We start from the raw sequence: 72,089 nt of genomic DNA, 5'->3' as shown, positions 1-72,089 counted from the left end.
AGAGAAACACACGAGTCTAGAATGCAAAGGTGGAGAAATGCTAACATGTGGGATGGAATGTATCCGGTTAGATTGGTAGATGAGGAAAAAGGGTAAAAATGTACACAAAAATTGAATAATATAGAAACAGGAAAAGGGAGTTATGAGGATCGTGGGTCCGAGGATGCAGTGTTGGAAGAGATCCTAAATAGGAGACCACCACCATTCCTAGCAAATTCTATGGGTACAACTCCAAGTGCTCCGCAGTTATAGGATAGACTAGCAGAAACTCCAAAATGATTCTCAATCTTCAGAGATCTCCCAGAGAGAGTAGAAATGAGATACGATCAAGATGTTCCATTAATCGGAACTAGATATATGGGGACACCTAAACAAGCAAATGGAATGGAGAGTATTGGAAATAGAGTAGAACAACAAGTTGAAGAACAACAGAGTACTTCTGAATATATATGTTCAACAAATGAATTAGCTGAAAAGATACAGGAGCTTACTAAAAATATAGAAGCTGTAACTGTTCCGGTAATCCCAGTGTTTGAAAACCAGAAAATAAAAGAGCCATCTTTAACTATTCCTTTAAATCAGAGTTTACAAAAAGTAAAAGAAAAGGTTTATCCAGATTTGTCAGAAATTGAACGTACCAACCAAATGACACCGCCAGATTTGACTTTTAATCAAAGACTTCCGTAAACATTTCCAACAGGAGCGGAGTCAGATACTATAACTCCTGAAAAAAGTGTGGAGAAAATCGTTTTAACACAAATTCCAGTAGGGCCAACAAAACAGGAATTAAGTGATTGGTTCAAAACCTTAAAACTGAAAGAAACAGAACCGAAATTGCTAGATGTAGCCAGGTTAAAAGTTGATATGGAAGAACTAATATTTGGAACAATTGGTACAGATAGATTGAAAAATGATCAGGATGATGAGATCACATTTATGTGTAAGAGTATTACATGGATGCTTCCAGCTGATACCCTGAGGACCGTGGTCCAGGCCCTTGTCACCTCACGTATGGACTACGGGAACATTCTACTTCTGGGCGCCGGTAAGGAGGTAATAAACAAATTTCAGGTGGTTCAGAACATGGCAGTTCGCCTTATCTGTAACTTACCAGCCAGGTCCTCGGCCGCCATCCATTTGCGCAAGCTGCATTGGCTGCGAATTGAGAGCCGAGTAAAATGTAAAGCCCTCTGCATAATGCACCACATCAAAATGGGTAAAGCTCCGAAATATTTATCCTCTTTGGTGCAGCAATATGTCCCCTCCCGTACGTTGAGATCTTCCACACAAAACAAGTTTCAGATCCCCCGCGTCAACAGAGCCAAAATTGTTCGCTTTACTGGCACCCTCCCTATGGAACTCCATGCCTCAATCCTTGCGATCTGAAATCTGTTATCTGACATTCCGTAAAGGAATTAAGACCTGGCTTTTTAATACTTAACATTCATGCTCATAGTCTCTTAAACTTAGCTCACCTTCTGTTTGCTTTAGCGCCGGGAAACCTCCGGGTAGCTGCGCGCTCAATAAATGCAATTATAATAATAATAATAATAATAATAATAATAATAATAATAATAAAACTAAAGGTATGCATGATCGGTTTGAAAGTTTAGCAAGTGAAATGGATGTGGATTTTACGAAATACAAAATATTGCAGAAAACTTATAGAGTGGATTTTACTGACAAGGATATAGAAAACATGAATACAGCAGGGAGAATTACTCAAATAAAGGAATTAATTGTGTTAATGAGAAAATGGGGAGACATTGATAAGTGGAGAATGATTTGGACAAAGAAAAGGGAGGAAAGCAGTGACAAATCCACATAAGTATTTCCAGTAAGGGAAAAAGAAGAAGTGGTAAAAGAATTCCCTATGAGAGAAATACCTGGAGGAGGATATGTACATGTACCTTGGGGAAGACAAGATATTTTATCATTCACAAATGACTTTCCATGATTGAGAGAGAAACCAGTAAAATGGTATAGGCAAGTAGATCGATTTGTGAAAATTTCAAGTTTTGTGGGAAAATTTAGATGGGTTGTTTGATATAATAGTACCAGCAGATCTATGGTCAGAGTGTAAGATTACGGAGGACTGGCCAAAAGAGGAATATCCTCGAGATAACGTGACAGGTGCTCCTTAACATGAAGTGATGCAAAAATATGAGCACGTGATAGTGTTTTTGAAAATAAAATTCCACCAAAAGAGACAGATTGGGTAAAAATAGACAAGACAATACAAGAAGAAAAATATTTAGTTCATGCATTCTATGAAAGACTGTTCTTGGTATTTAAACAGTACCGTGGATATGAGGAATGAAATGAAAAAGATATGAGTCACTTTGTATATCGTTTTGTGTTTGGATTGAGACCAGAAATAGGGGATATGATTAAGCTTAATTTGGTGGGATGACAATCATGTTCCTTGGACGAAGTTCTGAGACATGCAAAATACTGTAGTGATGAAATTGAAGTAAAACAAAGAAAACTCAAAGAGAAAGCAATGTGGGCACAAGTAAAGGTTGCAGAACATCAAGTAGCTCAGTTAGAAAATAAGATTACAGAAGGTAACCAAAATAGAGTAAAGGGAAATTCTAGCAAGCCAAAATTAACTGGAAATATAGAAGAATTAAAGAAAAAATATCCATGTCATAATTGCGGTAGGATGGGACATTGGAGGAAAGAGTGTAAGTATCCACCGAAAGTTAATCCCAAAAATACATCATTGAATCCGCAGGTGCAGAATGAGATAATTCAGCAACCATCGCCACAGCAACAGGTAGTTAATCCACAGTGTCAGGTGCCACAATCTTCCTCACAATGTAAACCTAAAGAGATACAGTACAGAGACAGGATTCTGCACAGCAGACCGGGTAACAAGAAATAATAGAGTGCATGTGAGTCTGCAATATTGGCTGAGAGAAGACAGAAGCGAGTCGGATGATAGTTTCTGGCGGTGCCTGAGAGAGGGAGAAGAGTGCCTGCTTGGCGGTACTCTAGAGGTAGATCAGTCTGGTCCATATGTGAATGGGATGGTGAATGATGTAGATGTGACTTTCATAGTGGACACAGGTGCTACCCTTTCTACTGTTGGATCAGTGGGAATTCAAGATCTTCCTCTCTCGGGTGAACATATTCAAGTTGTAGGTGTAGCAAATCAGCAGATTAAAACGTCCTTAACAAAACCGATTGAGATAGAGATTGAAAATTTCAAAGATATGCATCAATTTGTAGTGTGTGACAGTAGTCCTGTGAACCTCCTTGGAAGGGAAATACAGTGTAAAATTAACTGTGCCATTTATTGCTCACCAGACAGCATAGAGCTCCAAACTCCAGATGAGGATAGTCTGTATGAAATGACAATGACACTAATTGAGGCATAAAAGAATAGCATGTTTCCTGTGTTTGATCGAGAGAAAATACCTGCTGAATTGAAAAATGTAGTCAAAGAGCAAGTGTGGAATTTTACAGGAGAAGATATTGGTTTGATGAAAAACGTAGATCCTGTAAAAATCTCTGTGAAAGAAGGAATAAGTTATCCGAATATTCCTCAATAACAGAAGACACCTGAAAATATTGAAGGAATAATGGCAGTGATAGAAAAAATTATTGAACAAGTGATTTTGAGAGAAATAGAAAGCAGTCCTTGTAATTCACCGATAATGGGATTGAAAAAGCCTGATGGAACGTTTAGAATAGTACAGGACCTGAGAAAGGTAAATAAGATAGTTGTTCCATGTTGTCCAATTGTGCCAAATCCAGCAGTAATTTTAATCCAAATTCCACATGATGCAAAATGATATACAGTCATAGATCTATGTAATGCGTTCTTCACAGTTCCATTACACCCTGAAAGCCTACCAATATTTGCGTTCCAATTCAGAGATCGTACTTTAGCATGGTGTCGAATTCCTCAGAGGTATACTGAAAGTCCTTCAATCTTTAATCAATTGTTAAAGAAATCATTATAAAATCTGAGTCTACCTGAACAATCAGTTTTAGTGCAGTACTTTGATGACCTGTTATTGGCGCCGAAAACAAAAGAAGCATGTGTTTCAGACACTGTTACATTGTTAAATCATCTGGCAGATGAAGGACATAAAGTGTCACCGTCAAAATCACAATTTTGTCAGAAAGAAGTACAATATTTGGGCCACAAGATTGCTAAGGGAATCAGACAGGCCACTTTAGAAAGAATCAAAATGATACAGGGAATGAAACCTCCAAAAACACAGAGACAGGTGAGAATGTTTCTTGGAATGGTAGGATACTGTCGACATTGGATTAGTGGGTTTTCACTAATAGCTAAACCTTTACAGAGATTGACAAAAGCAGATGTAAAAGACCCAATAACTCTGAACAAGGAAGAATTGGAAGCTTTTGTGTGGCTAAAAACAAGTCTATGTGAAGCACCAGCTTTAGGAATGCCAGATTATGAAAAAGAGTTTGAGCTACATTGCAGCGAGAGAGAAGGATGTGCTTTGCCAGTTTAAAAACAGAAACATGGAAAGCTGAGAAAGCCAATTGCATACTTTTCTGCTGTTCTGGATCCTGTTACAAAGGCATTGCCAGGATGCTTAAAGGCAGTAGCTGCTACAAGCATGAGTATTGAACAAAGTGAAGGTATAGTGATGGTATTTCCATTGAGAGTGTATGTACCTCATTCAGTGGAGATTCTCCTCACTAGAACTAAGACACAGTACCTTACCAATAACAGAATGACAAAATATGAGAAGACAATTCGAGGTGTAGACAACGTTATCATTTCAAGATGTGTAAATGTGAATCCATCTACATTCTTACCTGAAGTCATGAATTTGGAAGTAGGAGATAAGTGGATCACAAATGTCTGGATGTACTAGAATATTGCACCAAACCAAGGTCTGACATCAAAGATGTACCTTTACCTGAATCTGACTATGTGATGTTTGTGGATGGATCATGTCTTAGAACAGATGAGGGGGTACTGTGCGCTGCATATGCTGTTCGTACAGTAGCAGATGTCATGGAAGCATCTTGTCTGAAAGGAATCCGTTCAGCTCAAATTGCAGAATTGACTGTTTTGATTCAAGCATGTGAGTTGGGAAAAGAAATAAGGATCGCCATAGTGACTGACAGTCAATATGAATTAGGGGTTGTCCATGAAAATGGTCAACTGTGGTCCCAAAGAGGTTATATGACTTCAGCAGGATTCCCCCATTAGAAATGCTGAATTTGTGAAAATTTTGATTGATGCCATTCAATTGCCAGATAGGATAGCTGTTGTTAAATGTGCAGCTCATAAAAAGGGAGATGACTACATTACACATGGTAATAAATATGTGGATTCAATTGCAAAATACTGTGCCAAAAATCTTGCATCTATTAATCGGGATAGACAAACTGAACATGTTTCAAGTCCTTTGATGCTAACAACAGTAGTGCAGACATGGCAGGAGGTAAAACAGATGCAGGAAGAAGCTAGTGAAGAAGAAAATGACAATTGGTTAAAGGCAGGATGTAGACAAAGAGAAGAGGATGAAATCAGGGTTTACAAAGATGAAAGACCAGTAATGCCAGATAACATGATCTCAAATATGGCCCGAATGTATCATGGTCAAGCTATGATCAGATTGTTTAGACAGACATGGTACAATCCCAAGTTAATGATGATTGCTGAACGCCTTTGTCAAATACCCTAGGCAAAGAAGAAAGAAATGTGCAGACTCTCATCATCATTCAGGCGCTCTGGACAGATTATGTCCTCGGCTAGCTTAGATTTGCAATTTGCACCAAAAGAATTCAAAGGTAGTGTGTCTTGCCAACATTTAAGGTGTAGTAACCTAGCTGCTGGGTAGTTATGTAATGAAGAAAAAGCCGATACCTGCTGTGCAATTTAAAATAAAAAAAGCCATAGTTTTGGAGCCATTTCTACTTCTTTACAAGCCATAGGCCGACATACACTCCCAATATCCCTCCTTGATTGTTTCCCTTGTAAGATTCAAGGGACAATGTTGATTCTTCCAATAGTCATCCAAACCAATATGCCACAGAGTGGCCCTAAGAGACTTGATCCAGACGATCTCAAACATTTTAACTAGCTTTATTATCTCATTAAGGGTCTCATTGTATGATTCGAGGGTTGGTGTGGTCATCATCCTCCATCAAAGCATTTGAGGCCTTAGTTGGGATTTCTAAGCAATTGGTTTCACTCCCAAGTATTATATTATAGCGACAGGCGAGTTCTTTTATTTTGAATTACCTGTTACAACGACAATTCCTTTGTTCCTTTATCTTCTTTCTGGCGCCGGTAAATATTTAAACAAACCGGTGACTCTATGTGGGAACTGTTTCTGGGGAGCTTTGTGCGATCTGGGTGACATAAGCACAAGTTTTGAGTTTTAAGTACTCAAAAAAGCTTTTTGGTTCCAAACAAGACAGTTCTCATAGCTTTTATTGCTGAGTGCTATGTGAGGTTTCCAAACTAGCAGGACAAATAGGTGAAATGTAGAAAACCCGGGCCACCTATGATAGAGGCATTCCTTTATGGCCAGGACACGTAACAGTCTCAATAATGTTCAAATAATGCAGCTGCCAAATGGAAAGCAGCTGGCAGTCATGGACCTGATTTTAAAGTCTCTTTCTATTCACAAAGCCAGTGTAAATACAAATCAAAAACAGGACATTGAGACCCCCTACGACTTGCAAGAGAAAACCGGAGGCCAAATGGCCAACCGCATCCAATGAGATGTGTTCAATGATGGGTGACAGATTTTTGGCCGTAGTGCTTGGAATTGAAAGTGCCTGCCTGAGTACTTTCAAAGTGTAATGGCTTACACTCTACTTGTTCAGGTTATAAACATTTTGAGGAGTGGACGGTTGATCACAGAACGCTGCATGCACCCTATGATGTCTAAATCACATTATACTGCTTGTTGGAGCATTTTGCTCCCTGTCCGAGTCAAGAGCAGGAGTCAAAATGCTGATACGTGCAATTTTGTTTGCTGGGAAGAAGATCGGCTTCATGTGCTGGCCTCCATCCCAGCAATTAGAGCCTCTTGCTAGGAATTTCAAGTCAGTTCCTATCACATTAGTATTCATGAGAGGTTGCAAATCTTAGAAAAATCTCTCTTTCCTTTGAAAAGCCTTTCATCATCCATTGCTCTGCCAAACGAGAAGCTGGCTGCAGCACAATGCAAACAAATACACCATGACCAGCTCCTTTGAGAATAAGGTCTCTTTTATTTAATTATCAGATTATCTGTGTTAAATACAGTTGAGTAACTAAAGTATGCTGCAGTTTTATCTCCAGAGGGCATAGCGCCTGAACAATTCCAATTGGCCTATTGTTCCCACACCAGGTTGAAAGGATATGGAAATACAAGCATGCTATGTGGGTGCAGAAATGCACCCGGTAAAACCACTGTGACTCAGGGCCAAGCAGAGAACAGAGAGGCTGTGTCGCAGCAGAGCCTGCCAATGTACACCTCCAGGCTCCTTGACCAGTGACTCCCCATAGATCCTGACACGGATTTACCACCTACTTAGAGCAGGTAATATATTTCATCAGAAAAGTACCTGCAAAAAAACACTTGATAATCCTGGGCCTACATGGTATTCCCCCATTTCAGAGACTAAACTAACCCCGGGCAGAGAACTCCGCTCCACCCGCGGTGTGTGCGGAGATATGCCTTCTCTGTGTTTTAACGCGTAGCGGAGTTGGCCAGACCCCGCCTCCATCACCCCTTTTATAACAAGTAATTAAACATTAATAAAAAATACTTCTAAAACCACTTACCGGCGTCCCTGGGCTGCCCTCCTCCTCTTCCTCGCTGTCTTGCTAATCCGTGAGAAAACTGTGCATGCGTGTGCGCACCCGCATGCACAGTTTTCTCAAAGGGTTAGCGAGACGGTGAGGAAGAGGAGGAGGGCAGCCCAGGGACGCTGCATGACAGTGCTGCAGTGGTGGGTCATGGCATATACCAAGATTAGACTGTGACATATCTTAAGTAGTGTGCTGGATTTATCTACTGCTGTCTAGGAGCAGGGACAAGGAGGACAATGGGTGATCTCTCCAGCTGGCTACCATGTCTTGGCAAGACGTCAGCAGTGCAAACAGCAGCCAAATAGAATAAGTAAGGCAAGCAGTAGGAAAAGTATGATAAGTCTCACAAAATAGTAAAAAGCATATATCTTAAGGAAATAAATGTTTGAAAGAGCTTTAAATGGAAAAAAATGTGTATAACTTACAAGGCAATCAGTGTAATCCTAGTGAGTCTCCATGTTGTCTACTCCAGGCAGCCAATCAGGTGCTAACAGGCCTTGTAAGGAAAGAGAGACTTCCCTACACAGTTTGCAAAAGAGCAGCTGCTATCTATTAAAGCTCTTTGAGGAGAATGTACGAGAAAAAATGTAGAATTCCACAGCAAACAGTGGGATCAGAGCATGAGTTAATCATGGAACTGGTAGATGCTTTTAGGATTGACACAGCGCATTGCTACTTTGACTCAGAATAGCTCCCCGAACCCAGTGCTTCACATTGGGTTCTGACCTGCCCAACGTGGCAACTACAAAGCATCCAAAGCAACAAAGCCACGAGGAAGGTCCTAAATAGGATGGGGAGACATTGTGATTGGTGGTCTAACCATGGGAGTTCCCTACTTGTCCTTCTGGGATAGTTTTCTGTTGGGAGGTTCTATTCTTACAGTCTAGGTTGTCTTTAGCAAGTTGGGGGTGCTAAAGTGGGTGAGGGTCGGGTTGGAAAGGTATTTGGGTCATGGTGGGTCTGCAAGTGTGGGAAGACAAGGTTATCTGCAGCGCTCAGATAATATAATGGTGTGGTGTGTAAGTGAATGTTCCAACACTATCTTTAGTCACAGGCCGGGGCGATAGCATTAAGGTAATATCATAGAATGTGCGTGGACTAAATAACCCCCAAAAAACCCACAGTGTATTAGCCTACCTAGACAGACATTACGTTCAGGTTGCTTTTTTCCAAGAAAAGCATCTCACCAAACAAACAGATTTAAAGGTTGGAGCCCGCCTGGCTATGATAAGGGTTGCATCTTCATTCTCCTCATAGTCTAGAGGGGTGTTGATTCTGAAACACTCACATTAAATTTGAAGTGGACATCCAGGGCAGGTTGGTGCTTGCATTGGGTAAGCTGGGTGGTACGGTAGTGCTGTTTGTAAACACTTATGGTCCCGAATTGGAAGACCCCGCTTTTTTCGAAGAAGTTTGGATGCACATCTCTTCCTATCCACAGGCAGTGGTGCTATTGGGGGGCGACCTGAATGTTTGCTTGTCTTCAAGACTATGATCGTTCCTGTGATGTGGATCTGCGCGGCAAGCAAGTGGCAATTGTATTGAATGAGTTGATTGAGGCTGAGGGGCTTGTGTAATTATGGAGGAATCGTAATCCTGAGGGGTGCAATGGTACATTTGTGTCGACAGTGTACGGCTCGTGGTTTAGACTGGATTATCGGCTAGTTTCCAGGGAGGCTGCCTCGTGGGCTGTATCCATTAAACATCTCACTAAAACGCTCTCGGATCATTCCCCTGTCCTAATCGAATTGAAGGTCCCTTCCGTTCTTAGGCCTCCATTTCAGTGGTGGCTGCAACCCTCCTCACTGCTAGACCCCATATTTTGTATACAGATTGGTGTGGCAATTAGTAATTATTTCTCTGAGAATGACGGATCTGTGGAAAGCGCAGGCTTGCTCTGGGAAGCCTTTAAGAATACTATCAGAGGGAAATGCATGGGAGTTCAGGCTGGGGTACTAAAAGATCTCAGGAATGTATAGAATTCCTGGCGGGCAAGATCAGTAACCTGGAACGTGACTACAAAGTGAGCCCCACACCAAAAATTTTGGCTCGCATACGTGAGTTGATCACTGATCATAACCAAACTGCGAATCAAGAGATGTTGCACAGATCCCGCAGATGCAGTGCAAGGTATTATCGAGAGGGTGGCAGGCCTAGCCACTCATTGGGGCATAAGTTGTCACTCCCTAAGGGGCAAGAACACATCACTGAGTTGCTAGATGCGAATACAGTTGCCCAGTATTCAACACCTGAGATCAGTTGAGTATTTATCGATTTTTACTCCCATCTAGATGGGGATAGGCAATCCAACCCTAGTGAGGTAATTAATGAGTATCTGGAAGATATTGTGCTATAGTGGCTCTCCAATGGTCAATATGAATATCTGACACAACCCTTTCAGTTGGAGGATGTCAAGGTGGCTATAGCGTCTCTACCTACTAGTAAAGCGGCTGAGGTGGATGGGCTGCCTAGCAAATTATACAAAGCATACTCGGGTGTACTAGCCCCACAACTTCTAAAGGTGTTTGCTGAGGCCTATGAGAAAGGTACCTTGCCCCCATCTCTCAGGGTAGCTTTACTGGTCACTTTGCTGAAGCCGGATAAAGCTGCCAATAAATGTGACTCTTGCAGGCCGCTGTCTATCATAAATATTGACTTCAAAATATTAGTGAAAATGATAGCATGCAGAATTCAGCCGTTGATTTCTAATTTGGTGCTTCCAGACCAGCCGGGATTTGCCCCAAACACTCCACAGTGCACAACCTTCGCACAATATTTGCGGTAATAAACCAGTTAGCCCCCGAGACACCTGCTGTGGCCATGTTACTTGACACAGCAAAAACGTTTGATTCACTCAGATTCATACAGAGAATGGGAATGCTGCAGTTTTTCCTTCAGAGGATTTGTCTAGTGTATACACAACTGGTTGCCAGAGTGAGTGTAAATGGCTGGGTACAGAACCATTTCCAATACGCAGAGGCACCCGGCAGGGCTGCCCGCTCTTCCTTATGCTTTTCTCTTTAGCGCTAGAGCCGCTAGCTTGTAAGGTGCGTCAGAAACATGTAGAGGCTGCCCTGGTATTCACACAGTGCCTGCTTGCTATCTTATTGTATGCAGATGATATGTTACTATACATAAAAAACTCAGCGACCCATCTAGCATCGCTACTGCGAGAGTATGTTGCATTTGAATCACACTCTGGGCTGGGCATTAATTGGGCAAAATCTATAATTATACCCTTAACGGATTGCATGCAAGAACATATGCTGGAATTCCCCCTCTCCTGGACAGTTGAACAAGTGAAATATTTAGGGGTTTGGGTGCATAAGGATCCGGAGGCGGTGCTTACTATGAACTATTGCCGCGCAGTTTCCAATATTACCAAACATGTTGCTGGATGGACACGATTTCCTTTATCGCTGGCTGACAGAATTGTTGTTGTAAAGATGTCAATACTCACTAAGTTGCTCTATTTATTTGTTAATGTCCCTTTAAAATTGAATGTAGCGTTTTTTAAAACACTGCAGACCTGTCTTTGTCATTGGTCTGGGCCGGCAAGCAACCTAGGTGCAGTTGGAATACATTGGCATTGCCGTTTGATTATGGGGTTTTTGATGCCCCTGAATGGAGGCTCTATTATCTATGTGTAAGGTACATTTTGCGCATTACTGGTACTTCCCGCAGAAATGTATGCTGCACATAGCGGTTGAGGTGGACACTGGGCACCGACACCACACACTGCTAGGATCTTATATAAGGATGAGGTGAGACATAGGAGAGAAATTATTCCAGTTGGATGCGTGGTCTGGGCATGGCATGCTCTCGTGAGCATGGTGGAATTAGAGCAGATTTACGCCCCAGATATGCCAATTGCTGCTCATCCGGACATTTCGGTTCCATGCGAGGGCTCTGAATAACCTACAAAGTGTAGGTGTTACGAAATTAGGGGGACATGTACCGTAGTAGCACCTTTCTCACCTTGAGTGAGTTTCAGGGTGGGCAAATATATAAGGCTATGCATGGATTCCTATATGCTAAACGGATGGCTGCAGTGTGCACTCTATACCCAGATTTCCCACTGGAGCCAAAAGGGTTAAAAGCACTACAAGTAGTATTAAAGTGGGGAGAGCGCCGCTGGCTAATTTCTAAACTGTATGTGGCCTCTCAGAGAGAAAATTAGTTTATCCACTCACCCGCGTGGTAAAAATGTAATGCTGTGCTTGAGCCCCCCCTTGTCACTAGAAAATTGGGTTGAATGTTGCAAATTGACAGGGCGTTTAACAGCAAATTGCAACCTTCATTTTAAATACTTGCACCAAATTTCGGCTATGAGTTGATGATCGATGCCCTAGGTGCTGGCAAGCTGGAGTTGGGATGTCCCGGTATTCTAAAGTTAGGGCAGAGGGTAACGAAAGTCCTCGCGGACATGACATTGGAAGTGGTTAGCTGTACACATAAGGTATGCCTGCTCGGATTGTTAAAACAAATGAAACCATGTAATAGATGTAGAGTGGCTGTTGCTACCCTGTTTGCTGAATGAGCTGTTGCAAAGCACTGGAACTCTAAGGCAGTGCCTACAATAGTTACATTTATTTTCGATCTTGTGTTCTGCAGGGAGCAATCAAATGTACACGCTAAAGAATTACCCGCAGTTCCAGACCTAAAGACTTTTGGGCACCACTCAATGTGTAGCTACTTGAGCACCCTGATCTAGTGTAGCTTGAAAACGCGATTTCATTACAAGAACGGAGGCTACATTATGCGGTTGTATGTTCATTCCACGCATTCCGTTGCAACGCATGCCTTCACCACGCATGTGTTACAACGGAATGGTATTTCAACGCGTAAACTTTTCCTCTATTCTGCCGTGGTGACGTCGTACGTCGTTAAGAGGAAGCGGAAGTTTCTTTCCGTTTCCTCTTAACCGAAGCCGATTGCCCGTACATTCTGACGTGATTTCAGGTGAGGTTTTTGTTTGGGGGGGAGACCCCCCCCCAAGCCCCCCTTTTTTAATTTGAACCTTTACCACATATGCCTTTACTACATACCTCGTAGTAAAGGTATGCGTGGTAAAGGCGTTCGTGGTAACCACGCATGCGTTGTAATGCATGCGTGGTTAATGTATTTGTGGAAACGGCCTCGTTGTAGTGGCCGTTTCCCACATTATGCATGAACTTTTAATGCAGTCTCTAAGCAGCCGCATACATCATAGTTAAAAGGTTCCTTAAAAGAACATTCAGAATAAATAAAGGACCTGAGCCAACAAGAGCCTGCCTCTTTTAAATGCAGCTCTGAGCAGATAAATTGTCTTCCTTTAAAACCTTATCTTTGTCTTTTACTGATATTATTTGATGATTTGGGCTATTGTTCCCTCCCTCCTCCTTCCCATCTGCTTCCACACTGATTTCCAATTTATGGAAATCCCATTTCTCTCCTTCCCTTTGGCCTACCTTCATGCCTAATTTCATTATTGGTTACACTATTTTCTATGTGTGTTTTTGCCTTTTCCTAGCGGTTTTTCTTATCCCCTACAGCACACGTAAGTATTTACTGTTTATTATTGCCATGTTCTTACCGACGTTATTTCACCTTTATTTGCCGGTTTCAAGATCCTTTTCATTCCCTACAGGTTATGCTCCCCTTAAGGCCGCCTCATTTCGCATTAGTTTTGAGCCTTAAACTCCCTTAATTTGGAGTTTCTTGTCTCTCTCACGATCGCGCTCCAAGCACAAGTGCACAACGCTTGTTATTAGAGGAAAGGTCCTCGGCTGCAACAGCGTCGCATAGGCTCATTGCTAAGGCCCGTTCCTCTTTCCCAAGAGACGAGAATTTCTTTCTTACTATTGCCGGCGCGAGATGCCGGTTGCCATGGATATTCAGGACACAGCTGATTGTGAGCGATTTCGAGTTCGTTACTCAACCTTCGCGATCAGCTGTGCCTCGTTTACCGCAAGTCTCTCCTTTAAGCCTTCGATTTTGATTATTTAACTTCTTTTACCAATATAAAAAAAGCCCTTAATTGATTTTGAGTTTCACTGCCTCACTACCATTGTTCCTTATTATTTTAGCCTTCTTTAGACTCACTACCATTATCATTCACTTATAAATACTCATGTCTGAGTCTGACTCTGAGGGTGCTTCTGCCCCTACTGCCAATATTGGAAGTGAGCATTTAAAAAAAGTTTTCAATGATGAAATTCAATCCTGCATGCTTAATACTTTGAAGAAGGTAATGTCTTCTAAAAGGTCTATCTCTTCTGACGAAGATGAGTTTATTGAGGGTCATAATGTTGACGATCTGAGGGATACAAAAAAGTTTAAAACATTGAACACTTGACCCCTAAGAGCACGGTGGGAGGTCCTTGCACCTCACAATATATGGGAGGTCCTTCCACCTCAATTCATCTTGATGTCCATCGCGGCACGACTCATCATGGTGTCCATCGCGGCACAACTTATCATGGAGTCCCTCGCGGCACAAGATACCCTGGTGTCCTTAGCGGCACACAAAATCTAAGTGATCATGACCTTATGTTTGAGAATTAACTCAGGGATGATAATTCTTCAGACACCCCCGACGAATACGTCCTTGACTTAAATGATGACTACGATGAAGAACTTTTTAACCCTCCAGAACCTTCTTCCACTCTAAAAGATACCATTCTTGACCCTCTTGGAAAGGAAATGTTTTCTCCCCTCAACCTCAAACATCCCAGGAGTTCTGAATGGTGGCCTCACGACCACGTGGTGAAATTCATTAACAAATGGCTTAGATTCCCACTTGGGCTTAACACTCGCAATATTCTGCGGGCTGAGTGTTCAAGACCTTCCATTGATGAAAAGGTTAGCCAAACTCCTAATTTGGACCCAGAATTGATTACATTTCTTTTTAAACTTGGGCGGGATCCCCGCAAAGGCATGGAGAGATCCCTTAAGGCATGTCAGGACCGTGTTCTGGAGGTCCTAGGTCCTTTGGCTAGAATTATCGACGCAGCGGAGGACAGGCATATTAATGGCACTCCCCTTAATACCGACTTAATCAGAGGCTGGAGCCAGAGGGCTTTAATCCTCCTTGGAAACGCTAATGTCAGCTTGAATGCTGAGAGACGTAGAGTTGTGTTAACCAAGATAAATCCTAAGCTCTCTGACATGGCTGACAAGGAGACCTCTCAAAACCCTAAAGGGTTACTGTTTGGCGAGGATCTCATAAAATCTCTCGGCAAGTAGGTCTCTACCTTAACGGCTTTGGATAAAGCCCAACAGAACATGCGTAAGGTTTTTAATAAGAACCTTTTTGGTAGGGCCGGAAGACGGGGCCTCTCTTCCGGCCGATTTAACCAAAGGCCCTCCTCAAGATCACAAGGTTTCGGAAGAGGCTTTCAGCAATTCAACAACTCGCAGTTCTTTCCCCAGAGAGGATGAGGCATGCGTTCAAGAGGATTTAGATCACGCGGCCAATCCTCCACCGACATCACAACAAGTGACTATTCTTACCCCTCCTTCCCCTCTTTCTTTCCCCTCAGAGGTGGGAGGGAGACTCATGTTCTTTTTTCAGAACTGGAGGAAGGTCACTCAGGATCCTTGGGTCTTGAACACCGTCAGAGGTTTCAAAATAGACTTTACAGAAATTACTACTCAGTCCTTTCTTCCAAAATATATCCAGATCTCCTCAGAACAGCAGAAAATAATAGAAGAAGAGATCTCTTCCATGCTCAAGAAAGGTGCGATCATAGAAGTCTCCCTAGAAGAACTCAGATTCATAAGCACTCTTTTCCTGGTAGAGAAAAAAGACAAAGTGTGGAGACCCGTTATAAACTTAAAACATCTCAACAAATTTTTGGTGTACAGGCACTTCAAAATGGAAGGGATTCATCTCTTGAGGGATCTTATTTTGGAAGCAGATTGGCTAGTAAAACTAGACCTGAAAGATGCCTACTTCACCATTCCTATGGCCGAAATTCATCAACCCTTTCTCCAATTTCTTTGAAAAGATCAATTGTACCAGTTCAAAGCCCTTCCATTCGGTCTTTCTTCAGCCCCCTGGTGTTTTACCAAGGTTATGAGACCGATCGCCTCTTTTCTAAGAGAAAGAGGAATCTGTTTAATCATCTATCTAGACGACATTCTAATTATGTCTCAAGAACTTTCTCAAATTTCTCAAGATCTAAAAACAGTTATGGATCTTTTAGAAAATTTAGGCTTCATCATCAACAAAGAGAAATCAGTCTTGACTACTTCAAGATCGATGTAATTTTTGGGTTTCACTGTGGACACATCAAGATGTGTCCTCCTTCTTCCCTCCAAGAAACTTACCAAATTCAAAAAAGAAATTTTTCGTGTCCTGAAACTAGAAGACTTTCCCCTCAGGGAACTCACCAGACTTATCGGTCTTCTCTCCTCCTCTATCCAAGCAATCTTTCCTGGGCCTCTGAATTATCGAGCCCTCCTGAGAGTGAAAGCGAGACCTCTAAGATCCGGTCTTTGGTACAAAGATCACATCTTTCTAGACCTGGATGCCAGGTTGGAACTGAACTGGTGGCTAGAAAACCAGGAAGCCTGGAACAGGAAAGGGATTTTCGGTGCGAAACCCGAATTCGTTTTGGAGTCAGATGCGAGCCTGCATGGCTGGCGAGCCTTCCTTCTCGACCAGAACACTGGTGGAACCTGGTCCCTAGAAGAAGCCTCTCAACACATAAATTACTTGGAACTCACAGCTGGTCTTTACGCTTTGATGAATTTCAAACACTCCCTTCAAGGAAGATCAGTCGTCTTGAAGATGGACAACATGTCTGCAGTGGCCTATATAAATCGTCTAGGTGGCACCAAGTCTGCGTGCCTTTCGAATATGGCCAAGAAACTTTGGATGTTCTATCTAGAACACAAAATTGCTCTAAAAGCAGAATACCTTCCAGGGAAGACCAACATCTCAGCAGATTTGAACTCGAGATTCCTCATAGACCACAGCGATTGGAAACTCGACATTACCATTTTCAACTATCTGAACAAGGTTTAGGGATTCTTAGAAATAGATCTTTTCGCAAGCAGATTAACATTTCAACTGGAAAAATTACTTCAGTTGGATGCCCGATCCGGGAACTCTAGCAGTGAACGCCTTTCTCCAATCCTGGAAGGATCTAAAGGCTTCTGCCTTTCCCCCCTTTGCCATGATCCAGAGAGTTTTACAGAAAGTGAGAATCAAACAATACTCCCTTGTTCTAGTAACTCCTTTCTGGCCTTCTCAGGCTTGGTTCCCAGTGGCTCTGGAACTGGCTTGCGACACTCCCCTTCTAATCCTTTCCCTGGATCATCTCCTAACAGACGTAGATGGCAGAATTCATCCTCTAATCCAGACAGGGAGTTTGAACATTCTTGCTTGGAGAGTGTCAGGAGATCAAACGAGATCTCAGGACTTTCGTCTACAGCTTCAGCTCTCCTCTCAGAATCATGGTCTTCTGGCACCTACTAAAGATACTAGAGAGAAACATGGAATGGGTGTTCCCTAAATACCAGAAGAGACAAAGTTCTAATCACACATTCAGCTAGCCCACACAACCACAAGAAAGATGTATTTATAAGATGTATTTATTCAAAAAAATAATTAAATTTTAATTTTTTATATATACATTGTTTTCATAGAAAAATAATTTCATTAAGACAGTGGAATAGTATCTGAAAAACTTTTCATAATCATATACAGAAATACAATATAAAAACTAGGACACGCAAAGATAATTCAAAAGAGGCACAAAATACATTCACTCATACACTCAAACACACCTTTTATACAATCAAATACATACACAAACATTCACATACGTATCACCACACAAAAAAAGCGCAGACGGACAAGTGCCAATACAGGCTTCCTTCATCAGGGCGCACTTAGTATAGAAAGCAGGCAGACACAGAAATGACGTCTGACACAGGGTCCTGGGAAGCGGTCCTAGTAGCAGCAAAGGCTAAGGGTGGGTATTCTGTGGGAAAAAAAAGCAATGTAAGAAAAACTACTAAATGTAATTCATTAAAAAGAAGGGAGGCCTTAGTAGGAGTCAGCAAAGAACAAGAATTCAAGTAAGCAAGTCCACACATATCACAGAGTTAAACTATCCCTATATCCCAGAATACGCGTCATGAGAACACCCAAAGAAAATAGTGCACGGAATATAGCCAAGACTGACAAAGTGTGTCAGGAAACCAGAAAGTGCATAGGAAAACCACCACATAAAAGATACAATTACAAACAAGGTATGTAAAGACAACAGGTAGAGGCCTACCTAGGGGCCCTCAGAGAACGGGACCACTAAGATGTTTCAGAGGAATAGCAGGTAATTGGCAAAAAAAAGATACAACAACAATTGTAGAACCTGGGTTTGTTGGTGCGTGGAAAGGAACCTGGGTTCCCTTAAGGCACCTATTGGTGACGTAGTTAATTTCCTCTGCGAACAATTTGATAGAGGTCTTAGCTATAGAACCATCAATTGCTATAGATCAGCTATATCTGCTGGCCATATTCTTGTGAATGGTAAAACGGTAGGTAAAAATGTTATCATTTGTAGAGTTATGACGAGCATCCGTCTAAGAAGACCCCCAAAACCAAAGTATGATTCTCTTTGGGATGGTAACCTAATTTTAGACCTTTTTACCAGTTGGCCTGATAACACTTTCCTTAATAGAAAACTCCTCTCTATCAAACTCGCCACTCTTTTATGTCTTATTTCCTGTCGAAGAGGCTCCGATGTTAAAGCTTAAGAGATTTCTAATAGGTCCTACAACATGTTTGGTGTGAAATTTGAAATTTATAGAAGAACTAAGACTATGTCCGATTCTATCTTCTATCCCCGCTTTGACTCCTGTCCTAAACTTTGTGTTGTGATTGTTTAAGAGAGTATGATCACAGAATGTCTCTTCTTCGACCCCATGTTATCAACTGGTTACTGACTTCCTTTGTTAGACCTCATAAAGCTATTTCCTCTACTTCCATTGCTAGATGGGTTAAAACAGCTATGAGCTTAGCAGGTATCGATTTACGTAAGTTTCAGTCTCACTCTCTTAGAGGTGCCATGGCCAGCAAATCCCTCTGGTCTGGTAGTAAGCTGGATGATATTCTTAAAGCTGCTGATTGGTCAAATGCTAGCACCTTTGCTCGACATTACTGTAAGCCTATAGAACAAATGTCTGATGTAGTTTTACAAAGCTACCAACATGCATAATGTAGCCTCCGTTCTTGTATTGAAATTGCGATTTTCCTATTACCATGACTAGAGAATCTGGATTTCATTAAAGACACGGAGGCTCACATTATCCCACCCATCCCTCCCTCGGACATGTTCTTTTTTATCTGCTTACTATGTTTACAGCATTTCCTCAATATTCTGTATTACCTTTACTATCTGGCTTACAGTTCTAACATATTGTTTTATATTTTTTGTGATACAAATGTTATTGTCTTGTTTATTTTGTTTGGTTTGCTCCAAATGTACATTTTTTCTCCTTTTCAGGTAACCCTTCTTAAATTCGAGATGTTTGGATCGGTGCACAGACAAAATATCGACTCCAAAATATCGAATGGACAAAATATCGAGTTAAAAATATCGACAATAATAAAATATCGATAACAAAAATATCGTTGGTCAAAATATCGATTAAAATAATGATAAAAAAATATCGAGTACAAAAATATCGACAAAATATATATAAATAGTCAAAGTAAAAAATTCCGATAATATGTAGAAAAAAGGTTAAAAAAATAATAATTTTATTAATAGTAATATAAATTGTAGTTAATGTTTAGGAGCGGGATATTGGGTTAATAGGGGATAAGTGTGGGGAGTAATTTAATAATAATTAATTAATTAATATATGTTTGTAAATATTTGTAATTAATAATTAATTGGTAATTAATTATTATTAATTAGTTAATTAATTAATATAATTTTGTACATATTTTTAATTAGTAAATAATTGGTAATTAAATAATATTAATTAGTTAATTACATTAATTAGAGTAATTTATTTATATATATAATTTTTAGTTATTGTTAATTAATTAATTGGGAAAAAAAATATTATTTATTAAATTAAATTAATTACAGCTAATGTGCTAATATATTTACTTTATTGTTATTGTTAATTAATAATTAATTGGTATTTAAATAATATTAATTAATTTTGGGTAAAGGAGTATTTTTAGGGTTCTGGGTCAGTTTTCAGTTTTTGGGTAAAGGGGTATTTTTAGGGTTCAGGGTCAGTTTTCAGTTTTTGGGTAAAGGGGTATTTTTAGGGTTCAGGGTCAGTTTTCAGTTTTTGGGTAAAGGGGTATTTTTAGGGTTCAGGGTCAGTTTTCAGTTTTTGGGTAAAGGGGTATTTTTAGGGTTCAGGGTCAGTTTTCAGTTTTTGGGTAAAGGGGTATTTTTAGGGTTCAGGGTCAGTTTTCAGTTCTTGGGTAAAGGGGTATTTTTTGGGTTCAGGGTCAGTTTTCAGTTTTTGGGTAAAGGGGTATTTTTAGGGTTCAGGGTCAGTTTTGGGTTTTAGGGTAAAGGGGTATTTTTAGGGTTCAGGGTCAGTTTTGGGTTTTTGGGTAAAGGGGTATTTTTAGGGTTCAGGGTCAGTTTACCCTACTGTTGCACCCACTGGAGTGGGAATAGTAATTTTAACCCCTACGCTATCCAACGCTTTCCCTACGCTTGCACTCTTTGGAGTGGGAATAGTATTTTTTACACTTCTGGTATCGTACGGTAATATAATAGTATCTTATTTAATTATAGTATGTTACTATATATATATGTTTTAACAAATAAGATTGTAAAAAATTATTTTTATTATTTTCATTTATTATTTAATTATTATAAGTTAATGTAAGTATTTTTAAGTATATTTTAGTAATTACATTTTAATATTAATTTAATTTAACACTGTTTTTAATAAAGTCGATATTTTTTACAAATATATTATTGTAAACGATATTTTGTACTCGATATTTTTGTACTTACCTGTTTGTAGATACAAACTCTCTATTTTGACTGTCGATATTTTGTCCACGATATTTTTGCAAGTCGATATTTTGTCCTCCGATATTATTTCAGTGATCCGTTTGGATCCTTCCACAGTTTTGTCATCTTTGGATATTTCCACCTGAAGTTCTTCTGAAGTTATTTGGATATTTTGAAGTTTATTGTTCTTTTACGGACTTCTCTGTATTTCTACATTTAAAAGAGGCAGACTCTTGTTGGCTCATGCCCTTTATTTATTCTGAATGTTCTTTTATGGAACCTTTTAACTATGATGTATGCGGCTGCTTAGAGACTGCATTAAAAGTGTATGCATAATGTGAGCCTCCGTGTCTTTAGTGAAATCCAGATTCTCTAGTCATGGTAATTGGAGAATCGCAATTATTGGTAGTCATAATGCTGCGCCAATGTCATGATACGTTTTCGGTACATTACTGCACTTTGATCTGTATACAGATGTATTGCTTCTCACCGTCTTTGCTATGCTATGGGGTTGTTGGGATTGGGGGTGAAGTGTGAAGTTCTGTTTTATCAACTCTCAAAATGGACACTACTACTGTACAAGTATAACCCAAAATCGTTGCTAGTATATCGACATATTGCTTGTGTTTGTATGCATACTGTGCTTTAATAAAGAAATAAAAAAAGAAATGTTACAGATCCAAATTTTCTTCTGAAATAATAGTGTATAATGGCTGTACAAAATAGGGTTTGAAAAATTATATACTGTCATTACATTGGAAGAATTAGTGGATATCAACTTTTTGTAAGCTTTAGAAGAAATATAACCGGAGATTCTATAGACATTAACGAAATGCTCTAAATCCTAATATTGAGGATGAGGAACAGAACAGTTGTAAACATTAAGAATTGCACTGTATAATATAACATACTTGTGCTAGTTCAGAGGAGGAGATATTACATTTAGAAAGTAAATCAGAAGATGATGCAAACATATTGTTTTGACTGATATCAGAGATAAAAAAATATACCAGCATTAACCCATTTATCCTAAGTGGAAATAATTGCGTTTAACTTAATCATAGATTTATTCTATAGGGATATTTGTTTAGAGGACATAATTCTGCTACAGAATAGTGCATCAAAATCGGCCAAAATAGTTTTAGTTCTGTTTAGGACTGGAGAAAAAAATTCACTTTTTTAAGATCCATAGTGAAGTGTGAGGAAAAGGTACAGCAACATTTTTCTCAAGTTGAACCAATTTGGGAGTTAAATAGGGTTCGGGTTTAAAAACCAAAAGTAATTTTGTGCAGTTAGAAAAGAGAAATTATAGTTAAAAAATTCAGGAATATCAAATCCAACCTCCTGTTTAGAGGTGTATAATATTTTATATATAATCCGAGATGGATTTTTATCCCAAATAAATGTGAACTGTATAAACTATTAATTACTGAAACACATTGTAGTTTGCAATAATTTACCTTCTCTTTTCCTTTGGCTCTTCCTTCCATGGCACTGCTTTCATTCCACAACGTCCATATTCATAGGTACACAAATAGACAGCCTTGTTACTACATTAAGCCCGCTACCACTTTGTGTCATCAGGTACTGTAAATGCTGGGCTTTACAATCAACCAGCGCTGAGATACTGAATTGAAAGCATTGGGAGAGAGAAACCCTGCGTTTGGTTTGCAGATTTCCACCTGTGGTCAGCAGTAGAAACATTAGCCTGTCGAGCTGTAGGTTGAAAACATTAGTCAGCTGCTAGTACAAGATTACCTGTAGCAATAGAAAGTATACAGAACCTGCCTGAGAGCATGAAATGACTTTGCATTCATATAAACTGAAGAGTTGACATGGCACACAACTTTTGTGCCATGCCCACAAACACTGCATGACAATAGGTAAGTCACTCCTACTACAGTCCTTACTGCCCTAAGGCAGGGTGCACTGTACCCCATGTGTGAACATAACTGCATGAGCAGATATAACCCTATGATCTCAAAGTCAATTCTTGGACATTGTGAGTTCCCAGGGAAACCATAGAGAGTACATGGGCTGGGTATTTGTCATTACGAGTTTCCTAGCTCCATGATGGCTTCACTGTACCCCAAAAGGTTTGGTACCAAGAATCATGTCTTAATAAATCCTCACTGATGCCAGTGTTGGATTTATTAATAAATGCACATAGAGGACACCTTAGAAAGTCCCCTGAAAACCTACCAAAGACTGGTGTGGTCTCTGACTAGTCTTTGCCAGTCTACCACCACCAGACCTGTCCCTGGCCTCATGGGGTAAGAGCCAGTGTTCTCAGAGGCCAGGAACAAAGCCTGCTGTGGGTGCAGGTACTTCACACCTCCCCCAAGCCAGAATGGCTTTCCAGGGTAGGAAACTTCAACGGCGATGCGGCCTTTGAAATGCAACCGAGGCATCTCCAGATCGCCAACCCTCCTGTCCTACTCTCCATTTGGTGGGAGGACAGTTGGGAAAATTAGAATAGGAGTTGTGCCCACATTCAGCCAACACCACCCCTAAGGCGAGGCAGGTGATGTGGACACTATTTTTCCAATTCCTCAATATTGAGATGGCAGGAACTAACCAATCTGGGATAGGGTTGTGGCCCTTCCCCCAAGAAGTGGTCGCTTAGAGGGTGTAGACAACCTAAAGGTAGGTAGGCTATTGGCTACTACCTGTCACTCCCTTTAACGTCCCTAAATTTAGTGTTTAGAACTACACCTATAGGTACATTTCACCTAGTGTTTTTTGTAAAATACACTTTTACATTCTACACCCATGTGAGTAAGGTGAGGATAATCGTGCATATCCTCGTCCTGAAGAAGGAGTCCCTATACTCCGAAACATGTCGACGCACTTTGTAGAGGTTGATTTACCCTAATACGTATAACTGACAACCTCATCTTGCACCCCTTTTAACAATACCAGCCAAGGACATAATAAATATTTTTTCCTACGAGCCAGGTATTTTTTAACCTTCACTTCTCTCACCTCACCACTCACACTCCCTCTCACACACATAAACACATAGTTCACTATCAGTGCTCCTACGTATCCGTGAGTCGCAGCACGCCGCATCCCGTAGAGGGGTGCGAAGGCCCCGATGATGAAGCATGACACCAAGGGGCCTGTCGGTGTGTGAGGGGTATTTAAACAACACTGTGTGCTCCCCATCACTTTACGGATCACTACCACCTTCTGAGTGGATTCAGTAGAAAGGTAGCCAAAAGCACTGGGTATGTCTCTTATGGGAACTGTTCTCAGGTAAATCCTGATATTGAAAGAGATAGAAGCAGGGAGACTTGAAAAACCCAGAGTGAGTCCTGGTTTGAATTTATAGACTTAAAGTGAAAATACTATGGACCAGATTACGATGTTGGTGTTCTGTGGACCGCCCAGGTGTTGGTGGTGGAGGCGTTGCGACGGAGGTTTAGCCAGTGGTCCTACCGGCCCTATTACGAGTTACAACCAAAAGGCTTTCTGCGGACGGCCATCACTCTGCTAGCACCGCCAGCAATCTCAGACTGCCCGGCTGGTGAAGAGGGCCTCCGACCTCCTCTCCAACATCCCGCTCCATTATGAGTTGCATCACAGCTGCCAGATGTACTGCGGTCCGCCCTCCAGGCAAGAAGTGGCGGAAAGGGAGGGATATATGGCCAAAATTCACCTCTAGCCACATCCACACTGCCTGTGCCGACATGGAGGCCACAATATGTTAAGCCGTTGTTCTACCTCAATGATCACCTCCAAGGAAGAGCCCGTCGAAGGCGACATCGCCGGTAAGTGTTATCACTCCATGTATCTATTGTGACCCATATAAATAAATGCGTCCTCATTGAAGAACAATCAAAGTAGTTTTCATTTACCTATATTTAACAAGGTTGCAGACCCGCATTTCACATTGCACAGATTAAAAATTGTGTTGTAAATTCCGTAACATGCACTGGATGCCACAAGCATTTCCACAACACATGCACACAATCACTTTTCAGTACCACAAAACTGAAATTAATGTCAGCATTTTCCATGATACGCAATATCCCCAACCTCTAAAAAAAAACACAAATCCATATCACACACAATGGTGAAACTAACTTCAGACTCAATTGCACCGTTCCACGCCAGTCTTCCACTGCAACATACCCAAAAGAATCCAATGGGTCTCCATGAAATGACTACAACTACCATGAGGCCTTGTATAAATCTAACTCTGAATAAGAGATATCACTCAAAATTACCCTATTACAATGCACACATCTAAACGCCATTTGTCATTTTAAGTAGGAACGACTCATCTAAGTCCACAAAACATTCTCTGTCATAATGTTGAAGTAAACTCACACACATAGCTCACATCAAAAGGCAAGTCATACAATGCCATAGACATCAAGCAGCAGAAAACATAGCCTAAATGCACAATCAAAACTTAACCCACAAGATAATAATGACACAATCAGGGTAATAAAGCAATCCTAGCCAGTGGCACAACAAAACAACTACCACATTCATTGACAATCACAGAAACCTATGGCCCAAAGAAATCACAGATGTGTTTTTTTAAAATGGTTACACAGAAATAAACTGAACATATGTACAGGATTTTGAAAAGGGCAAGGCAGCCAAACAAATATCAAACAGAGTATCTGTCAGACATCAAGTGTGAGTTTCCGAAAAGCACACACTGCCAATTTCATAAATGTACATGCAGACTCACACAAACCTAAGCAATGCTGATTTACTTCTTGTTTAGAGGCACCCATTGAGTACTCCAATTAGCAAAATATCATCAACATATCTGAATAGGAGTAGAGCAAGCAAGCACTTCCTGACCGCAGAAAAAAAGAAATACATACCTCACGCCAAAACACACACTGTTAGGACACAATCAGTCAGTCAACAGGACACTAGCCTAATCAATGCACATGTTCTGCGATTCATTGGAACTCCACAACATGTACAATGGTCACATTCCAAATACCACTTACAAAGGAACAACAATACCCATCAAAATTACATCAGAGTACAAGTATGGGTCGGCAGAATTTGCAGAGTCCAAAAACGCGGAGTTCTGCAGAGTCGCAAAAAAACCCTGCAGCGCTATGCGGAGTTCCACTTTCAGGTGGAGTTTACTAGCACTTAATTGGCAATCAAAAAGAGAATGGACACTAGTATCTGCAAAAACCGAATAGTTTTTTATCAAGAACCCTCATAGACTTCCTGGATTCGTGTCGTAGCGGTATATCTTTTTTCCGCCCCCTCAGGAGTCATGGCATAGTCATTGGGTTGACGATTAACGTGCAGGGTGCCTGCCTCACCAGAGGCTACTTCTGGTATTTACAGAAGTGTCCAGAAATAAAAAGTGGGTAGAAAATTTTAAAATAATGAATAGTTCAAAAATGGACTTTATTTACAAAGACTAATCACTAAGCTTAAAAACCATTGTGATATAGTGGTAGTCGAGTTATTGAACTACCATATCGTTTTAAAAAAAGTGTCGACATGTTTCAGCTCTCGGGGCCCTACAGGGTCAGGGGAGCTTTCGTCAGGACAAGGACAAATAACAAACATACAGGTACACACACTATTTGTGTGGTTCGAATAATGATGGCATGGAATTTCCAAGCTGTGTTCAAAAAAAGGGAAGAGAAAACACCAACACATCGTGAGTTGGGTAGTGTGTGAGGTACGGCATTATAGGGTACACATTATGTACAGAGCATGATTAATGCTATATCGGATTACTCTAATTGTTGAAATAATCTCGAAAAAGTTAAAAAGGGAGAAACAGCAGGTCTAAGATAAGTACGGGGAGTGGGGAACAGCCAAATTGCCGTCAGGTTATCAATGTCTTAGAGACGGGTATCATGCAGAAGTCTTTACATGGTGACCTGGTGGAGCAGAACATGGTTTAGTAATACAAATCTCTGCTCTGGAGACCACATCATACATCAGGCAGTCAATATTTGTCTACAGTAGCCGTATAGCAAGTATCCGAAGGATACCCAATCATTCATTAAAGTTTACCTTTTTAGTTGAGTTATTAGGCATCAACAGGGACTGGGAGTCGCTCATGGAGTTTCACTAAGAGGGAGACAACAGAGGGTCTATAGTAATTAGTAGAGGCGTTCTTACCTGGCTGTTGTGTGGAGTATCAGGAAACGCCATTCTTACCCATGCGGCCCGGATTTCGTGCCTAGTGCTGACTCTGCCCCTGGATCAGGGTAGGTCAGAACTCTCTGCGCTTATGTACTGGTCGCAGACACTAAAAAAGGACTAATGGTCGGAGATGTAATTGACATTTGTAAGATGGTGGACTCTCTGATGGAGTATTAAAGTACGGTTAGCTGAACTGATGCCAAGGGATGTGGTCATTCATACCTATTACGTCAGTTCTCAAACGGTCAACCCATCTCTGTTCTTTGTTGAACAGGACTTGTTCTGCATTGTGATCCTTGAAATCGAGCATTTCCAGAACTGTCCATTTTAGATCATCACACGTATGACCAGCTTCTACAAAATGGGCACATAGTTTAGTTGTGTTCTTTTTCAGCCTCACATTGCTCCGATGTTCTCCTATCCGGAGTTTGACTTTACGACAGGTCATGCCGATATATTGTTTTTGGCAGGGGCATGTGATCAGGTAAATCACATGAGATGAGTTACAATTCGTATGACTCCTTTGTGTCCAGAGTATTTTGTCATTCAATTGGAGAGTTTTAGTGCAAGTGGTGAATTTGCAGACCCCACATGTGCCACAAGGGTAGTGTCCAGTCACTGGCGTCATATTGATGTCTCTGGTATTTGACCTGGGTGGAGGTTTTTTCGGTCTTGTGTGAACAAGAACGTCTTTTATGTTTTTCGTTCTTCTGTTTGCGAACCTTGGTTTAGGCCAGTTTAGGTTACCAGAGGTAAGTATTTGCCATTTTTTCTTGATAAGTTTTTGGACTTCATAGGTGGCAGGGCAGTAAGTTGTTACACAGGTTACGAGATCTTTCACTGGTTCTTTAGTCGTACTTTGTAGCAGACATTCTCTCGGATGGTATTTGGCTCGTTTAGCGCACTTCTTTATTATTGCCGGAGTGTAGTTCCTTTTCTTCAGTTTCTGGCTCAGTTGTTCTGCTTGTTGTTTATAGTCAGTTGCTTTGCTGCAGTTACGCTTATGTCTCAGAAATTGGCTGTACGGAAGGTTGTCTCGTAACGGCCGGGGGTGGTAACTGTAGTATGATAGCAGGCAGTTCTTGGCCGTCGGCTTCGTGTAGGTTTTAGTTTCAAGTTTGCCATTCTCAGAAAAAATGGTCAAATCCAGGAAATCAATTTTAGTTCTGCTGGATGTGAAAGTAAATTTTAGCCAGGGGTCTCTGCCATTGAGCCAATCTATGAAGATGGTTAGATCCGATTGTGTGTCCCATAGTAGTATGACATCGTCAATGTAGCGTTTCCAATATTTGATATTGGAAAAGTAGGGGTTGGTATTGTTCAGGATGCATTCCTCTTCTAAGCGGCTCACATAGAGTCCAGCTACTGAGGGCGCAAACGCACTCCCCATGGAGGTCCCATGGCATTGGAGAAATAATTGTCCATTGTACTCAAAGTAGTTCTCTTGCAATGCCAGTCTGCAACATTCCAAAATAAAGTGACGTGGGGTCTTGTGTTGCCAATCTTGCTTGAAAAGGAGGTCCTCCAACATTTTGAGCGTGTCTTCTTGCGGTAGACTGGTGTAGAGGGATTCCACATCCAGTCCCACTAGTAGCATGCTGTTGTGGTCATATTCTACACTAGATATCTGGCCCAGTAGGTCTCTCGTATCTTTAAGATATGTGGATGTTTTCTGGACCAGGGGTTTTAAGTATTCGTCCGCGAATTTCGACAATGGTTCCAATAGGGACCCTATTCCCGAGACAATTGGGCGTCCTGGAGAGGGGAGTCTATTTTTGTGGGTTTTCGGCAGTGAATAAAAGAAAGGAGTTTTAGGATTCTTTGGTGTAAGATATTCTGCCTCTTTTTTTGATATCCAGTTGTTTGATTCTGCCTCATGCACCATTATGGCAATCGTGTTGGTTAATCTTTCAGTGGGGTCAGAGTCAAGACGTTTATAGAAAGTTTCATTCCTCAAGAGAGTTTGACACTGTTCGTCATAGCCTTCTTTTGTGAGGATGACTACCCCGCCCCCCTTGTCTGCGGGCTTGATGACAATGTCCTCATTGTCTCTGAGCTCGGATAGGGCTTTTTTCTCTCTCTTTGTCATGTTTTGGTAGACATTTTTCTTGTGATTTATTTCATCTATCCCTTTCATCACGGCTTGCTCGAATGCCTGGATTTCAATAGGTACTGCTGTAGTTGGAGGGCAGAACTTGGATTTTCTCCTCAAGTTTGTATCCCCGTTTGTCCCTGGGTTTGTCGAGTTATTGAAAAATGCTTTTAATTTCAGTGTCCTGCAGAACTCGGAGACTTCACATTTCAGTTTGAACCGATCTGTTGTGGGAGTGGGGACGAAACCTAATCCTTTGTTGAGGACAGTTTTCTGGTCCTCCGTCAGGGTTAGAGTAGTTAGATTCACAATTAGTGTGTCTTCTTGCTCGTGCTCGGTTGAGCTGACGCCATGCTCCATGTTTGTACACTGGGCTGTTGGTCCTGCCACCTGAGGTTTTTCTTTTTGCCTCTCGAAATGTTTTGGCCTCTCCCTAAAAAAGGCTGTGCCTGGTGTTGGTTCGCATTTGCTGGCATGTGTTGGTTGTCCATCTGGTGTTGTTGGTTACCATTGGGATGAAAGGGATTCATCCAACCGGCAAATGGAGGCATATAGGGAGGGTAATACGGCATTGGGTTGCCGTGGTAGAAAGGTGGTCTTTGCCATCTATTTCCACGTCTTGGGCGTTGGAATCTAAAGTTGTTCCGACCTCTCCTCGGTGTCGACCCATCAGAACTTGTTTCTGAGCCATCTGACGAAGTGCCTCCGGCGGAATCAGCATCCGATCCGTGATTTGTGAAGACAAAGTCTTCTTTTGAATATGGGTGCATTTTTTCTTGACTGAATTTTTTTAGTTCCTTTGATAATTTTGGGAGCTTATTTTGTGTCAAGTATTCTTGCATTTCATCCATTTCTTTCGTAATTTCGTCTAGGCGTTTTTTGTACACTTGTGGATTTATATTCTTTTTTAATTCGTTCTCGCATTCTGCTATTTCTTGTAGAAGGGCATCAGATAGCCTTTTGGCTGTTTTTACTATTAAGACTAAATAGTCTAGTGTACATTTCCATGAAATGGAAGACCAATCACGACGGAAGACTAGGTCGTGTAGGAAGATTCTGGGCGCATTGGTCACCCATAAACCTTTCGGTGCGGATTTTGATCTGAGGTATTCAGTCATTATGATCCCGTGTATTGCGGTCCGGATCTGTTCTCGCTTTTTATTTGTTAGGGTATCCCACTCATCCGTTTGTGCTATGGTTTCAATGAATTCTTGATTTTGTAGTAAGGAATGACCTGCTAGTATTTCATCGATGTCGCTCCCCGAAAAACTTAGACCCATATTGTTCTCCATTTTTAGAAATTACAGAATCTAGTATAGTGCTGTGACTAGTTCTGCAGTAATCCCCGCAGCTGTGCGCTGCTTAATACTTTCAATATCAAAGAGGGAGGGAAGAGGAAAATGGAGTCCATTCAGATCCCCTATGCGAGTAATTGGCAATCAAAAAGAGAATGGACACTAGTATCTGCAAAAACCGAATAGTTTTTTATCGAGAACCCTCATAGACTTCCTGGATTCGTGTCGTAGCGGTATATCTTTTTTCCGCCCCCTCAGGAGTCATGGCATAGTCATTGGGTTGACGATTAACGTGCAGGGTGCTGCCTCACCAGAGGCTACTTCTGGTATTTACAGAAGTGTCCAGAAATAAAAAGTGGGTAGAAAATTTAAAAATAATGAATAGTTCAAAAATTGACTTTATTTACAAAGACTAATCACTAAGCTTAAAAACCATTGTGATATAGTGGTAGTCGAGTTATTGAACTACCATATCGTTTTCAAAAAAGTGTCGACATGTTTCAGCTCTCGGGGCCCTACAGGGTCAGGGGAGCTTTCGTCAGGACAAGGACAAATAACAAACATACAGGTGCACACACTATTTGTGTGGTTCGAATAATGATGGCATGGAATTTCCAAGCTGTGTTAAAAAAAAAGGGAAGAGAAAACACCAACACATCGTGAGTTGGGTAGTGTGTGAGGTACGGCATTATAGGGTACACATTATGTACAGAGCATGATTAATGCTATATCGGATTACTCTAATTGTTGAAATAATCTCGAAAAAGTTAAAAAGGGAGAAACAGCAGGTCTAAGATAAGTACGGGGAGTGGGGAACAGCCAAATTGCCGTCAGGTTATCAATGTCTTAGAGACGGGTATCATGCAGAAGTCTTTACATGGTGACCTTGTGGAGCAGAACATGGTTTAGTAATACAAATCTCTGCTCTGGAGACCACATCATACATCAGGCAGTCAATATTTGTCTACAGTAGCCGTATAGCAAGTATCCGAAGGATACCCAATCATTCATTAAAGTTTACCTTTTTAGTTGAGTTATTAGGCATCAACAGGGACTGGGAGTCGCTCCTGGAGTTTCACTAAGAGGGAGACAACAGAGGGTCTATAGTAATTAGTAGAGGCGTTCTTACCTGGCTGTTGTGTGGAGTATCAGGAAACGCCATTCTTACCCATGCGGCCCGGATTTCGTGCCTAGTGCTGACTCTGCCCCTGGATCAGGGTAGGTCAGAACTCTCTGCGCTTTTGTACTGGTCGCAGACACTAAAAAAGGACTAATGGTCGGAGATGTAATTGACATTTGTAAGATGGTGGACTCTCTGATGGAGTATTAAAGTACGGTTAGCTGAACTGATGCCAAGGGATGTGGTCATTCATACCTATTACGTCAGTTCTCAAACGGTCAACCCATCTCTGTTCTTTGTTGAACAGGACTTGTTCTGCATTGTGATCCTTGAAATCGAGCATTTCCAGAACTGTCCATTTTAGATCATCACACGTATGACCAGCTTCTACAAAATGGGCACATAGTTTAGTCGTGTTCTTTTTCAGCCTCACATTGCTCCGATGTTCTCCTATCCAGAGTTTGACTTTACGACAGGTCATGCCGATATATTGTTTTTGGCAGGGGCATGTGATCAGGTAAATCACATGAGATGAGTTACAATTCGTATGACTCCTTTGTGTCCAGAGTATTTTGTCATTCAATTGGAGAGTTTTAGTGCAAGTGGTGAATTTGCAGACCCCACATGTGCCACAAGGGTAGTGTCCAGTCACTGGCGTCATATTGATGTCTCTGGTATTTGACCTGGGTGGAGGTTTTTTCGGTCTTGTGTGAACAAGAACGTCTTTTATGTTTTTCGTTCTTCTGTTTGCGAACCTTGGTTTAGGCCAGTTTAGGTTACCAGAGGTGAGTATTTGCCATTTTTTCTTGATAAGTTTTTGGACTTCATAGGTGGCAGGGCAGTAAGTTGTTACACAGGTTACGAGATCTTTCACTGGTTCTTTAGTCGTACTTTGTAGCAGACATTCTCTCGGATGGTATTTGGCTCGTTTAGCGCACTTCTTTATTATTGCCGGAGTGTAGTTCCTTTTCTTCAGTTTCTGGCTCAGTTGTTCGTCAAACTCCGGATAGGAGAACATCGGAGCAATGTGAGGCTGAAAAAGAACACGACTAAACTATGTGCCCATTTTGTAGAAGCTGGTCATACGTGTGATGATCTAAAATGGACAGTTCTGGAAATGCTCGATTTCAAGGATCACAATGCAGAACAAGTCCTGTTCAACAAAGAACAGAGATGGGTTGACCGTTTGAGAACTGACGTAATAGGTATGAATGACCACATCCCTTGGCATCAGTTCAGCTAACCGTACTTTAATACTCCATCAGAGAGTCCACCATCTTACAAATGTCAATTACATCTCCGACCATTAGTCCTTTTTTAGTGTCTGCGACCAGTACATAAGCGCAGAGAGTTCTGACCTACCCTGATCCAGGGGCAGAGTCAGCACTAGGCACGAAATCCGGGCCGCATGGGTAAGAATGGCGTTTCCTGATACTCCACACAACAGCCAGGTAAGAACGCCTCTACTAATTACTATAGACCCTCTGTTGTCTCCCTCTTAGTGAAACTCCAGGAGCGACTCCCAGTCCCTGTTGATGCCTAATAACTCAACTAAAAAGGTAAACTTTAATGAATGATTGGGTATCCTTCGGATACTTGCTATACGGCTACTGTAGACAAATATTGACTGCCTGATGTATGATGTGGTCTCCAGAGCAGAGATTTGTATTACTAAACCATGTTCTGCTCCACCAGGTCACCATGTAAAGACTTCTGCATGATACCCGTCTCTAAGACATTGATAACCTGACGGCAATTTGGCTGTTCCCCACTCCCCGTACTTATCTTAGACCTGCTGTTTCTCCCTTTTTAACTTTTTCGAGATTATTTCAACAATTAGAGTAATCCGATATAGCATTAATCATGCTCTGTACATAATGTGTACCCTATAATGCCGTACCTCACACACTACCCAACTCACGATGTGTTGGTGTTTTCTCTTCCCTTTTTTTGAACACAGCTTGGAAATTCCATGCCATCATTATTCGAACCACACAAATAGTGTGTGCACCTGTATGTTTGTTATTTGTCCTTGTCCTGACGAAAGCTCCCCTGACCCTGTAGGGCCCGAGAGCTGAAACATGTCGACACTTTTTTGAAAACGATATGGTAGTTCAATAACTCGACTACCACTATATCACAATGGTTTTTAAGCTTAGTGATTAGTCTTTGTAAATAAAGTCCATTTTTGAACTATTCATTATTTTTAGATTTTCTACCCACTTTTTATTTCTGGACACTTCTGTAAATACCAGAAGTAGCCTCTGGTGAGGCAGGCACCCTGCATGTTAATCGTCAACCCAATGACTATGCCATGACTCCTGAGGGGGCGGAAAAAAGATATACCGCTACGACACGAATCCAGGAAGTCTATGAGGGTTCTTGATAAAAAACTATTCGGTTTTTGCAGATACTAGTGTCCATTCTCTTTTTGATTGCCAATTACTCGCATAGGGGATCTGAATGGACTCCATTTTCCTCTTCCCTCCCTCTTTGATATTGAAAGTATTAAGCAGCGCACAGCTGCGGGGATTACTGCAGAACTAGTCACAGTACTATACTAGATTCTGTAATTTCTAAAAATGGAGAACAATATGGGTCTAAGTTTTTCAGGGAGCGACATCGAGGAAATACAAGCAGGTCATTCCTTACTACAAAATCAAGAATTCATTGAAACCATAGCACAAACGGATGAGTGGGATACCCTAACAAATAAAAAGCGAGAACAGATCCGGACCGCAATACACGGGATCATAATGACTGAATACCTCAGATCAAAATCCGCACCAAAAGGTTTATGGGTGACCAATGCGCCCAGAATCTTCCTACACGACCTAGTCTTCCGTCGTGATTGGTCTTCCATTTCATGGAAATGTACACTAGACTATTTAGTCTTAATAGTATAAACAGCCAAAAGGCTATCTGATGCCCTTCTACAAGAAATAGCAGAATGCGAGAACGAATTAAAAAAGAATATAAATCCACAAGTGTACAAAAAACGCCTAGACGAAATTACGAAAGAAATGGATGAAATGCAAGAATACTTGACACAAAATAAGCTCCAAAAATTATCAAAGGAACTAAAAAAACTTCAGTCAAGAAAAAATGCACCCATATTCAAAAGAAGACTTTGTCTTCACAAATCACGGATCGGATGCTGATTCCGCCGGAGGCACTTCGTCAGACGGCTCAGAAACAAGTTCTGATGGGTCGACACCGAGGAGAGGTCGGAACAACTTTAGATTCCAACGCCCAAGACGTGGAAATAGATGGCAAAGACCACCTTTCTACCACGGCAACCCAATGCCGTATTACCCTCCCTATATGCCTCCATTTGCCGGTTGGATGAATCCCTTTCATCCCAATGGTAACCAACAACACCAGATGGACAACCAACACATGCCAGCAAATGCGAACCAACACCAGGCACAGCCTTTTTTAGGGAGAGGCCAAAACATTTTGAGAGGCAAAAAGAAAAACCTCAGGTGGCAGGACCAACAGCCCAGTGTACAAACACGGAGCATGGCGTCAGCTCAACCGAGCACGAGCAAGAAGACACACTAATTGTGAATCTAACTACTCTAACCCTGACGGAGGACCAGAAAACTGTCCTCAACAAAGGATTAGGTTTCGTCCCCACTCCCACAACAGATCGGTTCAAACTGAAATGTGAAGTCTCCGAGTTCTGCAGGACACTGAAATTAAAAGCATTTTTCAATAACTCGACAAACCCAGAGACAAACGGGGATACAAACTTGAGGAGAAAATCCAAGTTCTGCCCTCCAACTACAGCAGTACCTATTGAAATCCAGGCATTCGAGCAAGCCGTGATGAAAGGGATAGATGAAATAAATCACAAGAAAAATGTCTACCAAAACATGACAAAGAGAGAGAAAAAAGCCCTATCCGAGCTCAGAGACAATGAGGACATTGTCATCAAGCCCGCAGACAAGGGGGGCGGGGTAGTCATCCTCACAAAAGAAGGCTATGACGAACAGTGTCAAACTCTCTTGAGGAATGAAACTTTCTATAAACGTCTTGACTCTGACCCCACTGAAAGATTAACCAACACGATTGCCATAATGGTGCATGAGGCAGAATCAAACAACTGGATATCAAAAAAAGAGGCAGAATATCTTACACCAAAGAATCCCAAAACTCCTTTCTTTTATTCACTGCCGAAAACCCACAAAAATAGACTCCCCCCTCCAGGACGCTTAATTGTCTCGGGAATAGGGTCCCTATTGGAACCATTGTCGAAATTCGCGGACGAATACTTAAAACCCCTGGTCCAGAAAACATCCACATATCTTAAAGATACGAGAGACCTACTGGGCCAGATATCTAGTGTAGAATATGACCACAACAGCATGCTACTAGTGGGACTGGATGTGGAATCCCTCTACACCAGTCTACCGCAAGAAGACACGCTCAAACTGTTGGAGGACCTCCTTTTCAAGCAAGATTGGCAACACAAGACCCCACGTCACTTTATTTTGGAATGTTGCAGACTGGCATTGCAAGAGAACTACTTTGAGTACAATGGACAATTATTTCTCCAATGCCATGGGACCTCCATGGGGAGTGCATTTGCGCCCTCAGTAGCTGGACTCTATGTGAGCCGCTTAGAAGAGGAATGCATCCTGAACAATACCAACCCCTACTTTTCCAATATCAAATATTGGAAACGCTACATTGACGATGTCATACTACTATGGGACTCACAATCGGATCTAACCATCTTCATAGATTGGCTCAATGGCAGAGACCCCTGGCTAAAATTTACTTTCACATCCAGCAGAACTAAAATTGATTTCCTGGATTTGACCATTTTTTCTGAGAATGGCAAACTTGAAACTAAAACCTACACGAAGCCGACGGCCAAGAACTGCCTGCTATCATACTACAGTTACCACCCCCGGCCGTTACGAGACAACCTTCCGTACAGCCAATTTCTGAGACATAAGCGTAACTGCAGCAAAGCAACTGACTATAAACAACAAGCAGAACAACTGAGCCAGAAACTGAAGAAAAGGAACTACACTCCGGCAATAATAAAGAAGTGCGCTAAACGAGCCAAATACCATCCGAGAGAATGTCTGCTACAAAGTACGACTAAAGAACCAGTGAAAGATCTCGTAACCTGTGTAACAACTTACTGCCCTGCCACCTATGAAGTCCAAAAACTTATCAAGAAAAAATGGCAAATACTCACCTCTGGTAACCTAAACTGGCCTAAACCAAGGTTCGCAAACAGAAGAACGAAAAACATAAAAGACGTTCTTGTTCACACAAGACCGAAAAAACCTCCACCCAGGTCAAATACCAGAGACATCAATATGACGCCAGTGACTGGACACTACCCTTGTGGCACATGTGGGGTCTGCAAATTCACCACTTGCACTAAAACTCTCCAATTGAATGACAAAATACTCTGGACACAAAGGAGTCATACGAATTGTAACTCATCTCATGTGATTTACCTGATCACATGCCCCTGCCAAAAACAATATATCGGCATGACCTGTCGTAAAGTCAAACTCCGGATAGGAGAACATCGGAGCAATGTGAGGCTGAAAAAGAACACGACTAAACTATGTGCCCATTTTGTAGAAGCTGGTCATACGTGTGATGATCTAAAATGGACAGTTCTGGAAATGCTCGATTTCAAGGATCACAATGCAGAACAAGTCCTGTTCAACAAAGAACAGAGATGGGTTGACCGTTTGAGAACTGACGTAATAGGTATGAATGACCACATCCCTTGGCATCAGTTCAGCTAACCGTACTTTAATACTCCATCAGAGAGTCCACCATCTTACAAATGTCAATTACATCTCCGACCATTAGTCCTTTTTTAGTGTCTGCGACCAGTACATAAGCGCAGAGAGTTCTGACCTACCCTGATCCAGGGGCAGAGTCAGCACTAGGCACGAAATCCGGGCCGCATGGGTAAGAATGGCGTTTCCTGATACTCCACACAACAGCCAGGTAAGAACGCCTCTACTAATTACTATAGACCCTCTGTTGTCTCCCTCTTAGTGAAACTCCAGGAGCGACTCCCAGTCCCTGTTGATGCCTAATAACTCAACTAAAAAGGTAAACTTTAATGAATGATTGGGTATCCTTCGGATACTTGCTATACGGCTACTGTAGACAAATATTGACTGCCTGATGTATGATGTGGTCTCCAGAGCAGAGATTTGTATTACTAAACCATGTTCTGCTCCACCAGGTCACCATGTAAAGACTTCTGCATGATACCCGTCTCTAAGACATTGATAACCTGACGGCAATTTGGCTGTTCCCCACTCCCCGTACTTATCTTAGACCTGCTGTTTCTCCCTTTTTAACTTTTTCGAGATTATTTCAACAATTAGAGTAATCCGATATAGCATTAATCATGCTCTGTACATAATGTGTACCCTATAATGCCGTACCTCACACACTACCCAACTCACGATGTGTTGGTGTTTTCTCTTCCCTTTTTTTGAACACAGCTTGGAAATTCCATGCCATCATTATTCGAACCACACAAATAGTGTGTGCACCTGTATGTTTGTTATTTGTCCTTGTCCTGACGAAAGCTCCCCTGACCCTGTAGGACCCCGAGAGCTGAAACATGTCGACACTTTTTTGAAAACGATATGGTAGTTCAATAACTCGACTACCACTATATCACAATGGTTTTTAAGCTTAGTGATTAGTCTTTGTAAATAAAGTCCATTTTTGAACTATTCATTATTTTTAAATTTTCTACCCACTTTTTATTTCTGGACACTTCTGTAAATACCAGAAGTAGCCTCTGGTGAGGCAGGCACCCTGCACGTTAATCGTCAACCCAATGACTATGCCATGAATCCTGAGGGGGCGGAAAAAAGATATACCGCTACGACACGAATCCAGGAAGTCTATGAGGGTTCTCGATAAAAAACTATTCGGTTTTTGCAGATACTAGTGTCCATTCTCTTTTTGATTGCCAATTACTCGCATAGGGGATCTGAATGGACTCCATTTTCCTCTTCCCTCCCTCTTTGATATTGAAAGGAGTTTACTAGCACGCCTGTTGGTATTTTGTTGGGAACACAGATTGCATCCACACCCTCCAAAATCATGCGAGAACGGCTCTACGCAGTCATGAAGTGTGCTTGCCTTCTAAATCACGCGCGAACAGCACCACGCTGGCTGCATGGAGGTGGCCATCTTGTTTTTCTGCTCTCTGTTATGGTGCTGGGCCTAAATTTTAATCTTTTCTTAATCTTTGTAATCCTCCTCATTTATTACTTTTCTACCCCTTTTTTATACAATAGGGTGTGTCTTTGTGTTTGTGTATTTTATGTTTTTGTGTAAATTTTTGTGTTTTTGTGACTTTTTTGGACTTTGTTTATTTCCCCTTCTTTCCTACTTTCTTTCTTTCTTCTTTACTTTCCCTTCCTTTTCCTTCTTAGCTATTATTTCACCACCCAGCGCCATGGTAGGGGGGCAACTTCCATGCGGGCAGTGCCGCCGCCTATGTGTGCAGCCGCGGGCGATCTTTGGAGAGGAGGAGGTGACAGCACTAGTTTTGTTTGTGCAGCTCCATCTCCCCTCTATGCTGGCAGAAGGCAACAGGCCCAGTAGCGGCTACCCCTGCAGTGAGGTTCGGAGTGCCGCCCAGCAGCTGATGTACCGCTCGGCGGACATTCTCGACTGGGAACAGTAGCTGCACGACCTGCTAGGCATCGAGATTCCAGTGCTCGTGAGTATTATTTGTTGTGTTTGTGTTCTACAATGCAAAAACAAAAATCCAAATAGCATGCTGCTCACACTCAGTGGTAAGTTATGTTTAGTAAAGTTTACAGTGGCCTATTATTGTGTGATCCAGTTTCTAGTTTCTGCTAGGCAGGTGCCGCTACTTAATCGCATTCATAAGGTGCTCGCTTTGGCTGATTAAGAAGCCATTGCAGACTGTTTCTTTAGTGAATCACTGAGTAGTAAGTGATCTCTGTGCTTTTGTTTCTGTAGCTCATTCAGTTCCAGGTTATTTAATTGAAATCACAGTGATGTGAAGTATGCATTGCAAAAAAGGAGACTGAGTTGGATCATCAAGGGTGTTGAGAAATGGGAATAGAATAAAATCAAAGATCATTCACTACAATACATTAGTTCCAAATGTAGTTTTTGTTAAGGAGATTTGGAATATGGATTTAACAACAGTCGATAGACTCGAGTCGAAGCTGGTAGTACTATAGGAGATCTATTTTAGCTACTGCGTTTGCTTTTCATAAAACATTTTGTGGACATTATTAACAGAATTAATAATGTATTTTTATTTATCTTCTCTATTTTTTTTATTAGCACTCAATGGCAAGAAGAGGGACAATTTGTTCTACTTCCTTGACTCGCTGTATTTGTTAAGTGAGCCAGATCTATTGTTGTATGGCGTTTTAGGATCTGAGCGAATTTTCCCAATTCATGCCCTTATCTAGGTACAATTCACATTGTCCTAATATAGGCATAGAAATCATACCCTTATTTAAACATAGCCCATGCAGTCCAAATACAGGCATGGCTACTTCTAACCGTACCAAAACGTTGCAACGATTTCTTGGAAAATCAGCTTAAAAACTCATGTACTTTACAAAGAACCATTAATCCCTTGGGGTTCTTTACTGACGTATTATGCCCGACTTTATGTTAAACTAGGCACCTTCTTTTTTTTATTTTTTTTATAAATTTTTATGGCAGTGGAAAGTTGCATGATACAGAAAATACACAGATAGAATGTACGTTTCTTACAGAACAAAATAATACATCTCAGAGCATAAATAAAAGATGCATACATAAGAAATTTACGATATCCAATTAACAGAAAAGTTAAAGAAAATACACAGCGGGTAGATTAAATCCAATTACTGATCGGTAACCATAGTTTTTGGCCAAATGCTTTTTTTTTCCTGCCCCTAAGTTTATATACCGCATTCTCAGGCTGATAAATACCTATCAATTTGGATTGCCAATAATAAAAGACCGGGGGATCAGAGTCTAGCCAGTGTGAAGTTATACAATATCTATATACGGACATGGCTATACATAAAAAGCCTTCTTCTTCAGTAGTTTTATGACCAATTTGATCAGTTTGAATTCCAAATATGACTTTTTCTGGTGACAGTACACATGATGACTCTAAAATACTATTCAAAAAGCCTTGTATACCTATAATAAATTGTAATTGTTTCGGACAGCTAAAAAACATATGGATAGAGTCAGCGGCTGAATATCCACAGCGACTACATTTGATACCTTTCTTAGCCTTCCATTTCATCAGTTTTAACGGTGTATAATACAAATCAAAAATGGCCATAAAATGCTGGCTTTTAAATGACCAACTGAATATAACCTTACTAGCCATTTCTAAGGACCTGGATATATCAACCTTTTCAATACCGAGATTTCTTTGCCATTTCTCTATATACACATCTAAATTGTCTTGCATTCTAGTTAACATCATTTGGTATATCACACCAATTCTATTTATTTTTCCTACAGCTTTCGAGCACATCTATTTTACTCATAGAGCTGGTATTTAATAAAGCTTTTGTCTCAAGAAAACTCAGAATTTGAAGATATTTGAAGAAATCTCCTCTTGTCAGGTTGTATTTACTCTGTAAATAAATATATGATACAAATTGTTCATCCTCATACAAGTCTCCAAATTATCATATTTTGAGATCATTCCATTTCTGCATAACGGGATCTCTAAAAATTTCGGGAAGCAAAGGATTCTTCAAAAATGGTGTATAATAGTTCAAGTTTATACAGAAACGGAATCGCTTTTTAAATTGTTTCCAAACTTGTGAGGCCGATATCATGACTTTGAACTTTGTTTTTTTATAATAACTCAGCTCTATCAACCTGAGCAAACATTGTCGAATTTCTGTTCCCAACAGCATCTCATAGATTGAAGGCATAAATGCTTCATCCAGACTAAAATCTGAAAAAATTAAAATACCCATTAATCTTAATGAAACTGCCCAATGGTAAAATCGGAAATTCGGAACCCCCCATCCTCCTTTCAATTTTGGTAAGGTACACCATTTGAGAGATCTTCTAGCTCTACGATAGCCCCATAAGAATCTTGAGATAATTCTATCCAATTTGTTAAAGAAAACAGAGGGGAACAATAACAGTATGGTGCGAAATAAGTAAAGAAATTTAGGAAATATGATCATTTTGATTGCATTGGTGCGGCCATATAAAGATAAATGTAAATTATTCAATCGCTCAAGGGTCCTGTTAACAGAAAATATTAAAGGGTCTGAGTTAAGCCTTACAATGTCCTCTACTTTGGCAGAAATTGTGACACCGAGATATGAAGCTGTATGTGTGAATACAACATCTTCTGGTTTGCCATCAGCTGAGTGAATTAACTGAGTCTTCGAGATATTTAACTTGTATCCAGATAACTCACCGAACTCTTGAGCAAGTTCTATGATTTTAGGTAAAGACGACCCGACGTTGGAGGTGACGATCGCAACGTCGTCCGCGTAAGCCAAGACTTTATATTCTATTTGATGTAATATGACTGGGGGGATTCCATTTTCTTTTATTAATCTATTCAGGTAGGGCTCTATATACAGCGCGAACAACAAGGGGGAACAAGGGCACCCTTGCCTTGTCCCCCTTGTAATCAAAAAAAAATCAGACGTGTCCGTAGCTAACCTGATTGCAACTTTAGGATTGATATATAATGCCTGGGCAGCGTGAATGTATTCTTTAGGGAATCCCTTCCATACCAGCACAGACCAAAGGAATCCCCAGTCGACCCTGTTGAAAGCTTTTTCGGCATCCAACAGGACAACGCCGACCGGAGATCCCGTGGCCTGCGCCCAATCCAACAAAGTGATAATCCGTCTAATGTGATCCGTAGTATCCCTTTTTTTAATAAAACCTTGTTGAATCTTAGAGACCAAAGCCGGCATTATGTCATTTAGTCTATTAGCTAATATTATCGAAAATATTTGGCTGTCTGATGTTATAAGAGATATCGGCCTGTAGGATCCTAATTCAGTGCCATCTTTTCCTTTCTTCTTAAATACTACTATGGTAGCCAAAGACCAAGAAGTAGGCGGATGTCCTTGAAAAGCATGCTGAAAGATCTTGAGCAGCTCGGGGTTAAGCATATTACGGAAAGCATGATAAAATTCAAAGAAATTTTATCTGGCCCCATCGCTTTACCCGAAGCTAGACTAAGCTAAACTAGGCACCTTCAAGGTATAAATATGCCTTCACTTGCTCTAGCAAGACACAGTGGTTCGGAGCAGTTCGACTAAGTGCTGAAGGAAGCCGACCCTCCAGCTGACTCACTGATCGAGAAGCTGTCCTTTCTCTTGCTGAGAATTCAGCTCCAGTGTTTCCAAGCTCCCCTTGCGGGGTTTTAGGAAATTGAGTCCTGAGACAGAGATACCAGACCTCCTTCATTCTAAACTAAGGCATGGACCTGATTAGACCCTAAGAGAAATCTTGGATAGATTCTTGGCAAAGAAAACCAAACCTATGCTACACAAATACTTACTCCCTCACGCGTACTAGACTTAGGTTAGGTACATAGGGGTAGGCGTATTTTAGAAGCACCAGTAGAGGACTTTTAGCCATTGTTATTTATGTATGTACTTTTATATGGTTTGAAACCATACAATGCTTTTACAGTATTATTTTATAATTCTATTCTTGCTGTACGCATTATACTCCGAAGCCTGCATTACGATTGTAGCAGTTCACTTTACTTGCATGAGAAAGAAGACTGTTCAATAAATCCTTTTATTGAAAACGCCTGTGTATCTATTTCTCTGCACTTCTATTAAAACGAAGCATGCACTATTGACTGAGTAAAATATTTATCTATTGTTTCCACAACTATAGAGATATACTTCTTATTCTTGGGAAACAAAGTTGTCTTGTTTATGCGTTGTCAGAAACTAATCCCTTCTTATGCCTTCGAGAAAGTTTCTAGTGACCTCTGAGCTAGCTGGCATTCACTATTAAGTTTAGTATATTCGATAGAGACCTAGTAGACATAAGTCCTACGTCAAATCTATGGGAAATATTATTTCAATGCGCAGAGCCTATAGGGAATATAGGAACTACACTACATGGCGCCCAACGTTTGGTAAGGCACTAATTTAACACTAGATACTAAAGTAACTCAGTCGTGCTTTGCACAGAGACCCTTTTTGCCGTAAAATACTCCAATAGGCGTCTGGAGTGGGTAAAAGGATAAAATATCCGCCATAACTGAGTAGGACGAAAATCCTATGTATTAGTTTTTGGTTTGTTTAACGTTGAAGGATACAGTGTTCCAAAATATTGTTCACCTTATCTTTGTTTCATTTGAAACTTGCTCTGCAATCTTTCATCAAACAATTTCGAATAACGACGGCTATAACGCAACCAGTGGAGCTGCAGCAACTGCAACCCAACCGGGCTTAGACGTTACAGTTTCCAACAAGACGACCCGGATGCTATAATCATCCTGGAAAACTTAAGGAAAACCACCACTATAAAACTTATAACAAATGGCCTATCACCAAGAGGTGGTAGGGTAATTTTTGTCATAGAGGCACATGAATATCGGCAGACAGAGGTATTCTATTCATGGATTTTCTTCCCTGAAGCAAATCCAGTATCACATGTGTTTCACTTTTACAAAGTAGAGGAACATCCAATGGAATATACTCCTTTCGAGGATGTTGAAATTCCACTAACATACCACGAGCCCTACAACATCAAAATCACATTACCAGGCTCCGTCCACTAGTAGACCAGGAGCAACATGGCCGGTGCTAGCCAGTTATACACCACATCCTGACATTGAAGAAATGATGGATGCGGAACTATTAGTTCAACGAAAACAACTAATGAAAATCCATAGACAATTGGTTCAATATGTCAGATTTCACAACAAACCCCTTACCAGGAGAACACAAATAAAATCACACCACAGACTATACAATCAGTCATTGGTAAATTGCCCGCAAAAAGGGAATAAATTCCATTCTGGATAGCTCAAAAAATTACTCAAATAGAGGCAGTATTTCCTGATACTACCCCTCATGAGAAACACAGGATTCTAACAATCTGTTTACCAATAGGGATCGCATCACACCTGGAGGACTGTGACACTTGGGGTACAGTCTTTGCTGCAATCTACACAAAAACACATGGTGTTCTGTCTATGGCGGTAATACCAGATGTCCTTAAACAGATTCAAAATGAATACGGGGCAGAGCTTGCTTTAAATCTGGGTATGAAACTACTGAGAGATTTCAAACAGGTCTCAGCTATAATATTAGCTAATATTAAAGGTGAGGCAGCATCTGTGTCGATCCGCCATAAATTAAGAGAATTTGATGTAACCGAGCAACCATATGAACTGGCCACAATAATTGAAAAATCCTTTGAAGAACTAGGTAGAGATAGATTGGGTGGGAAACCAGTTAAACCCCAACTAACTGAAAGTCCTGAAAAGGTCTTTATTGAAAACACTCTCACTGTTCCTAAAAAGAAGTTGGAGAACACTAAACAATCTTCTAAAGAGAAGCGTTCTCAATCCCGAGGAAGGTCTCCTCAAAATGAGCCCTCTGAAAAGAGATATAACCTCAGGAACAGGGATAGTTTGAAAAAACCTGATAGATATCAAGATACTAATACACGTTCCTCTCGTACCTTTCAGACTTGCTCACAGAAATCGGAAAGAAGAGGACGGTCAGAACACAAAGAAGAACGCATGAAGTCCACAAGAAAACTCAATTCACCAAAAAGTAGTAGGTAGCAGGTCTAAAAATCAGACATGCTGAGAATCTTGAGGACACAACTCAAGAACGGGGAGTGGGCCCAGACAATGCTGGAGCGCAGCAGAAGTCACCATTGCTCGCAAGATCTTGAAGGATGATTTGGAGACAGTGGACTTGAATGAGTACATCCAAGTTGAAACAGCTGACACCAGGGTTAGTGTACCCCATAAGTTATATGAAGTAACGCTCCGGATGGAGGGGGACATAACTAGGAAAATAAGAGCTCTCTTTTGATAGAAGCTCTCTAAGGGCCAGATGTCGGTATCCAAATACCAGTCGGAAACGGCCATAAATACCGATTTTCGGCCGTTTCCGACCGGTATTTGGATATTGAGATGTAGGGGCATGTTAAATTACAGAATCGGTAATTTTACCGAATTTGTAATTTTTCCAATTCGGTAAAATACCGAATTGGTAAAATTACTGATTCTGTAATTCAACATGTAGGTAGCACTGTAATCAGTGCTACAAGGGTATAAGAATTCGTTATTTACCACCAACTAGAAGTTGGTGTTAAATAATGAAAACCCTTCCAAAAGCATTTTTTTTGCTTTAAAAAACATGCCATGTTGCAGACATACATGCCCTAAGGGCATGTATGTCAGCAACATGTGCACCCATGCACAATTGAGGGGTGCAATAGGGTGTCAAAGTGACAACCTGTCCCTCTTGCAAATTCGGTAATTTTACCAAATCGGTATTTACTGATTCGATAATTGGCATTGATTCCTATGGGCCTCAAGGCCCATAGGAATCAATGGCAATTACCGAATCAGTAAATACTGATTCAGTAATTACCGAATCATTCCGATTCGGTAATTTCAAAAGTGAAATTACCTACATCCCATTTACCTACTCTAAAATACCGAATCGGTATGATTCGGTATTTAAGAGTAGATAAATCGAGATTACCTACATCTGGCCCTAAGGCTTATGGCATTCTTCTAGCTAAAAAAGACTGTCCACCTAATTTCATCAGGGAGTGCCCACATGGCAAAGACATCATTATGCCAGCCTTCTCCAATCACATTCCAATTCATTTAAAATACGCCTATGCCAGAAAATGGGCTGCAACCCAGGCTCCAGCATTTTATAAAAATCATGTAGGATGAGATGAGGATTCTCCTAATCATAAAATCCAGTTAAAAACACAACCAACTGCACAGAGGCAGTACCCAGCTAAGCAAGAAGCTAGAAAACAGGTCAGGGAAATATTAGATCAACTTGTATACCAAGGGGTGATTGAAGCATGCACCTCATCGATGAACAATCCTTTGTTTCCTGTCTCCAAACCAGACAATACAAATCATCTAGTTTTGGATTACAGACATTTAAACTCTTGTTGCAAAACCTTTGCAGTACATATTACACACAGTGCAGCACTAATGATTAACATTGTGCGTAAAAAATATAAAACCACATTAGATATTTCTAATGGTTTCTTCTGCCAAAACATTGCACCTGAAAGCAGGTACTTGACCGCTTTCTCAATTATGGGGACACAACGTCACTTCTGTCGTCTCCCCCAGGGATTCAAGAATAGTCCAGGGTTAATTTTAACTAGAATAACAGAGTTACTACAAACGTATGATGATGAGGCATTATCTTATGTGGATGACATCTATCTAACAGACGATGATTTGGACAGGTACTCGAACAGAGTGAATACCATTATACTTGGATTGGCCTCTGAATGGTATAAATTCAACTTTAAGAAATCATGAATTGCCCACCTCAATGTCCTTTTTCTAGGATACGAGTTATCAAGTGAAGGCAAAAGCCTGGCAGCCAACTTTTTCGAAAAGTGTGTGCTGCTCCAACCTCCAAAAATGCAGAAAAACTTAGTCAATTCTAGGTTTCCTAAATTTCGGAAGAACATACATTCTAAACTACGCAGAAAGGGTTAAACTTCTCTACTAATTAATGAAACCTAATTTCAAAACAACTAATTGGACTCATAAACATACTAAAATTTTGCGTTCAGTGCAAAAAGACATTAGCAACAACACATTTACAGACACGCGTAAACGTACGCAATCTTGTAATCCGAATCATCCCAGGAAGATGCAAATTCACGTACTTAACCTTCAAGGAAGGGGAGAAAGTACCAATTGCTTATAAATCACACTTGTACACACAAGCTGAAATGAAATTCACTTCTACTGAAAAAATTCTGACAGCATTTCAAACTGCAGTAGCAAAAGAGAGAGCCCTCACTCAGGGAAAACGCATAATGGTCGTTACTCCTGTACCTGCCTTAGAGGCAGTGACAAAAGCAAGCATTCCGAATGCAAAGGCTTTACATCCAAGATGGATACAATGGGTTAATTAACTTGCTGCAACAGACTTTGAATACGTTTTTGACCCTTATTTGAAAGCTCAAGAATTTCTACAATACGTACAAGAATGTCCTCTGCCCACTGAGATTCTGCCTCTAGAACAGTACGAATGTATAATTTATACAGACTGATCAGCACAGCCCACAAGTGGGGTAAACAAGCTTAAAGTGCTGTGTGCACAATCGTTAAAGGTCGCTGGCGTGATTGTGAATTCCGACCTATGTTAACAAAAACGCTATCTCTCGGAGATTGTACGGCCCTGCCAGCTGAACTACAAGCATTCAAGATGGCGCTTGAAAATACTGAACGCGAATTCCCCACACTGATAGTGTGCGATTCCTATTACTGCGATCAATCTTACAATGATTACTTGCAGAACTGGATTCAAAATGGTTTCAAAGATACAAAAGGTGGTACAATCAAGCATAAGTTGCTTTGGGAACAAGTAGTTCAATTACGGAAAGAACTACAAAAGACTCACGTGATCCATACACTGAGTCATCAACGTGATGGCGTTCACGTTGCAGGGAATTCCTAGGCTCGTGAAGCAGCGAAGGCAGCTGTGCAAACGGCTTCCTTAGCTGCAATCACTTGTTCGAAAACAAAAAGAGACGGCAAAATAATGCTAGCTGTCAATGCCACAAATAAAGGCAGCGGTGCAGCGTTACCTCAAAATTATCCACTCGAATATTCATACATAATTGATGCCAACTCTGTTCCTTTTGCTTGAATTCCTGGAGTGAGGGATAGAGTAATTCCAAACAGGAAACGTAGAGTAGCTTTGATACACGAAGCACATTTGGGAGAGGGTCTGATACATCAAGGGATCTCTAAATCTATACTAGAATTAAAAGAGACATACTGGTGGTCAGGGATGAATGCCCACATTCATGAAATTGCAATTAATTGCCATGACTGCAACAGAGATCGCAGCAAAGAACGCCGCCAGATAGCTGACTACAGTTTAGCCAGCCCAGTACAGACACCGTTGTTGGACAGTATTAGAATATCTACAAGCAGACGTCCCTACGGACAAATGCGGTCCAACAACTATTAGGACAGATTCATTTGGATGTGGCCTCAGCGCTCGGCTGACACCCGAACTGTTATAAAAGATTTGCGAGTATTTATCGGCACATACGCAGTCGGCACGCTACATTCTGACCAGGGTCCTTTGTTGAGCTCAAAATCTTACAAGGAGGCCATGGCCAATCTGGGCGTTGCATTGCAGTATTCTAGTCCATTCCATCCTGAGGGAAATTCTGTTGTGGAGAGAAAAAAACAGGACATAAAGCAATCTATAACAGCTAGGGTATTGGGTGACGGGTGGGTCAAACATCTAATAAGTGTCCAACGTAGTCTAAATAATATGCCAAGAAATTCTCTGGGTGGAATCACTCCATATGAAATCCTTTTTGGTACTAGAATGATTTTCCAGAACCTTGATCGTCACACTTCAGTGGTAGAACAAAAACCTTTTGATATCAAAGACCGTTTGGCTGTTTTGCAGGACTTAAATGAAACAAGGAGAAGTCAAAGCAACACATTGCAGAAGCCAACGACCACTGATGGGGAACCACCCGTCCCAGCAAGGCCTGTCTGGATTCCAAATATTGGGGATCTAGTAAGAGAAAAGATCGCGGACAAGAAGGAATTTGGGCCTTCTTACAGACAACCAGTACCCATGCTAGCAATCCATGGATCAAGAACAGTGTTACTGCCTCCCCTTGCTGGAAGAAAGGAGAACAAGTTCATATCCATCGACCTGGTAAAACCATATCATGTGGCAAATCGTAAGTAGTATGCCAAGTGAACTCCAAAGATGTAGCAGACGACCAAATCTGGCTACTATCCAAGGGGTTCAAACTGGGAGACTCATCACCTTTGAAGAATCTGGAGGGCGAAAAGAGGGACTAAGCAATAAAGCCATGGAACTTGTACCTCTTGAGACCCAAATAACAGTTTGTCAAGAAACACCTGTCTACAACGATGTATCATCTGACTATACTAATATGACAAGGGTTCCAGTGGCTCCAGTGATTTCAAGTAATCCTGATGCAATACCTACAATTGACAGAACTGCATCTGGCTTTTTCATTACCTTTGATGTTTTCCGAGGATCCCAGTGAACCTGAAACGACGCCAGCAAATAAAACATTTTAAGAACAAGCAACAGAACTTTTTCATCAACTTGAAAAAACGTATCTGGTTTCACCATGGGTTGAACTTCGGATTGTGCTAGGCGTACTTTTTCTCCTACTTTGGCTAATTCTTGTATTAAGTTTGGGAATGCTGATAAATGGAAGATATAGTAAAAAGGACACAGCAAGTAAGAACATCAACTTACTGCTCAAGCCACACAAATCATCTCATCGTGAACAAAGACCTGACACCAGTGAACATCACAGCCTTCCTATACCTGGTGGTATAGCTTGGGACAGAACTGATTATGACATCTTTTGTCCAGCAGAGTTGTTGAAGATTCCACACCAATTCAAGGTTTTCTTGAGTGACTTTGTTTCAACCAGCACATTTTCTGATGATTGGGACTTTGAGACTGGTAATAATATGATGTCAGACTTCGAGATGTCTGCAAAATTTACAAGACATGAATACTTAGAAGGTTCATCAGATTATGAACAAATGTACTGTTATAATCACTATGGTCATCAATTTTTGGCAAATCTGTAAACCCTAGAAATGTTTATACTTTTAATCAATGGGAACGTTGTCCTACGGCACCGAAGGGTAGCTCAAAAACATTATTTTAAAAATGTCCATACTTCTCAGGTTTTAATGTCTCAAATCCAGAAACTTTTTACTTTTAAAATGTTAATAAGGCAGGAACAAAAAGTATGTTGACTAATAATAAGCAAATTTATTATGCGGCCTCTTATGCCCAGCTGTCCACGTTAGGTTTTGACTTTTGGAGAGACAACATTGAGACAAAAACTGTCTGGGGCACAAAAGACTGGCAGGTGCAGGGATTAGAAGCTTTATTTCGAGCCTGCATTATCCCTGAACAAATAATGTTTTTGAACGACACTGTCCAACAGACATCTTGTCTTGGCCTAGGTAAGATAAAAGATTTGAACAAACTGTCCATACCTACACCTACACCTGATAGTAAAAACACTACAGAGGGGGTGGTCGACGTAAAAACAATTTTACTTAAAAACAGAACTGATCTTGATTGGAAGAAATGGTTAATCTGGCCCACAGACACAAACAACTGTCAAGATAGATTCCTGAATAAAACACAAGGGTTTACATTCACTAGGCCAGATCCAAGATATGTCCGGAGACAACATCCAGGAATAGTAGCAACTTATAGTGTAGGAAAACTGTGCCTTGAGTGGCTACAAAAGTCCACAATAACGAGTAAAACAACACTTATCTTTACTTAAAGATGGCGTTGATTAAAGGGACTTCTTACAAGGACCTGCTAAACCGCATCATAAACATTTTATATACGCTGGTATATATATGCCATTTATAATGAAGCTTGGAAAGCGACACAAGCAGAGACTGCAGAATGAATACGAGAAATTGATCGTATTAATTTAGAGAAATCTCTCTCTGTAGTTGACAATGGGTTAAATACTCTGTCATCCAGAATTTATTCTTTGGTCATCATAGTGTCCTCTGCCACAGACATAATGGAACAGGACTTGCTCATGCTACAGTATGAACAGTCACAATTGTGTTCTATAATGCTTTTAGGCTGGACGTTACAAAATCTTTTCTTTTGTTTTTTTTCTTCTATTTTTAAAACTTTTTTATTGTCCTCATTTGCCCTCTTTCCACTACCCTTCTAACATAAAAAATGCCCCCCCCCCCCCTGGGACTCAACACCTCATATATACAAGACAGGGAAAGCTGGATTAGCTCAAAGGTGAGCCACCCCCACCACCGCACCCTTATAATCTTTCAAGAAGGCCTTATCCTCTGGCCCATCTCTAGTCAATCCCCCAGTCCCTCTACTTGAGCAGAAAAGACTGCAAACTATCCGAGGCGAATGGAAGGCTTAATCATTGGACCAACAAAAGAAAACAAAAAAAGAAGGGAAAAAAACCCACACATCAACCACACCAGGTCAAAAAAGGGGTCCAAAACTCATATCTCATTCTCTTTCTCATCTGATCCGAAATATCCAACTTAGCAATATGCTTCATTGATTGAATCCAGCCACATTCCATTGGAGGAGCAGGGGTAACCCAAAGTTTATATATCTCTCTATGTGCCAAGAGTATAGCATAGAAAATCAACTTTACCCCATCCTTGGTAATACCTTCAAGCAGTTCTGATATTCCAAACATTATCAGATCCACATTTACTTTGATCTGCACTTTTAAGATGTTATGTAAACAGCTACTCACAGCCTCCCAAAAGGGTTGAATCTTCGGCCAATATACAAACATATGGATGTCATCTTCATTTACACTGCCGCACTTTGGACACGCTACCACTCCACTTGCCCCAAAGTTCGACAGCCTTCGTGGAGTCAAGTAAGCTCTATGTAAGGTAAAAAATTGATTCCTCCTGAGGAATGCAGGTTTCACGATTTTATAGACCATAGACATAGATACTTGCTATTGATTTTCCAGCGCAGTCTCGGGCAAGCATCTTCCCTACAGATCTCCAGGTAATGTGAATACATCGTTGTCCATCTCCAACAGTAACCAGTACCAGAGTGCGATTTCTTTTTGAAGATAGCCTTAGACACAAGCTTATCCTTCAATTCGTTTGAAACATGTTTTCACCCACTGCTGTATGTCAACTTTGGATCTGAAGAAACTTAAATCTTGAACATCTACAACCTAGCTCCTGCTCCCACCTGCTCCACGAAACTAAGTGTCCATTTGGAAACAACTGCTTCCACCTCAGAAAGCCTGCCTCTTTAAGTGGTCGCGCTAACAGAACCTTAGTCCATGTTGGAGAGCCTGGCGCATCCCAGGTCAGAGCTGAGCCAGAAAAATAAGAGATTTTTAAACCTCTCCTAATTCTATACCAGGTTTCAGCCATGGACTTTAGCACCTTCAATCTAACTTTCTTAAAATATCTTGGATCAGCAAATTTAAACATAAACCCCAGTTCTGCTCTCTCTTCTTCTCTAAACATCTCCTTGAACATCCTCCCTATCTCCGTTTTTGTTGGGGAATTAAATAACATCCTTCCATTTTTCAAAAGAAAAGCCCAAGAATAAAATATGATATCAGGCAACGCTAAACCTCCCTTAATCAATCTCTGTCTCAGTTTTTTCCATGACAGTCTTGGGCCTTTAGATGCCCAAATAAACAAGCTAATCTCACCTTGCAGTTTTATAAACCACTCTTTCTGAAAAGTGAGGGAAATCGTTTCAAACAAAAAGGTTATTTGCGGCAGGACGATCATTTTAACTAAATTTACTCATCCATATAGTGAGAGAGGAAGATGCATCCACCCTTTTAAATTCACTATAATCTCTTTCTTAACTTTATCGAAATTAAGCTTGGGGAGATCTACAAGATTTTGGGTGACCCTAACCCCCAGATATCTTATTTTTTTTTTTATATTCCATCCCGCCGTCTCCATATTCCAAGTCATAATATCTGTTTTCTGCTGATTAATGCCATATCCCGATATTTTTCCGAAATCATGTTATTTCCAACAAATACCCAGATGATTGCTGTAAATTTGTTGTAAAAATTAAAATATCATTGGCATATATCCCCACTTTTTTTCCCAGCCATGAAATTTAAAGGGCGATATACCTTGACAGATCCTATTTTTTCTAGCCAGGGGTTCAATGTAAAGATCAAACAGGAGAGGTGACAAAGGACACCCCTGCCTAGTTCCTCTTTCAATCTTCACCGGTTGTGTCAACATCCCATTAACTAGCACCCTGGCATTCGGGTTCTTATAAATAGCTTTCAATGTTTTACAAAAATGTGCACCTAAATTTAGATGTTTCGCTAATGTCTGCAAATAAAGCCAATTTACGCAATCAAAAGCTTTAGCTGCATCTAAAGCTATTATTGCCAAAGGAAGATCATATGCCATGGCCATATCTATAGATCCTATCAGAGAGTATGCCAGCTCCTTCAGAGTTCTACCTTTGATAAAAACTTTCTGATCTTCTTGTATCAATTTAGGCATTAGTACACTTAGCCTATCCGCCATCCCTTTAGCAAAAAGCTTATAATCAGAATTGAAAAGGGAAATAGGGCGATACAATTCAACATGTTTTGGTGATTTACCAGGGTTTAATATTAGCGTTATATTTGCCTCTTTCCAAGACTCCGGTACCTCAAAATTAAAGCAGAAGACTGCATTAAAAAGCTGTCTCAAAATAGACATTACCTCACTGGCTAATGCTTTATACACCTCTACTGGAAAGCGATCTGGGCCCGGTGCCTTTCCCTTCTTCCCTCCTTTCATAGCCTCTTCAAGTTCCTCTATAGAACTTTCCTCATTCAAAATGCCCCTATCTTCATCTGATACCGGTGCCATATCATCTAACCAGGCTAGGGCTTCCCTCTCTGACAAAATCTTTGTTCTGGATATCTGCCATAGCGTCTAATCAACACCACGTCCTTGTTTTCCATATTTGGCACAAAGAGGAGCAGACTATACGGTGCTGAGCATTGAGAAACTGGAAAGATTACCATTAACCGTTTCATAAAAACCGGCAACAGAATGGCTAATACATGGGACAATCACTCTGCCTGTCACAATTTTCCATTTTCAATATTGTTTGAAACATATACCAGCTGGCGTATATGAAAGGTTGGGTAAAGAATACATCAAGTCAACCTGGGAATTACCATATACACACAGATGTTGGAGTGGGGGAAAATAAGTATTTCTTAGTGGTGCAAATTGCAGAAGCGCACTAAGCGGTACTCTTTTATGTCAGGGTATTAACTTACACGGGCCAGCGAAGGTTCTTTGACCAACTTATCCTGCCACCTGCAAGGTTCTCCAGCTGCAGTGATAGATCCAATTTTTAGGCAGCTTTCTTTCTAATGGAAGCTATATTATGTTGAATGATCACAGCTGCTGTGGAATGTTGGCAGGAATAGCCTATCTCGTAACTGTGTCAGCCAGGGTCACTTGGTGTATGCAAGTATTGTTTCCTAAAACTAAGACAGACGGGGAATCGTCGTTATGTCCTTCACTGAACATCTCTTCAATACAAATTTATACTTTAAGCAGCATGAAAGCCATTCTTTTACAAAAAACTGTGCCACTGACCTCGTCCAGAGACGTATGAACTACAAGTTGCAAGGTCTCCTGCAGAGATACATACCCTTTTATCGACAAACTGCCCTATACATTTCACAGAAATGTTAGGACGTATCTTAAACATGTCTGATACCACTGGTATTGTACATGTATTTAAGACAGTTATTTCTGGACTGTTAGCACCGTTTAAAGCAGTCCTCAGCATATTTCCAAAGTTCGTGCAATCTGTGTTCCGCGGCCTGCCTCTCATTTTGGGACTCATAGCAGTAATACTATTTTTATTCCTTCTGCTTCGATATGGCAAGTCCAGTCACCAGCAAAACCCAGATTACCTTACAGAACACTCTCCTGGCAATGAAGTGTCGTGAGCTCATGATACAGATTTTGGGCTTGGCTCGTTTAAGAGATCTGAATACCACATGTTTTCTATCATTCAGACCAATCTGGCAAGACTGCATCTTATCTGTTCTACGATGCCTGCTATGTGGAGAAGAATGCGTGTTAGACATCTGTCTGACACTCCCATCAGTCCTGCCAACGGATGTTGATACTTTGCTTGGATCAGTAACGGCTCATGCATTGTGTTGTCCCCAGCGGCTACCAATCCTGATGACGGCATTCATTGAGGTCTCACAGACGCAAACTGCTGACGGTGAGGTTCGTGGATCAATAGGCACCCAGGTACCATCTCTATCTCCTTCGAACATTGCTAATGCGACTAACGCTGACAGCGATGCTTCTCATTTTTGTGCAATCGATCTACTTAGCGAAGTGGTCCAACTTTCACCTACTGTGGTAGACGAATTTTTTACCAGCTTAGAAGATTTGATGTTTTCACCAAACAAGGAGACTGACTTTTGAAGTTAGCACACAGTGTTCTATGGGACTCTGTATTCGACCTTCACTTTTCAAAACAAGCTTCTAACTTTAGAACTAAGCATGGGCGGAAAATCCGTTTCGCTCGCGGATTTTGCGGATTTTCGGTAAATTCGCAATCCGCGAGATTCGCGAATCTCCCGCAAAATCCGCAAATCTGCGAGCAGCGGATTTTATGGTTTGCTCGCACTGTTCGCGTGAGTTCGCGGCTTCCCAGTACAACTTCGCGCCCCGCGAATAAGTGCAAAATTGCAGAAATACGATCTTAGCAAAACTGAAACTACTTACCAGGTTCAAAAGTTCAGGCTCATCATTAGTAGCCATTTCCTGTAGTGCTTCCTGAGGGGCCCCTCCAGAGTTCAGTTGCCAGTTGCAACTATTATGTGACCCTGCTCTGAACCTCAGAATAGTTACACATATGCCACAAAGGTCCTGAATTACAGCTAAGGGAGACAAGCAGGAGCCAGGCTGGAAGTTCAAATCCATTAATCAGCCCCTAATTCATTATTGTCAGTTGGGGCAGGGCAGGTGTTGTAACTAATTTTGCAACAATGAAAGCACTTAGCAAGTGCAAAAGATCACTAATCAGGAAGCACTAAGGAAGCAGGTGCCAGCTAAAAAAATATTCTGTGACACATTAATCAGCCCCAAATTAATTCAGGTCACTTGAGGCAGGGAAGGTGTGCTTGCGTTGCCACAATAATGTACACTGACTGGACAACCAGAGGGTGCTGTGATGAAACAGAGGGTGGCATGGGTGGGCCAGAGGGTGGCATGAGTAGTCAGAGAGTGGCAGTGGTGACAGAGAGTGGCAGTGATGAAGAAGAGTGTCCCAAACAGGCTGGACACGTAGAAACAACAAGTTCGCGAAACTTGCGACCCGACAGGTAAGTTCGCAATTTACGAAATTGTACAAAACCCTCGCGAACTGGCAGAAACCCGCGCAAACACAAAAAAAAAATCCGCAAATTCGCGAGAATTCGCGGATTTTGCGGATTGCGAGTTCGCAAATCCGCAAAATTCGCGAACGCGAGATTCGCAAAATTCGCCCATGCTTATTTAGAACTCTATTTTTCTACAATTTGACAAACTGGCACTAAGTACTCTGCTTAAAGTAGAACTATTCCTAGAGAACAAGAATTCTTTGAATACTTCCAAGAGACAATATTTGACCTTGTCCACAACCAAACAATTTATATATTTTGTCATGGAATGGTCTCGACTTTTCTTCTGTATTTAAGAGCCATTTCATAAATGTAATTTTGTGATTCATTCGGATAGCATTTCCAATGTCATACTATATGCTTTGAATGAAAACATTGCTTTCAAAATGCATACAGCACAAATGCCATTTTCGTGTGCAACCTTTTTCGAATGCATTGTTTATGTATTTTGGTTGGGCTTTTAACACATCATGCTTTAGATATGTTTTATCTGCTTACAATTTAGTAATGTCGAACATAGTAAAGTGGAGTGGGTGTTGTATGGCGTTTTTGGATCCGAGCTAATTTTCCAGATTCATGCCCTTACATAGGTACAGTTCACATTGCCCTAATATAGGCATAGAAATCATACCCTTATTTAGACTTAGCCCATGCAGTCCAAATACAGGCATGGCTACTTCCACTAGTACCAAAACGTCACAACGATTTCTTGGAAAATCGGCTTAAGCAGTCAGGGACCTCCCCTTGCTTGAATATTGATTTGTCCGAGAACTCATGTACTTTACAAAGAACTACTATTCCCTTGGGGTTCTTTACTGACGTTATTGTGCCCGACTTTACGTCATACTAGGCACCTTCAAGGTATAAATATACCTTCACTTGCTCAAGCAAGACACAGTGGTTCGGAGCAGTTCGACTATCTACTTGCCCGACGCAGCTCTCTACAGCAAGTGCCGAAGGAAGCCGACCCTCCAGCTGACGCACTGATCCAGAAGCTGTCCTTTCTCTTGCTGAGAATCCAGCTCCAGTGTTTCCAAGCTCCCCTTGCGGGGTGTTGGGAAATCGAGTCCCGAGACAGAGATACCAGACCTTCTTCATTCTAAACTAAGGTACGGAGCTGGTTAGACCCTAAGAGAAATCTTGGATAGATTCTTGGCAAAGAAAACCAAACCTATGCTACACAAATACTTACTACCTCCCTCGTACTAGATTTAGGTTAGGTACATTGGGGTAGGCGTATTTTAGAAGCACCAGTTGAGTACTTTTAGCCATTGTTATTTATGTATGTACTTTTATATGGTTTAGAAAACATACAATGCTTTTACAGTATTATTTTATCATTCTATTATCGCTGTACGCATTATACTTTGCAGCCTGCATTACGATTGTAGCAGTTCACTTTACTTGCATGAGGAAGAAGACTGTTCAATAAATCCTTTTATTGAAAATGCCCAACTCTCTATTTCTCTGCACCTCTGTTGAAATTAAGCTTGCACGATTGACTGGGGTAAAATATTTATCTATTGTTTCCACGACTCTAGAGATATACTTCTTATTCTTGGGAAACAAAGTTGTCATGTTTATGCAGTCGTCAGAAACTAATCCATCGATTCTCCTGAATTCGAGAACGTTTCTAGTGACCTCTGAGCAGGCTGGCATTCACTATTAAGTTTAGTATATTTGATAGAGACCTAGTAGACATAAGTCTTAAGTCAAATCTAATGGATATATTATTCCAATGCGCAGAGCCTATTGGGAATATAGGAACTACACTACACTATCCTGCCTATCATTCATCATCTCCCCTCCCCACTCATGGAATTTTTTGGCAACTATGACCGAAGTATAGTATGGGGCAATCATTTTGTGACTGCTGTGTTGGCTGTGGAATGTGTGTCTGCTTCAGTTAATGCAGCATTTATAATGTTTTCATGCATTGCAAATCTAACACACAAGGTGTGTTGTCCCTTCGCCCACTCAGTTACCTTTAAGTACTTCACTCCTTTATTTTTTCCTAGGTTCTCCCATCCCAGCTTACCAAATTGGAAAATCTTTTCTTGGCATGTGCCACCTTTAATCATTCAATCCCCATGTGAAGTGATTCTAAAACATATATCATAGTTTTCCCATAACAGATTAATTTACACTTGTTCAGGTTTTTCCCTTTTGAATTGAACCGTGACTGAATAAGCCAAAGATGATGAATCAATGATCAGTGTTGTGACCCCTCTAATATATATATAAATGCTCTACCCTACCTGTCTTATCCCTCTGCCCTACCCCCTGCAGGAGAGAGAAATCAAGTTTCTTTTCCTTGGTTACTGTCCAGCAAATGAATTTGATTGAAATACGTGGTGGTGGGCGAGGCCACAGAATAAAGTCAGAGTAAGTGCATGATTTGATATCAAGTTTGGTATATGAGATACACAGTGATGAATGTGCCAAATAAAACTATATAACCTGTTCCATTACCTGTAGTGCAGTCCACTAGATAAATTTTCCTCAACGACTACTACGACAGACAGGATAATATATTAACATCCGCATTTAATATTCATCTGCCTCTTTGGACAGGTATAAAGAGAAATGCATTTGGTGTAGAGCAGGGCTATTGGAATTAAAATAGTTAATTGTCAACTACAGCTGCAGACAGTAGCAAACCTAGCAGAAGTGCTGGCTAGCAATGAGCATGGCTTCATTATGTTAGCACCACACACAACTTGTACTTCATATGTTGCATAATGCCATACTCATCAATGAGAAGTCATTTATTTTTCAACTCAAAGTGTTTGGCTCTATTTAAAGTTACTTGAAAGGCCTTTAGAAAAAAAAATCCAATCACAGTTGTTTTAATCCTTTGATGTTATTCTCTGCCTGTTACTTTTCTGCCACACAGTTAATACTTTTTATATTTGGCAACATATGTGGGTAAAAGAAAACAAAATATTGGCTATGTGATTCTTCTAATCATAATCACATCAAATAAATTCCAATGGCCCTAGGGGACTAGCAATTTACAGCTAATGTTTCACACAATCATTGAAAACAATTGTTAGCACAAAGCAATATTTACAGTGTGTCTTTTTTGTTTTCTCAATATAGCTGATGAATATATATATATATATAGCTGGTGAAATCCACACAGCAAGATGTTTGAAGGCAGGGTTACACCTGCTGAACTTGCTACTAACATATTGAATACAGTGAGTACAATTTAACACACATATGAAGTTTTTCATAATACTCAGCCTCTCAGACAATGTCATTTGACATGGTAGTCAATATGCATCATACATGCACAATCCATGCTCACCAAACCCACTTCCTTCACATTAACCAACACATTTACATGATCACAAATGCATATGTGCATATGGGGAACATGGCACATGTGACACAACTAGGTGTGGAACTAGGATGTAGACTTTGGAGTTTCACAAACACCATAGGTCCATGAGTACAAAAAAGGTTCTTGATATATGTAGTAATATCTATCTGATCAAACCTCATATGATACTGAAATGACCATCACATGACTAACATACACCATAGATTCTGAAATTCAAAACATAGCTAACAAGCTTCCTCACCATTTAAAGACCCATGTATGTCCATAACCTGCCCCCCTGATACCTGTAGGATGTGTGCACTGAATATCACATACACTTTGCATTTGATAATACACATATACAATCTACACATGCACTGTATGTATGACTAGTCACTAGCTACATCCAAGTACCACTGTAAAACCATCAAGTAGCAATATGTGTTTCCTTTTTTACATTTTCCAATATTACATTTCTATATAACATATACACTGGGAAAGTGAGAATAGAGCAAGAAGACCACAGTAAGGGCACCCATTTTCATTCATGGGAATGTAATGTTACAAGGGCGACACATGGCTCCAAAATGTATTCATCAGTCAAATGCAATGACAGAGAACATAGTTCAATTTGCACATATGATCAGTAAATTCAAACAGGTGAACATGTATAGAAGTGTAAATATAGTCCTACAAAAATTATTACTGCTAGTCAAACCAATCATGCTCACTCATGTCTATGGATAGGTAAAAAATGGTACGTCTGACAATTTCACCAATAGATTTCTGTTCTGACTTGTCTGGCCCAAATGCATAGTTCTATGCGAAGTGAAAGCAACTATGACGAGTTTAATAGCCTATTGGCTATCCTTCAAGAACATTTTGACAATGCATGCACATTCCTCATGTCAAACCCATTAACTTGATAGGTACACTCCCAGCATGAGCACACATAAATATGTCACCAGGAATTTATCTGGTACATCAATACAAGAAATGGTGCCAATATGCATTCTCTGAAAACATTATGCACAATTGGTCATATCTAAGTGCATATACATATCAGCCCATGCATGTCATCTTGACTCACACCATGCAGCTGTTTGTGAATCCTAGCAGTCATTGTCCAAGGCTCAGCCACCAAAATCACTATTTTCACAAACAGAGAAGATAAAGGCATATTAAATTAAACATTTAGCATAATGATTCTATGTCTCTTTCACAGACCTAAATGGTACCTACATAATGTCAAAAAGTCTCACAAATGTTTACATAATGTTTTACATGATAGACATACATGATAGCTAAAGCTCACTCAAATGGACGGCATCAATGAGCAACTGCTAAATAGTATTGTATCAAAGCAAATGCTTACAATTTGCTTTCTAAATCTAGTGCTTGTGTTCAGCCATCTGAACCACAAAACATGGTGCACGAGTAGGAAACCAGATAGCAACTAAGGATGTCAGGTTTTAGCTGATAACGGTTAGGTGGTGTTACAGTCTCAGCACATTGAAATGAATGTAAACTTAAAAGCGGCATGGATAACATATCTAGCTAGCTTGTGCTGGTAGAAAGTTTCATGAGATCTGCAAACTGGTCTCACCCTCACCCCCACAACTGAGTCAAATTATACCTTTGTGGGACCAGTGGTCGATGCATCATTGATAGTGGCAGCAAATGCTGTAGGAGGCACTAATGGTTGAGGTCTAAGCAAGTTAATTGAGCAAGTATGTTCCGTGCCTGTTGCCACTGTAACCGCAGAGGGAAGGATTTCACGCTGATGCATTTCCAATGCCGTAGCACTTGACCAGAAGAATTTTCGCATGCTTATAAAAAAAGCACTTAGCAGAAGTGGTATACGCTGGGGACAAGTAGTCAAATGGGCATCCAAGGAAGCCAACAGTACATTCAGGTAAAAAAACACCTCCATTGGCAAACCGAGACACAAATCCACTGCCTAATTGTACAGGCACAAAAGACAGCGGAACACAGGTTGTACGCAATGATGCCACACTGGCCCAAATAACAGAAACCGATGTTTGTTTAGCTCCAGAAGCCACGCTGTACTAAAGCACTGAACCATGCGTTCGCGGCACAGCTGCGCCAGCGTCAGTGAACTTGGACATCCATAGTTAGTTTACAACAACACAAATGCAGTTCCCTCTGCCAGGGGAATTAAAAGCTGTATGCCTTCATGAAAGTATGTAAGTACACAATGAGCAGAGTTGAAATTACACAGACCTGTGTCTCAAAGTACCTGACTACACCAGATACAAACGAGTTTAAATAAATTATAAGACTACCTTGCTATCACACGTGTACCAGATACGAGGAAGCAGCTGCCCCACATGCTGTGTCAAGTTTGTAGAGCATTCCGTTTCTATCTCAGATACTGACCTTCAAAATTGCAGAGCAAACAGCTCTCTGGTTTAAGTTGAGGCCATAACCATTTGGAACAGCACGGCCTTTAGTGTGTTCTGAGTGTCAAAGTGTAATGAATGTAATCGCACATACCGTAGCTGCAATTCCATAGCATGTCGTGCAGGTGCTGTAATTAATTTTTTGAACTCAAACCACATAAATAAAGGTAACTCACCAACCCCAGACAACCTTGATCGTAGGCCAGAACTTCCAAGTCGTCCTAAAATTAAAGTGTTGTTTTTCACATTTGACAGGAACAACCCAGTTTTCATTACATGTTTGTCAGCTACGCATATTACAAATACCAGTTCAGAGTTCAACAGTACAAACTTTGCTCAGACATCAGGACGATTAAAGTGTGTGCTTGAATCACTGTTGATCTGTACATACACATGGCATCAAATGTAGGTGTATGTGTGTGCACTTTAATTTTACAGCCAATGTATTTCAAGTAAACACCTGTTTTATGTGATTACAAGTGAAACAGAACACATATAAATCAACTAAGTATAAATACATGTGCATATTCATTGTACCATGCAACCTATGCCTCAAGGCATGTGGAATTTTAAGGAGATTTAACTTAATCATGAGATTAGGGTAATTTGCAAACATATATTTTTCGATATATCACATCTCTGTTTAATTGCATGCCTCTATGGCCCCCTTAACATCTCACAGGATACCCGATGGCCACATAAGTACCATTCCAACCAGATGTACATAAAGATGTGAAGAGCAACATAGTATTGAAGGAATGTGAGGCATTCACCTGCTCGTCTGGCGAGCCGTACGCAGACAGTTGACTGTAGTGGGGAGGACCTCTTCCACCAGGGTTTCCAGCTCCTCTGGGTGAAAGGCTTGGGCCCTCACACCTTCCACATGACTCATGATGGCTCACAGAGATGGCAAACAGCACTTGTAGTTGAGGAGGTGTAGATTGCCACAGTGTCAGGAGGCAAGTGTTGTGTATCAATAACCACATTGTATTTGTACACAACATAGGTGGTCTTAGCCATGCACGGACATAGTCATTGGTCTGCGACTTTCAAAAATCGCCAATGCGATACAAAGTATACAGCCTCGTGGCCAATATCCAGTTACATTTGTTGTTTTTCGAATGTCCGGGACCCGACACCAGGCAGTGGCCATCTTGTTAGCTCTTATTTTTCAGATTAAAGATGCTAAATTAAAGTTTGAAATCCATGCAACGTAATGTGTAATATTTCTAAAAATTGAGCTGGAAAACGTAATGAAAGGTGTGTGCCTGACAGGGTTCAGATCCTGGCTTCCTATCTGACTCCCTTATGTACTCGTGAGTGACTACTACAGTGGGACAACACATTTATTCATTGCTGAGTGAAATTCCAACATGGTAATTTTTATGGATGCATTTGTGACCATAAATGTTTGGTAGCCACAGTCACTGTAGATACCAATTCTACAGAAATGGAAAATACTAAAACATGATCTGGTCGGTTGCAAATATCTTCATGTGAAAACCACTACTGAGGGCACATGAATGATCAAGGTCTGGAATCATTGAGTTCTCGGAGAATACACCACAGAGAACTGTGTGCGCTGGTCCAATGGCACATAGGCACCCATGTGTAAGAGAGTGTTAAAATTGACAGATTTGGCTTGGGACAGCTATCCCTTCAAGAATATCAGTACTCGCTGGCTTGAGTGTCAGGAGGAGCCTGGCTGAATCAATGTACACGTACCAACATGTTTTGACATGGATACAGAGGGGGTACCGCTTTTTAATGAGTGGGGCAATGTTGCATCTGCCAATGAAAAAATCATACATGACATTTCATGTAAACCATTAGTGTCTCGAACCATGGTTACAATGGCAGCTATTACTTTGAAAGGAGCCATCATGTGGCACGTTGGTGCGTTCATACATTTCTGAGTCCTTATCCAATGTTTCACTTACAAATTCACTGAGGAAGAGGTCCAATGCTTGTGATATGGAGTCACAAATTTCATAGGTGTTCAAATACACAATTGTTGGTTACAAACTGTGAGTTTTAGGGCAAAAAGGAGGCTTAAAAGTGTAGTATTTAAGATCTGTATTTTCTACACATGTCCCGGGGATCTAGGGCTAGACAACTGTAATAGACACTTGTATTATAATTGAACAGCATGTAGAGGGTATCTATTGTTAAGTCTCCAGATGAGATCACAGGTGGGCCCTGACTATGCCAGAGAGCCTGCTGAACCACCTCTAGTAATGGAGAGTGGAGTGGATATAGCTACTCTGGCTCTCTGACCCAGTAATCCAGAAAATACAGACAACAGCCACATAGAAATGGCGTTAGAGTTGAAGCTCTGTGAGATACTGGTGCCAGTGTCACCATGGTGTCTGAGCAACTGGTATCCTTAGACCAGTACTTGCTGGGAGAGACTTATACAGTCCTCAATGTTAACAATCAGGCCAAGGGACATCCAAAGGCATTGATGTCCTTAGAATTTGGAGGGGTTACTGACCACAAAAGGGTGTTAATTTTTTTTAGCAATTCCTGTACAATGTCTGCTTGGCAATGATATGGAGTCCTCAGCATGTGCTAAGATAGAAAGAAAAACCCATGCAGCTATGCTGGGTATACCAAAATGAGTATGCCTAAAAGCAAGAGCGCAGCATAGAACCCAGGGAATAAAAGAAGTGTTGGAGCCTGACATTATTGCCCATCCTTCAAGAGAAATGGCAAGAAGTGTTGGAAAACAACTTCTGATCAGACCCCAGATAAAATCTGCCCTTGTCAGGGAGAAGCCTTTTCAGCCCCAGAATGAACTGAGCCCTAGAAGCGTGGGCCTTACAGAGCAGAGCTTTTGGGTCCAGGTGGACCCTATAGGGAAGATCTGTGCCAGGGGCAGAGAACCTGTCCTACTCTTGAAACCATGAGGCAGGAAGCTGCTGACCAGGTTCCCACAGGACATATTGGGAGGTGGAACCCCTTTATACTGGCCAAAGACCCCCAAACCTGGTGCTGTCAGGAGAGTAGCAGTGCCTCTGTAGTTTAGAGAGTTTATTTTAATATTGGCCCCTGACATTCCCCCAGCTGGGCATCTAGGCCAGACCAAAACTTGGAGTAGGTTGGCAAACCACTTCTACTGGCCAGGGATGTCCCAGAAGGTGAAGTAGTTTCTTAACTCCTCTGCCACAGGTCAAGCCAGTAGCAAGATAGGTAGCCACCTACAGGCCCCTTAATGCCACTTAAAGTTGGGGAGGTGTGATGAGCAAAAGAAGGATTGATTAAACCCAGATCTTTGTGACTGGGGTGAATGTATGCTTTGTTTAGCATTCCGTTCTTCATTTGTTACTTTTGTATTTGTCTCCCAAAAGCTCCAGAAGCTCCGGTATGGCCAAAAGGCGGCCATGGTGGAGTTCCAACTAGGACAGAAGGTATAGATTTTAGAGCCTGTGGCTCCTAGGGTCCTCTAGAACAAATGGACTTGACCCTTCCCCATCCTAGAGAGAAAAGGGGAGGTCAGCTACTTGGTGAACCTTGGCATATGCAGGAACTGCAAGAGAGTCTTCCATATAAATCACCTTAAACCCTATATGACAGGGCTGAACTGACTATGCTCATGGTCACAGATAAGGATCAGGAAGCAGACAGGGAACCTCTCCCTAAGCTCCTCACATAAAACCCTAAAGATGGGTAAGTTGAAGAGTGGTCTTGTCAGACACCCTCACTGTCCAATAGCAGACTGATTGCACAAAAGTCCTAAATCAGTTTCCTAAGCTCTTCTCCTTGATCCCTGGTCAGACTAACTGATGTATACATGATGTGGACATTTATGACAGACTACTTGTCAAAAATAAAATGTACATGCAGTCTGATAATATCAAGGAGAGCATTACGGTTGAAGTAGGCAAGATGCTCGAATTGGGAGTCCTTGTACCAGGGCCGGACTGGGAACCACAACCGGCCCTGGCAAAGTGCTCGGCCGGCCCCCTCCCCACTCGGGGGGTTGGAGGTGCGGCCGAGCTCTTTGCCGAGTCCGGTTTTCAGACGTTTTTGGTACAGGGCCGATTTTGCAGCTATGCTGCTAAAACGGCCCTGTAACAAAAACGGCCCCCAGGGACCCAAAACTGGCCCCCACCCATGTGGCGCACCGGGGAATTGCCCAGTGCCCACTATGGCCAGTCCAGCCCTGCCTTGTACCCTCAGAGAGTTCTTGGGCCAGCAAGTAGTTTTAGTCCCAAAACCTCACTCCCAGGGTGGAAAGAAAGAAATGAGGTTGTGTGTAAAGTACAGGGGCTTTATGCTGTTACAAAACAGAGCAAACACAAGGAGATGATTGACGGAGCACTGAAACTTTTCAGACACTCACTCCCAATGACAGACCTGGGTTGAATTAAGGGTTGAATGCATTACCTCTGGTGTAAATGCATCCCTGCGAGTGGGCACTCTGTTGTGGTTCGTCGTAATTAAACAATCGACTCCAATAAATATAACCAATGGGAGTTAATTTGATTTCAAAAATCCAAAGTTTTACTTGGAGGCTTTAAACTGATACATTCTCAGTTTTCAATGTTCAAATGTTTTCAAAGTTCATAATTGGTGATCAAACCAAGGTTAACCATACGAGCTCCGATGCATTTCGAGCCGGTTGGCCCTTTGTCAAGGAGCGCTAAAAAAGAATGCAAAATTACGTTCTCATCAATATGCGAAAATCCGATAATTGAATAACATAACATAACATGATGACATTTTGATGCATGTTTGTCAGATGGTGCGGTATGGCATGCTTATGGACGCGGAGTGAAGGGGTGTGTTGTGTACAGGTAGAGTGAGGGGGTGACGGGGGTGACAGTCATTTCGATAAAAAAATTGAACAGCACGTGAGTAGTGAGTTAAGTGTCAAGTGTTACATTCTCACTAGGAAAGAGTTAGTTCCTAAGGTGAAGGACGTCGAAAAGTGAAAACGTGCTCAAGTTGTTAAGTCCGGAGCGTTAATACGCCGTGCTTTGAAAGCGGGATCAAAAGGGGTTTACAGCAAGTTAGAAAAATTAGAAAAATTGCCTCGTCCAAGCGAGACTTACGATTCAGGTTGAGTTCCCGCGTTCGGGGAGCCTGAAAACAATAAACAAGGGGAGAAAGTTACTAAGGTGGCTAGAATGCGGAAACGCATTCGCGTAGTGCTCCGAGGGGAATGTGAAACTTACGAATCCGGTCAACGTCTCAATGCGGAGTCTTCGTTAGGTGTACTCCTAGGCTGGCGGTGTTCGTCAAACTTGAAGCGAAGTGCTCGGTGAGCTCAGATTCAATGGGATCGGAAGCCATCGAAATAGAAAACGGACTAGGGGATCGGTCGCCATATGGGCGGCCATCACAGAGTGGAGTGAAGTGAAAGATAAAAAGGGGGGTTTGTGGGGTCGGTGATAGGTTAGTGGGGGAAAGTGTGATGTGCAAGCGTAGCAGACCATTACAGGCGACAATGTGCATAACATGTACCAAGGGTACTACAAATAACAACTTAATTCCAGACGGTCATTGAGGCCGTGAGGCTTCATGGCTTGAAGTCTATAAATCCAATATGTTTCTCTTTGGAGAAGTGTTTTGTTGATGTCTCTTCCTTCCAATTTGGGTACCATTTCTAAGACAAGAAATTTCAACTGTGCGATGTTGTGGTTAGCTTCAATGAAATGGACAGCAATGTTGGATTTAACATTTTTGGTTCTGATGTTTGATTTATGTTCGTTCATTCGGGTTTTTATCTTCCTGGTTGTTTGCCTACTTAAATCATGCCGCACGGGCATTTCAACAAATAGATCAAATTGCATGAATCGCATGTTGCATCGACTTTCAATTTTATATCAAAACCCCTCATGGGGTGATTGATGTTATTCCCTTTTATTATGTTGTTACAATTGTTGCAGTGATGACACGGGCGGGTGCCAGTGTATGTGCGTTGTTCTAAGCTTATTTTTGATAAAGTTTCCTTAATGTTCTCCGCTCGGGTATAGGCGAAGATGGGTGTTTCTTTGAATAAATAACCAAAATCCGGTTCTGAGGATAAGATACGCCAATGTTTCATTATGATGCTTCTGTATGTTTGACTGGACGTAGAGTATCTGCTGACCAGTACTGTTCGCTTGTTGTCCTTCTTTAAAGTGCCCTTCAGGGCTTCTGCTCGTGGGATGGTGGATACCTGTTTCATGGCTTCATCGATGGTCACTTTGGGGTATCCTCTCTTCAGAAATCTCTTTGCCATAGCTTGAGACCTGGGTTGAATCCATCATCGTTCTTTAGCTCACTTCGCCACTACAGTTCAAACCCAGCCATATGCAAATCAGTCTTGACCCTGTGCCTCATGGGAACAGTCCAGACCGAACTGCCAAGCCAGGTCTTCCCTGGACCACAAACAAGCATCCCAGGACCGGTTTCAGGGTAACACCCCTCATCAGCCAGGTTAGCTCAAATCCAGTGGCAAAGAGTGCAAGAGAACCACATGTGGACATACTCTGCCAACTTAGTGAGAACAAAGCAAACACAAGCAGATGATGAACGGAGCACTGAAACTTTTCTGACACCCACCCCCAGTCACAGATATGGGTTGAATCCATCATCGTTCTTTAGCTCACTTCGGCACCCCAGTTCAGACCTAGCCATATCCCAATCAGTCTTGACCCTGTGCCTCATTGCAACAGTCCAGCCCGAACTACTGAGCCAGGTCTACCCTGGACCAGAGACAAGCATCCTGGGACCGGTTTCGGGGTAACACCCCTCATCAGCCAGGCTAGTGTAAATCCAATGGCAAAGTGAGCAAGGGACCCATGTCTGGGCATACCATGACAACTTAGGGCAAACAAAGCAAACACACGGAGATGATGGGCAGTGCGCTGAAACTTTTCGGACACTCACCCCCAGTCATTCCACCCATCATTTGTCTATTTTGTATTTGTCACCCTAAGTGAGAAGGGTATGCCCAGATGTGGGTCCTGTGCTCACTGCGCCACTGGCACAACTTCAACAACTCCTATAAGTCCCTAGTAAATGGTACCCCTTGTACCTAGGGCATTGGTACTGAAATGAATCCAGTAGAGCTGCAGCACTAATTGTGCCACCCTAGGAACCCCTCATCAAGACCATGGTAACTGGCATTGCAGGCTGCATGTATTGGTTGAGAGAAAACTGAAGAGTTGACATGGCACAAAGCCCTGTGTGCCATGTCGGTAGACTGCAGACCTGGGTTGAATCCATCATCGTTCTTTAGCTCACTTCGCCACTACAGTTCAGACCCAGTCATATGCAAATCAGTCTTGACCCTGTGCCTCATGGGAACAGTCCAGACCGAACTGCCAAGCCAGGTCTTCCCTGGACCACAAACAAGCATCCCAGGAACAGTTTCAGGGTAACACCCCTCATCAGCCAGATTCGCTCAAATCCAGTGGCAAAGAGTGCAAGAGAAACACATGTGGACATACCTTGCCAACTTAGCGAGAACAAAGTAAACAGAAGGAGATGATGAACGGAGCGCTGAAACTTTTCAGACACCCACCCCCAGCCACAGATATGGGTTGAATCCATCATCGTTCTTTAGCTCACTCGGCACCCCTGTTCAGACCTAGCCATATCCCAATCAGTCTTGACCCTGTGCCTCATTGCAACAGTCCAGACCGAACTACTGAGCCAGGTCTACCCTGGACCAGAGACAAGCATCCTGGGACCGGTTTTGGGGTAACACCCCTCATCAGCCAGGCTAGCCTGAATCCAATGGCAAGGTGAGCAAGGGACCCATGACCGGGCATACCCTGACAACTTAGGGCAAACAAAGCAAACACAAGGAGATGATGGGCAGTGTGCTGAAACATTTTGGACACTCACCCCCAGTCATTCCACCCATCATTTGTCTATTTTGTATTTGTCACCCTAAGTGAGAAGGGTATGCCCAGATGTGGGTCCTGTGCTCACTGCGCCACTGGCACAACTTCAACAACTCCTATAAGTCCCTAGTAAATGGTGAAGTAGTGTGGCTCACTGGTTAGAGGCGGCAGACCCGAGAGCAGAGGACGGCCCGGGACCAGGGTTCGATTCCCGGCGCGGCAGGTTTCTGGACCAGGGTCAGCGGACTCGATAATTCTCTCGCCTCGGTGCCCACTCTGATCAGCGATCACACTCGGCAACTCTGGGCATTAGCTTGCCTCATCTTCACTAACGGCCCCACCAGACCGCCGGGGATGCCTGGTCTCACCCTGGAGATACCCATTAAGGGACCATCTCTCAGGGAAGCCAGGAAGGGTTTCGCAGCGGTCGAAGCGCCTTGGAACCTACGGGTAAGTAGTGCGCTATATAAATGCCTATACATTTACATTTACATTTACCCCTTGTACCTAGGGCATTGGTACTGAAAAGAATCCAGTAGAGCGGCAGCACTAATTATGCCACCATAGTAACCCCACATCAAGACCATGGTAACTGGCATTGCAGGCTGCATGTATTGGTTGAGAGAAAACTGAAGAGTTGACATGGCACAAAGCCCTGTGTGCCATGCGGGTAGACTGCATGAGCTATAGTTATGTCACCCCTACTGCAGGCCTTTCTGCCTTAAGGCAGGGTGCACTATACCCGATGTGTGGGCATAACTGCATTAGCAGATATGACCCTACAATACCTGAGTCCATTCTTTGATATTGTAAGTGCACAGGAAAGAGTAGAGAGTACATGGGCTGTATACTTGTCATTAGGAGTTTCCTAGCTTCATGATGGTTTCACTGTACCATAAGATGTTCGATACCAAATATCTTGTCCTAATAAATCCTCACTGATGCCAGTGTTGGATTTATAAATACATGCACACAGGAGACACCTTAGAGGGTCATGTAGAAACCTCCCAAACACTGGTGTGGTCTATGACTAGTGTTAGCCTGCCACCACCAGTCCTGTTTCTAACCTCATGGGATGAGAGCCAGCGCTCTCAGAGGCCAGGAACAAAGCCTATTCTGGGTGGAGGTTCTTCACGCCTCCCCCAGTCCAGAATGACCCTCCAGGGCGGGAAGCTTCAAAGACAATGCCACCTTTAAAATGCAACCCAGAAATCTCTAGATAGTGGAGGATGCCAACCCCCATGTCCCACTCCACATTTGGCGGAAGATAGGTGAGAACATTGTTAGATTAGGAGGTGTGCCCACATTCAGCGTTAATATTATCTACTTTCCCTCTGTTTACCAATCTGGGTCGCACTTGACTCTCTACACAGTGTACTTCGTTTTAGTGTACTATATAGACACCAGCTTCCTACAAACCAGCAATGTACAATACACTGGTGCATGTAGATGCATGTAGATGAGATATGTCGATGAAGTAAGCAGCAGGTGTTGGTGCTCGTACAAATGTTTCAGGGGCTTCATACATGAAAAAAATGAAACTGATGAATTCATGAATTGCCCAGAGATGTTTTAAGGCAAGGGCAAGGCGGGCGCTGATCCAGGGTTCCAACCTTTCAGGGGGACCCTGAAAGAGGCAGCTCTGTTCTGCAGAGAGTATTTTCCTGATGAATTTGAATAATTCTGAAATATATTGTTTTAAGTACCATTTTCCTTTACTTTTTTTATATTGGTAATGTGTTGAGGTCACTTACAGACATTTTGCAGTGAAATGTTGTGTTAATGTTTTTTAACATCATGCAACATCCATACAAAAAAGTTTCTTTTAG

This window comes from Lissotriton vulgaris, chromosome 1_1 (genome assembly GCF_964263255.1).
Source record: "Lissotriton vulgaris chromosome 1_1, aLisVul1.2, whole genome shotgun sequence".
Lineage (NCBI taxonomy): Eukaryota > Metazoa > Chordata > Amphibia > Caudata > Salamandridae > Lissotriton > Lissotriton vulgaris.
This window is presented reverse-complemented; position numbering follows the sequence as displayed.